At 43.7% G+C, this 61,388-nt stretch overlaps 2 protein-coding genes across 2 annotated transcripts; one reads left to right on the top strand and one right to left on the bottom strand.

Annotated features, from left to right (window-relative positions):
* Positions 1-23,482: 23,482 nt before the first annotated feature.
* On the top strand, positions 23,483-44,842 carry ZNF335 (zinc finger protein 335). The gene is made up of 28 exons (XM_051979923.1): positions 23,483-23,539; positions 24,210-24,628; positions 26,071-26,314; positions 26,871-26,948; positions 27,237-27,533; positions 27,921-28,055; positions 28,140-28,292; positions 28,950-29,190; positions 29,296-29,473; positions 29,868-29,980; positions 30,477-30,495; positions 30,615-30,731; positions 30,840-30,916; positions 31,279-31,439; positions 32,370-32,614; positions 32,770-32,854; positions 32,969-33,063; positions 34,096-34,355; positions 36,662-36,773; positions 40,823-41,245; positions 42,415-42,557; positions 42,650-42,804; positions 43,121-43,224; positions 43,320-43,397; positions 43,796-43,879; positions 43,968-44,033; positions 44,138-44,219; positions 44,355-44,842. Exons 2-28 carry the CDS (start codon positions 24,419-24,421, stop codon positions 44,480-44,482), a joined length of 4,083 nt encoding a protein of 1,360 aa, XP_051835883.1. The 5' UTR covers positions 23,483-23,539; positions 24,210-24,418; the 3' UTR covers positions 44,483-44,842.
* A 138-nt stretch (positions 44,843-44,980) lies between these two features.
* Positions 44,981-60,332, bottom strand: PCIF1 (phosphorylated CTD interacting factor 1). Its single transcript, XM_051979927.1, has 17 exons — positions 55,424-60,332; positions 54,450-54,649; positions 53,693-53,837; positions 52,952-53,076; positions 52,534-52,668; positions 51,776-51,906; positions 51,405-51,559; positions 50,841-50,988; positions 50,650-50,733; positions 49,938-50,037; positions 49,673-49,835; positions 48,288-48,460; positions 47,713-47,799; positions 47,322-47,506; positions 46,724-46,817; positions 46,460-46,635; positions 44,981-46,371 (listed from the first exon to the last, which is right to left on the bottom strand). Exons 3-17 carry the CDS (start codon positions 53,814-53,816, stop codon positions 46,137-46,139), a joined length of 2,115 nt encoding a protein of 704 aa, XP_051835887.1. The 5' UTR covers positions 53,817-53,837; positions 54,450-54,649; positions 55,424-60,332; the 3' UTR covers positions 44,981-46,136.
* Between the last annotated feature and the right edge of the window lie 1,056 nt (positions 60,333-61,388).

The raw sequence follows: 61,388 nt of genomic DNA, 5'->3' as shown, positions 1-61,388 counted from the left end.
AACCTAAATTAAGCAATTCAGTACATTCCAACTAAATTGCCAAGGGACTATCTTCATCAAGATAGAAAAAAATAATGACAAAATTCACATAAAGGAAAAAAAGGTTAAGAATCTCAAGGGAATGATGAAAAAAGTGAGAAAGAGGGAGCCTAATAGTACCATCTCTCATTTTATCAGCAAAACAATTTGGTATTGGGTAAAAAGTAGTGCAGTTGATCAAGTTATACAATATACTGAAGCAAATAAAACAGTAGCATAACATTCATTACACCTCCAAACTCAAGTTATTGGCATAAGGGCTCATTATCTGACAGAAACTGCTATGAAACTAGAAGCTATTTGGCTAACATTAGGTATAAATCACTATCTCATGCTGTATAGCATATACCTTTCAGTATATGGATGGAAGAGTTCAAGATCAAACAGAGAGAGAGAAGATCGATTTAATTCAATTTTTAAAATATTTATTAAGTACTTACTATGTACCAGGCCCTGTACGAAGCACTAAGAATACAAGAAAAAAATAAAAAGGCAAAAAAAAGCCCTGATCTCAAGAAGCAACCAAATGTGTACAAAGCAGGCTATATACAGGATAAAGAGGAGATAACAGAGGGAAGGCACTGGAATTAAGAAGGAGTGGGAAAGACTTCTTATAGGAGTTAAGGTTTTAGTTGTGACTTGAAGGAACCCAGAGAAGTTATTAGTCAAAGTTAAACAGGGAGAGCATTCCAGGCATAAGGGACAGTCAGAGAAAATAGCCAGAACAGAGAAATGGAGTGTCTTGTTCAAGGAATGGCCAGGAAGTCAGGATCACTGGATGGAAGAGTATATGTTGGAGAGTATAATGGTAGAAAGATTGGAAAGGTAAGAAGGGGGAGGTTATGAAGGATTTTGAATGTTCACTAGAGCATTGTGTATTTGCTCCTAAAGTCAATAAGAACTCTAGTTTGTTGAGTAGAGAGGGGTGATGGGTAACAAACTTGTGTTTTAGAAAAATCATGTTAGTGATTGAATGAAGAATAGATTGGAGTGGGGAGAAATTTGAAGCAAGCAGATCTGCCAGCAGGCTATTGCAATAGTCCAAGCAAAAAGTGATGAGGGCCTGCACTAGGGCAGTGACAATGTCAGAAGAGAGAAGGAGATTCCAGAACCTAGAGAACCTCCTGGAAAATTCTGGGGCCCCTACCCTGTTCGGATTAGCAATATCTATCATTTCCTACTTCCAACATAAACTTCTGGGAATCTCTGCTGTGACCAGCAGTTAGAAACTGCTTCCCCTGTTCCCCAGCAGATATAGTTTCAATGACATTTCTGCAACTTCCCACTTCCTGCAGTTCAGCTTATTCTGTTCCCTACAGGTGACCTCAGCTTGGGGCCCAGAGAGTGGACTGCTTCTGTTGGCTAGAAGTGACCTAAAATGGATTCTCTGGTTTTCTAGGAATGTGCAATCACCCTGCAATAAATAACTTGTGAACCACTCTGCTGTTCCCTCCCTCCTGAGTACATATAACTTCTGTTTGCAACTCCCCTCACTGAACTTCCCCGAGTAAGACAGTGCATTGCTCCAAACTTTAATCCTTTGGCTCTGAATAAATGTTTAACTTTATTGATTGCCTTCTTGATCTAATTTTTATGCAGGCCTGACAGAGACATTTTCAGATGATGCAAAGGTGAAATCGACAGATCTTAGCAACAGCTTGACTATGGACAGTGAGAAATAACGAGGAATACAGGATGACCCCGAGGTTGCATGACTGAGGGACTGGGACGATGGTGTTGCCCTCTTTAATAGCAGGAAAGGTAGGAGTAGGAAAAAGGTTTAGGGAGAAACATAAGAAGTTCTGTTTTGGATATATTGAGTTTAAGATTTCTACTGTATGTCCAGGTCAAGATATAGATAGTTGGAGATGCAAGAGTGAAGGTCGGCAGAGAGATTGGACAGGAGAGGTAGATTTGAGAGTTATCACCAAAAAGAGAGTAATTAATTTTGGGAAAACTGATGAGATCACCAAATGAAATCATACCAAAGGAGAAGAAAAGACCCAAGACAGAACCCCAGGGGACACTTATAATTAGTGGGTATGATCTAGAAGAGGATCTAGCAAAGGAAAGAGAGAGAGAATGGTCAGATGATTAAGAGGAAAACTAGGAGAGAGTGATAACTCTTTCCAGAAAACATAAAGAGAAGAGAGTAGCAAGGGAAAAGGGTTATCAAAATCACCAAAGACTGCAGAGAGGTATAGGAGAATGAGAATTGAGAAAAGGCTATTGAATTTGTAACTTTGGAGAGAGCAATTTCAATGGAATGATCAGGTCAGGAATCAGACTGTAAGGGGCTAAGAAGAAAAGTCAGAGGAGAAAAAGTAGAATCACTTATTGCAGATAGCCTTTTCAAGGAATTTAGTTATAAAGAACAGTAGGCTGGTAGCAGGGATTTGTAGTTTTTCAGTCATGTCTGACTCTTGATGGCCCCATTTTGGGTTTTCATGGCAAAGACTCTGGAGTGGTTTGCCATTTCCTTCTCCAGCTCATTTTACAGATGAGGAAACTGAGGCAAATGGGATGTAGTAATTTGTGAAAGATCACATAGTTAATGTCTGAAGTTCACATTTGAATTCATGAAGATGAATCTTCTTGATTCATCAACCAGACTGACTCAGTTAGCAGAGATAGAAAGATCAGATGAGGATTTATTTAAGATTGAGGAGACGTGGATGTGTTTTTAGGTGATATGAAATGAGCTACTGGAGAAGGAAAGATTGAAAGTAAGTGAAAGAAAGGGGATAACAGAAGGGACAATCTATTGATAAAGATAGGGTGAATAAGAATCACTTGAATGGGTAAAGGAGTTAACTTTGGTATGAAGTAAGGCCATGTCAAGATGAGGAAACTGTGAAGCAGGAGATAATGGGAAAAGGTACCTAAATAATGGGAGATGAAGAAAAAGGGAGAAAATGAAGTTCATAGCAAATAGGCTCGATTTTTTCTGAAAATATGAGGCAAGATTTTCTCTTAAGAGAATGGTAGTCACGAGGTATTTGAGAAGGGATGAAAAGCTTTGGAAAAGCCACTGTGGAGAGAGAAATAGTGAATTGATAAGGAAAGTATAGAAGCAGACTATCTAGGACACAGTTGAGGTTGTATAATATAAATTTGTACTAGATCCAGGCAGAACTGCTGTTTGATTTTCTCCATAAATAAGGAGTTTTTATTATAAAAAATTAAAAAGGGCTTTTGCAAAAAGTAAAATTAATGGAATATAAATTAGAAGGAAAGCAGATAACTGGGAAAAATCTTTGCAGTAAATTTCTCTAATAAAAGTCTCATAACCAATTCTATAAAGAACTGGTTCAAACATTTAAAACTAAAATTTTCCAATAGCTAAATTAACAGGCAGTTTCCAAAAGAAAAAATATATAAACTACCAATAACCATCTTTTAAAAAAAAATTCTACATTGATGATATCAAAGATCTCATTACTTCTCTAATAGGCACTTGAGTTACTAATAAGCATTTATATTTGAAAATGCTAAGAAGGGTTTCTAAAATCTTACCAATTGTACTATCTTTTCATTCTAATTGTATCACACTTTATTTTTCCTTCTATATCTACTTTTTCCTCTCTTTATTTTCCTAAATAAAACCGTGACTTGCAAATTTTCCAAGAAATGTGTCGAATTGAGAGTTGGTCCTGAATGATATATTTTTTAATAATTCCATTTCAGATAAATCAGAAGAATCCCATCTACTCCTTCCTGACAATTTTTATAAAATAGAATCATTGGGGTTTTTTTGCTACTTTAAATAAATCCAATTTTCTATGTTGTATCCTTTTTAAAAAATGTCCTAAATCATTAACAATGCCAAATAGAACATGGAGAAATGCAAATTTAGACAATTGATCTAGGTTACATGCATCAAATTGAGAAAAATGACAGAAGAGGAATATAACAAATATTAAAAGAGTTGTAGGAAAACAGACATACTAATAAATTACTGGTGAATCTGAATTGGCACACCCATTATGGAAAACAATTTGGATACATGCCCCCAAAGTCACTAAACTGTCTGTATCCTATGAACTCCCCCGCCCAAGCAATACCATTTCTAGGCATATACTCCAAAAAAGATCAAAGAAAGAGGAAAAAAATTCATATGTGCAAAAATATTTAGAACTGTTCTTTTCACAGTATCCTGAAACTGGACATAAAGGGATACTCACCTTTTTGGGAAAGAAATACACAAATTAAGACATGTGGATATAATAGAATATTATTACATCATAAATAATGAAGAAATGAACAGTTTCAGAGGCAATTGAGAACATCTCTGAATTAATGCAGAGGGAAGTGAACAGAAATAGAATAACTTACATGGTGACAACAACATTATAAAGAAAAACAACTTTGAAAATCTTTAGAATTCTGATCATTGCAATGATAAATCACAGTTCCAGAGGAATGAAGATTTTATCTACCTCTTGTCAGGGAAGTGATGATTACCTTAAAATGAAGAGTGAAACATACATTTTTGGACATTAGCCAATGTAGGAATTTGTTTTGCTGAGTTAAGCATATTTGTCATGATGGTTTGTTCCCCTTTCCTTTTTCTATTATTTAATTAGGAAAAGGATAAGAAGGAGAGATAGTAAATACATATAAAAATAAAGAATTTTTCAAAGAAAGAAAAATTTCACTGAAATATTTCCTTAAATACTTGTTCCCCTATCTTTTGGTACAGAATAGGAAGAGATAATGGAGAGAAACTAAATTAATTACATTAAGTTAATCAATCAGTTATATAAAAATTAATAATAATATTAGCAGTTATATAATTCCTTCTATATGCCAAATAATGCGCTAAGCACTTTACAAATATTATCTCACTTGATCTTCACAATAGTCCTGGGTGGTAGGTTATATTTTTACCCCCATTTTATAGATGAGGAATCTGAGGCAGAGGTTCAATGATTTGCCCAGGAAATGTTTGAAATGGTATTTGAATTCTTATCTTCCTGATTCCAGGCCCTGTGCTCTATGCATGGCTAACTGCCAAGATGAAATGTTAATATAATTAATTTAAATCTTTTTTTAAATTATTATTATTATTTGTTGTTTTTTTTTTTTTGCTGAGGCAATTGGGGTTGTGACTTGCTCAGGGTCACACAGCGAGGAAGTGTTAAGTGTCTGAGGTCACAATTGAATTCAGCTCCCCCTGACTTCAGGCTGGTGCTCCATCTATCTGCCCCTCATATAATTAATTTAACAAACAAATATTAAGGAGGAAAAAAGTAGATACTGAAACCCCACCCCATTACTGCACTGGGGACAGCCTTGACAAGATACAGTGTCCCAAAAGTCTTCGTGCAGTTTTAAGCTGTTAAGAATTTATAATTAACTGCTCTAAGACTTTGGGGACATCCTGTAGATGCAAAGTGAATAAAAGCTAAATTGAAAGAGAGGCATAACCAACCGAAGAGTCACCAGGGAAGTTCTCCTATAAAAAGTGGCTTTGATAGAAGTTTGGGATTTCAAAAATAAGGGTGAGGAGGGAATGAATTCCAAGCTTAGGGGACAACCTGCATCCTGTGCAAACTGATGATAATGATCATCTTTTCCCACTTCACGGAAAGGTCATTGTGAGGAAAGCACTAGAGAAACGTGAGCCCTTGCCCACTTCCCTGTGCTGACACCTCCTTCTTTGGATCCCCTCCCTGATGACGCGGTTTAAGGACTGGGAATGGTCTGATGCCCTCTCTATGTATGTGCAGTGCCCCGGAAAGTGCCAAACACAGCCCAATGCTCCTTAAATGTTTGTTAACTATGAGGCTGCGCTTCAGTTTCTCCATTTCCCCTACAAAACAGTGCGCAATGTCTCACAAATCAAGGTGTTGCGCTTGTCCTTTAGGATAACCCCCGGGGGATGACTGATTCTAGGAGGCAGCAGATGGCCAGGAAGAAAATAGCTTACCTCAGCTGCTGCTGCTAAAGGAAAAAAAAAAAAGAACTTTATATATAGATGACCTAACATTACCAAATATTATTAAAGTAAACGATAGTGCTGGCTCATCCCCATTAGGTTGCCCTTCTGGGACTTTGCACAAAAGCTCTCAGAATCCCAGGCTCTCAGGATGGGAAGGGATCACAGAGGTCATCACCTGAATGAGACCCAAAATTCCCTCTCCAATATTCCCAACAAGTGGCCATTCAGCTTCTGTCTGAAGAACTTCTGTGGTGAGGAATCCCATGCTCCTGAAGCCACACATTCCATTCAGGAATATATCTGATGGTTAGGAAATTTTAACTTGAGAGGGATCTTGATGTACAAGAAAAATCCTGCATATGGAGTCAGCCGATTTGGTTTTAAATGCTGAATTTTCCACTTAATATTCATGATGTTAGTTAAATCACTTCTTCCTGAGCTTCAGTTTCCTTATCATTAAAATGAACATACATAGTACCAGATAATCTGTTAAGTTGCTTCCAATCCTAAATCTGTGGTCCTATGAAGTAGAAATCGATTTATATACAACACTTATTTATTTATTTTTAATACACATTGCTTTATGAATCATGTTAAGAGAAAAAAATAAGAATAAAAGGAAAAAACCATGGGAGAGGAATAAAACAAACAAACAAACAAAAAAGAAGTGAGCATAGCATGTATTGATTTACATTCAATGTCCATAGTTCTTTTTCTGGATACAGATGGCATTTTCTATCCAAAACCTATTGGGATTGCCTTGGATGTATACAATTTTCAGTTCATAATTCCAGTTATTCTTTCTGAGGGTAACCCAGAACAATTCAAATTTCTTATAGCTGATATTTATTTAGCACTTAGAGATTTGAGAAACTCTTTACATATATTTCTCATTGGACCCTAAGGTCCAAGAAGGTATTCTTTTCTTTTTTAAAATTGTATTTTATTTTTCCCAATATATGTAAAGATAGTTTTCAATATTCACCTTTGCAAAACTTCATGTTCCAAAATTTTTTTTCCTCTTTCTTCTCCTCAAGAGAACAAACAATCCAATATAGGTTAGACATGTGTAATTTAAAGATATTATTTTCACAGTTTTACAGATGAGGAAACTGAGATCAGAAAGATTAAATAATTTGCCTAGGATCACACAATAAGTATCAGAACCATGATTCAGATCCAGGTCTTTCCTTAATTCCAGATTCAGAATGCTTTCTACCATACCACATTTTCTCTTGAAAGTTTGGGAGTCCAGTAAAGAAGGTCATCTCATCAGAGTATTTGGGATGGCATTTCTGTGAATGGAGCCTGGAGTTGGAACTGGGGAGGAGAAGGGGATTCCGCTGATTGGTGTAAATCTCAGAATCACAGAAAGTTAAAGCTGGAAGAAATCCTAGAAATTGATGTCATCTTATCTTCCCTGTTCAGGAAGAAGCCCATCTGGCTATTATTATTCTTTCTTATCCAGCTTGTATAGTGTTTGTGAGGATGGAACTCTTTAGTCTATCCTTCAAACTTCTTTGCATCTTTAAACAACCTTTGAGGTAATGATTAGCATATCTTTAGTCAGGTCTGGAAACTGATCTGTCTAGTACATTCCTTCGGGCTCCTGGATCCCTCCCTCTCAGTTCTCATCTGTACTTCCCTGAAAACCCCCCATGGCTGTACTTTCCCTATAAAAGATTTGCTTATGATGAGGATTTTTGGCTAAATTCTTTTCAGGATTAAGTCCACTATGAAATCCTCTCTTTCTCTCCCTCATGGTGCATTCCCTCCAATAGTGCCTTTCTTCTTACTCTCGCTAACTCTGGTTAGCCTGTTAAACTCCTTTATGGATCTAACCTGACAATCAATGGCATACCCAGGCCTCGTGGCATATTCCTTTAATGGATTCTTCCAAATTTCTTTCCTTTCTAGCTCATATTTGTCACTCCTGGGATCTATTTTAGCTCTTATTTTGTCTGTAACATCTTCTTCCAAATAAACCTTCCTTTTAACAAAGCGAACAGTCATTGTGGATTTGTCATTTGAAACTAGATATTACTACCTTGACCTCATCAAAATCAGCTAGAAAGCACATCATATCCACATACTTTTCTATCCTTATCACTTCTCCATGACTTTGGAAAACTTTTTTTTTTTAATTAGGGACTTTTAAAAACAATATTTTAAGGGGCAGCCAGATGGCACAGTGGAGAGAGCACCAGGCCTGAAGTCAGGAGGACTTGAGTTCAAATTTCATCTCAGACCCTTAATACTTCCTGTGTGACCCTAGGCAAGTCACTTGACCCCAATTGCCTCAGCAAATATAAATAAATAAAAATAAAATAGTATTTTATTTTCCCAGATACATGAAAAGATAGTTTTCAAAATTCATTTTTTTTTTTATAAGACTGACCAACAGGCTATTATCTGACAGCCAGCAATATTTGTGGCCAAAGCATCCTGGTCACATAGAGTAAATTGGGGCAGGATCACCTAGGGAAAGGAATATATCATTTTTAACTACATCATTCCCCAAGGCTGGGTAGGCTTTAGGGTTATTGTTACATCTCTTCTCCACTCCCGCAGGAGCTGTATCACATCATTTTCATAATCTCAGTTTCTATATAGCATCACTTCCACCAGGTTCCAAATCCAAAGGCCTCTCTCAGGCCTGAATCCTGGCACCCTGGCTTCCTGGGGTTTCCCTGCTGAGCTGGCAACAACCTCCAGCTTAGAATTCTGTCTCCAAGGTCCATAGTTGGGTCTGGGGACCTCCACAGCTTGCACCTACAACTAAAAAAAACAAGTAAAACAGATAAAAAACCCAAATCTGTTTCTTAAGGTCACAAGGCCTTAAAGTAGTAGGGATAGGGAAAGTAGTACTCTCCCCAAATCTAGCTCAGTTCATGCCACTTAAGCTTCAGGTAAATAGAACCTTTACTCTCTAGACTTTCCCAGAAAGAGTGAGAGATTACTTGGATCAGGTAGTTCTAACCTGTTCCAACTATGCAACCAATGGAAGGAAGCTGTTCCCATCCATATGACAAAAAATGGAAAATGCATCTCCAACAGGGATAACTCCAGGAGTGTGCTAGAGTGCTCTAGTTCAGGAAACTTAATTCTTAAATGTTCAGTGTGAGTATTTACACTTCAGAAATTGGCAAATACTACAAATTAGGGTTTGATTTATTGCTAATCTTTTATTTATTGTTTATCTATAGACTTTATATATCTGTTTAAAGAACTTATTTTTAGACTGAAGAAAGTAATAGAAAAAATGTAAATAATTCAGATTCATCTTAAAATTATGCTTTATGTAATTTCTCCCTACTCAAAGGGTTGGTTGTTAAATATTTACCAGCATATCCCTAAATGCCTCCATAATGTTGGATTTGGGCAAGCACATAACTCATTTAGATATAAATTTGATCTAATACTACCACCACCACCATTCCCCCTCCAAAAAAAACAAACCTTAATCCAAACAGATTTAGTTGATCACAACGAAATTTTGATCAGGAAAGCTAAGAAAGTCATTGCGAGTCACTTTTTCACCCTATGTCTGTATAAAAAAACAAAGATTTAGGGGCACTGAGAAAGGAAGGTGACCCAGACCAAAAGGAAGTCTATGGTCCCATTTCTCTGAGCCAACAGAGCCTTTCATCATTTGGCTAATGAAGTCTGAGTCCAGCCACAGGACCCACACTCAAATCAGGAACTTGCAGATTTCAGATAGTGGAGGAAAGGGTCAATGAAGGGTGAAGAAATGATCTGACTTTGCCATGGATCAAATCTCTTTGGAAGTACTGATACTTCAAAGACTTCATTGTCTCTTGAGAACCTGGAATAACAACATTTAATACTCCCAAGAAAGCAATAATAGGATCAGCCCAGATCTTCCCTCCAGAAGTGCCATATTATGTAGTCCAAAGTCAGAAAGTAGATTGGAAGGATAAGCAAACAAACAAAAAAAGAATCCCACCATAAAATCCTGGTGACAGGAAAGCTAAAGACAAAAATTCAAAAGAATAGAATGACTCCAAAATATCTATAAGCAAAGCCTCATATGAAAACATAGCTTGGACAGAAATTCTTTTAGAATTCCTGGAAGAGATGAAGCAAAAGGGTTAGGTTGTTGTGGGGTTATTTGGGGGGAGAAGAGAAAGATTGAGCGCTTACAAGTTATTTTTTTAAAATAAATTTAATGAAAATACTAGAGGATGAAATTGGAAAAGAAATTAGAGCTATGGAAGAATTGGAAAGGAAATAATCTGAACCAAAGAGGCAGAAAATTTTATCCAAGTAACAAACTCCCTGAAAACTAGAATGGACTAAGTTGAAATCAATGACTCTATGAGGCAATAAGAAATTCTAAGATTGAAAATATATATAGAAAAATGTAAGGCATCTCATAGTAAAGAAAACAGATTGAAGAGGGGAAAAATAAGGCTCACTAAACTATTTATAAACCATAACCACACAAAAAAAGATCCTAGACATAGTATTTTAGAAAATCATAAAACTGCTCAGTTCTCTTAGAACCAGAGGGCAAAGTGGAAGCAGACCATCTCCTGAACCCCCAAATGAAAATTTCAAGAATATTCCAGTCCAAATCTATAGTTTCCTGGTTAAAGAATAATTATTGCAAACAATTAGAATTTAAGTACTGACAAGCCACTGTCACAAATCACACACAATTCAGCAATCAACATTTGTAAAGGAATGGAGAGCTTATGATATGCTAAGTTAAAAGGCAAAGGACAGAGGCTTGGAGCCAAGAATAATTTACCCAGCAAAACTGAACATAATCTTACTGGAAAGGAGGGGGAAAGGACAGCAGAAAGGGAGAAAGAAAAATGGATCTATAATGAAATAGATTTCTAAGCTTTCCTGATGAAAAGATCAGAAGCATGTAGGAACTTTGAAGTTGAAGCACAGAAGTGAAGAGAAAATAAAAATAAGATAAAAATGAATGATAAAGGACTAAATAAGGATAAACTGCTTACATTCTAATATGGGGAGACATGATGCATGTGTCCCCTTTGAACTCTATCATTTCTATTGAAAGGGAACCTAATTAAACAGAAGGCCTGAGAGTGGTTCTGTTCCATCAAGATCATTAAAAAAAAAAAAAAAAAAATGGAAAGAAAGGAGAAATACACTAGAGGGTGTTGAGGTCTAGATTTGAGGTACCTAAATGAAATTAGGGTTTAGGTGAGGTCTAATGGCAGGTTTGGAGTATAGGGAGTCAAATGGAGCTCCCCTGCAACCCAACTTGGATTCCGCGCAAGGATACAGCAGTAAATGAGGTCTAATAGTGGCCCAAGTACCCAGTAAAGACATTTATCGGCCGAAAGCTAGATTGATAAAAGAGGTTTATTGTTGGGTTTGTAAGCAAAGTTAAAGCATAGTTAAGGAAATAGGCAAAGGTAGAGATAAGTAGGGCACCAGACAGAGGGTCCAGTGGACAGAGTCCTGACATGGCTAGCATGTTTCGGACCTCTGCAAAGAGGGGATCCCAGCGTGTCCCTTTTATAATGGGAGGTTTAGCTCGAGGGATTTTTGGGTGTAGCCCCAAAGTTGGCTCAGTTCTGGGTGGGGCTGGGACAGGCCTGGATCTTCTATTGGAATACAAAGGGACCAGGATTTGTGAGTTAAAGGGTAATTACATTAACTAGGAGGGCATGGGAATCTTAAAGAAAGGAATCTTTCCCACATCATAAGGGATGTGGGGAAAGGAAGAATAGGGAAAATTACTTCATATGATCAAGTTGTGCAAGAAGACTTGACTACATAAGGGAAGGAGAGAGCAGGTTATGTTTGAACCTCTCAGCTAAATTGGACAAAAACAGAAAGATCACACAAACACAGGAGTTGAATACAGAAATGCTTTTCATTCATTAAGGAAATAGAATGGCAAGGGAAGAAAGGAGAATTAAAAGGATAGATTAAGGGAAGAATTAATCCTAAACAACATAAACTCCAAGAATGTACAAGTGAAATAGCCCAGGCAATAAAATTCAAGACAGCCTCAATGAGTAAAATTTTAGAATTTATTTGGTGCCGAGGACGAAGTACTGATCGAATTCCAATCGAATTCCATGCCTCACAGAACTAACGACAGCCTTATAAGCATTTCTGTTCGGCTTGTTACATTTTAATCTGTGATTCGCATTTTACAACAGGAAGATGAGGGTTTTACAGGATAAAAAGGAGAATCGCACCTGGACAGATGTTTTAACATATAGGGTTTCGGCTACCACCCTCCTGGAAGAGATACCCTTAAGAGAATTGTTGAGCCGGCCCTTTGGAGTACAAAAGAAGTCCCCCAATCTAGCTGAGCAAACTTTATTCTTCTAGCCCGAGGCCCTTGAATTACGGTGGAAAGGAGGGCCATTTGTCCATTTCACAAGATCCTATATAGCTCTTTTTGTAATAGCAAAGAATTGGAATCTGAGATGTCTATCAATTGGGGAATGACTGAACAAGACAGGATATCTATCTTGTTGATAGAATACTATTGTGCTGTAAGAAATGATGAAGGGAGTAATTTCGAAACCTGGAGTGACTTGTTTGAATGGAAGGAGAATGCAGTGAATAGAAACAAGAGGGCAATTTATACAATGACAACAATATTATAAAAACAAAACAGTTTAGAAACACTTAGGAACTCTGATAAGCATTAATGATAAACCATGACTCCAAAAGAATAATGATGAAACATATTCCTATACCTTCATAGAAAGGTAAAAGATTAAGAGTATAGAATGAGACATTTATGTATATATGTATATATTTGAAAATGTATATACACACACATATATTAATTTTTATAAAGAAATATTTACTTCCGAAAGTACAATCATAAATTTACAAACTTATTGCTCCAACAACACATAGGGGGTTCTCTCCCACCCCAATTCAGTCTCTAGGGAGAGGAAGGAGATTAGTTCCATAGCTTAGCTCAGTTCCTATACAGCAGAGCCACAGTTCCAAATTCAAAACCCTTCTTGGGTTTGAGTCCCAAGGCTCCTGGCTTTTCTGGGTTGGCTTCCTCCACACTGGCTGTCTGGCTATACCATTCTACGTATAATCCTGACTTCAATGTCACCATGGCTTGAATTCCTAGCCTAAAACCAGAACTACCAAGTAAAGGGGATCACCTTCCAGCTTCAGGTAGACAAATAACACAGAACATAAACAGGCTCATTTCTCTTTACTCCTCTTTTCTGCCTCTCTCTTTCTGCTTTTTGGCAACTTTAATCTGCTGTATCTAGTGGGTGAGAATCCAGTTTACCTACAGTATGGGCAACATGAACCAAACTTGTAGAAAAGAAAGACTTCTTTCTCCCATCTCTTTTTAAAAAACAGCCAGTGAAGAAATTTGTTTTGCTTGACTGCAAGTTTGTAACAGGCTTTTTTTCCCTTTTATTCTCTAGGAGGAGAAGGGGGAAGAGGAAAAGAGAGTAGATTTTGCTGATTGAAACAATTTTTAATAATGTCATGAAGTTTGAACTGAAATAGCCCAGGCAATAGAATTCAAGACAGCTGCAATGAGGAAGATTTAGAATTTATTTGGTACCGAGCTCAGGACGGAGTTCTAATCGAATTCCGTGCCTTTACAGAACTAAAACCAGCCTTATAAACATTTTTTTGTTCGGCTTTGTTACATTGGAATCTGTGATTAGCATTTTACAACAGGAGGGTGGAAGCAGATATTCTAACATAGATAGATCAGTATTGAGTACCTCCGAGCACCTCCCACCTGGAACAGATGCCCTTAAGGGCATTGTTGAGCCGGTCTTTTGAAATCCAAAAGAAATCCCCAATCTAACTAAGCAAACTTTCTTCTGCTGGCATGAGGTGGAAAGGAGGGATTTGTCCATTTCAGAACCATTCAAAAGGAAAAGAGGGGAGGTGGAACTCTCATTCAGTGTCACTTACCCTGGAGTTGGGGAACAAGAAGTAACTATGCTTTGAGGGGCTGAAGGATTCTCCTGATGTTACCTGAGAGGCTACCTTTGAGGCTATTGTTATGGATATCTGGCTAGCAGGTAGGTTACAACTTCCTTAACACTTAAAGCAGAGTGGAGGGAGGTTGGAAACTTGCACAATGGGAGAATACCGAAAGAAAAGACCTGGAGTAGCTATGTCGGAGACAAGCTTTATGATCGTTATCAAAAAGAGGATAGGATGCCACCAAGTTTGCTGAATCCAACTCATACAGTCTGGACAAAGCCACTCATTCATACTTATGCAGTGTGAGCATTTATATACTGGAAATTGATTAATGCTATAAATCAGGGTTTAATTTAGTATTTTGATGATTTTCTACAATTTAAAAAATGATGGAGAAAATGTTAATGCAGATTAAACTTTAAACTATATTGTGGGTTTCAGTTGGATTCAACCCATCTTTCTACTCTTGAGTGATTTATTATATATCCTATAGAATCAGGCTACAACTTCCTTAGAGAAAAGCCATCATTCCATATTGATCTTGGTCCCGTCTTTGGAGACACTGGCCTAAATGACTGCTGAAATTCCTCCCAGATTTGAAAGTCTATGACAACTTACAATCCCATATATTTAAGTTTTCCTTTGACATAGACTCCTGTCATAGCACTGTGGTCTTGTCTGGCCTATACTAATTTTAGGGTCTCTCCCATTTTAAGATTTATTCTAAGCAATTGTTGGTGCTGTCAAAGCCATCTTTTTAACCTCTCAGATCAATCTTTTCCTCTCCATAGAGGAGAATGTATATATTTATATATTGTGTGTATGCATAATCACATAACTATATATGTGTGTGCGTGCATATATATATATACACACATCATGATACACATCTATATTATATGTGTGTGTGTGTATGTATGTGAGTATGAATACACATAAGCTCAGATATCCTGAACTTCTAATACCAAGTTTTTAACCTCAAATCTATTAGACTTCTGCTCACATGGCCAATGCCTCCATCATGTTTCTCAGGCTCCTCAGGTTCACCACATACCTGGGACAACTTGTTGCCCCAGTCTGCCATGTATCTCCTTTCCTTCATTCAAAATGACTTTTAAAAAAATCCCACTTCTTCCATGAAGCCTTTCCTGATTGACCATAGAAAGTAATTTTCTTTTGTCTTCCTCTCTTTCTCTAATCTCCTGGAACATGGAACTCAAACAAAAACTCTTATGAGGCTCTCCATTCCACTTCTATCTTTGGTCTTCCTCCCCATCTAGAATCAAAGAATTTCAGAGTTGGAAGGGACCTGAGAGATTATCTAGTCTAGGGGTTGTTAATTTTTATTTTTTTGTCTTGGGTACCTTCTCAGGATAATATTAAGTGACTTGTCCAGGGTCACACAGCTAGGAAGTATCTGAGGCCAGATCTGAATTCAGGAAGATGAGTTTTCTTGACTCCAGGCCTGTGTGCTGTCCCCCTGCATCACTTACCTGCCCCAGATATCCTTAGGCCCTTTCACATACCCTCAGATGGCATGGTTTTGCAGTTTCCATATTCATCCTACTTGCCTCCTCTCAACATGTTCCAGTTTGTCAATTTACCTCCAAAACATTATTTCAGCTTCAATAATGTATATTAAATACCAACTATATGCAGAGCATTGTTATCTCTAAGCCAGATCTATCCACTTGGTATATTCCATAGAAGTTAAATTCAATTCAGTATTCATTAAGTAGGAGGGAAGAGAGAGAGAAGGAAAAGATACATATATACAAGTAACAAAATATGTCACTTAAATGTTTTTGTTCTGTTGAATAGCCATTAAAAATTTGTCATACAGTCTACAAACTTGTCTCATTATCTTATAATTGACAAGCAATTATTAAGTTGTTACTTGGTTGCTAGGCTAGGCTAGGCCCTCGGTATACAAGGACCAACAAATGAAACTCTGCCATGGGGGTGCAGAGTGGGGTGTGGTGCAGAATTGAATTACCCCAAAGGAATGGTAAAATATGAAAACTTAGAGAATCCACCCCAAATGTTCATAGGGACTATTTGTGTCCAACCTGTGGCAGAACATTCCAAGCTCGTATTGGTCTGATCAGTTACAGTCAGACACAATAACTGGATTCTAATACAGTGATGTCATTTTGGTTGTCACAGAAAATGAAAAGGTGGTGGTGGTATGGTAAATAGAATAAATAAAATACAAAACAGATACAAAGTACTTCTGGGGGGGGGCACTAGCAACTGGAAAATTTTCCCATGGAAGGTAATACTGAGCTTTGAAGGAAGCTAGGTATTCCATAAGGCAAAGATAAAGAGGGAACACAGGCACAGGAGAGTCTTTGCAAAAGCACAGGCAGGCAGTGGAATGTTCTGTCAGGGGATTAGCTGCCAGTCAGTTTGGATGGGATGGCACCAAGAACTTGGGAAAGGTTTTTGGATTGTATTGGCCATGCCCTAGTTATCTTCAAGAAACATCTGAGGAAGGCTAACAAGAGCACTAGACTTGGAATTAAGTGATGTGAGTTTGAAACTCAGCTTGAAAACTTAATAGCCATGTGACCTTAGACAAGTTTATTTCATTTATCTGCACTGGAGAAAGGAAATAATTATGCTTGACATTAGCCATTCCTGAATGTTCTGTGAATTTCGAGGAAAGTGTTCTATAAACTATTATTATTCTTTCCATATACTCCAGGCAAACATTTCCCTTCTTATTTCTAATTTCTGTCCATATAAATCTTGTCTTCAGAGCACTGCCTACCTGGAACCATCTACTTCAATATGCCTTTGGCAAATTGCATCTAATGTTTGTTATTTCCCGAAAGTCAGGCTGGAGTTCCCTTAAGAGAAGCCTGAGGGCAGGCTGGAAGTGTAACTTAATGTGTAGAAAGAACATTGGATTGTAAATCAGCTCCAAGTTCTAGTCTTGATTTTGCCACTAATTTGATGTGGGGTCTTGAGCAAGTCACTGGCTGTTTGGGATTCACTTTCTAATCTGTAAAATGAAAAGGCTAATCTCTGGTCTCTTCTGGCTTTAGCATTCTGTCATGCTATTCTTTCAATGTGCAATAAAAATTTATTAAGAGCCTACTGTGTACTAAGCACTGTGCTCATACAGATTGAAGGACATATAACTTTAGATCTTTATTTTTCTTCATGAATTCCAGGGTGGGAGAGGGGGAGACAACTATGGGGAAAAGGGATAAGACAGATTCCCTTAGCTGTAATATATAATATTAGATGATAAATACATTCAAGCATAAAGTGCTATATTAAGTCCAAGAGGAGAAAAGTTCGTCTCACACTCTGACCCCCATGGAAAAATCAAAGGCTCCATGGAGGAGCTGGCATTTGAGCTGGGAAATTCAGCATCAAGAGGTAGGACAAATATTGGGATACAGATTTCCAGGGAAGTGAACATAAGTAGGGGACAAAGTCACCAAAGCAGGAAAGCATTGAGACATACATGGGATAGCTAGTCTTCCAGTTACCCTGTAGTCAAGAGTATGCAAAGAAGATTACAATAATATCAAGGGGGCATCATTTTTGAAGTCCAGAGAAGTCTGAACTTTCTTTAAAGGAAAGTAAACTGGGAAGTGATGTTAAAGGGCAGATTGGAAAAGGGATGGAGAGAATTGGAAGGAAGGAAGGAAGGAAGGTTAAGAGACTCTGGAACTAGAAAAGGTATGTGGTAGTAATTAGTCCATCCAACTCGTGTTTAGGTCTACATCCTAATGATGAAGTTAGTGGCAGGTTTGGGGTTCAGGGAACCAAATGAAGAAATTTGGCATTTGTCCCCCTAGGATTTGGTGTAAAGTAACCCCCTTCTGGCAGTGCAGAGGTCCTTCATAAAGGAATTTACTAACCTGAAAAGCTAGACTGGTAAAAGAAACTTATTATTGGCATTGGGAAGTCAGCCTTTGCTATGCATGAATAGAAAGACTGAATTCCTTGGCGGTAAGTCGCGACAGAGAAGTAAAGTTTCTAGCAGAGAGATCACGACAGAGAGGTATAAAGTCTTGTTAGGGAAATAGGTGAGAAAGAGATAAAGAGGGGGTAACATTGAAAAAGAATATCATTTCAGCAGGCAGAGGGGAGAGATTCCTTGGCATAGCATGGCATGGCCTGTTAGGGCCTCTGCAAGGACTAAACCCCAAGTTGGCTCTTTTTATAATAGAAGCCTAGGCTAGCAGCTCTTGATGGGGGCTGGGAGCAGTTTGAGCTGGAATCAGAATAGAAAATCTTGGAATTGAATGATTGTCTCTGAGCTAATCTCCAATTCAATGGTCCTTTACTTAACCAGTCCCCCCCAGATAACAGAATCACTTTATCTTGATTCTCTGGGGCAGGTCTCTCAGTGGAGAGCTTAGCATTCCCCCCCAAAGTCAGAAAGAGAGAAATATAAAGAGTTTGGGGGCTCCCCTCATCACTAAGGTCTCAACATAAAACTAAATCCACGAGGCCCTGCTCTGAGCACACCATTTATGTTCTGACATGAAGAAATGTGACATCAATTAATAATAAATATGACATCTTCAGTAGGGCTGGGAACAGACATAGCCTAGGGACTAATATCCTGTGAGTGGGTGTAAGGAGGGGGGGGATAGTTTGACTGGGGTAAGGACTGTTGACAATAACTCACCGGAACAGAGATTACAAAACTGATAGCAAACTTAAGCAAGCCCCACAGATAAACCAGCTTCTCACGACAGTTGTTTCCTATGAGCATTATTGTAATCAGCAAGGTAAGGAAGTACTTTCCTTCATTAGTGCAATTACAAGCATGGAGTCTAACCTTCAAATTTCCCAAATTACAAAAATAAGACTAAGAAAGAGAAAATGACCTAAAATCAGATAAATGCAGAATTAAAACTAAACCCAAGTTACTTGTGCCCTCCCAGCAGCCTCTTACTGGTCTTTTTCTCTCTCCAGGTCTCTGGTCCCACTCCACCTCACTCATGCCTTCAGGTGAGGTGACACCTCATACTGAGGTGTCAATTACAAATAATATCTCACCTATAACTTAAAGATTACAAAGTACTTTTTTACCCCTACAAATTAATCAAGGTAAATAGGATCAATATTGTTATCCCTGTTTTACAGATGAAATTAAGACCCAAAGACCTGTCCAAGAACCCAAAGGTAGATTAGGATTAGAATTTAGTTTCTCCAGTTGAAAAAAATTAACACCATTTCTAGTCATATGAAAAGATGCTCTAGGTCATTATTGATCAGAGAAATGCAAATTAACAACTCTGAGACACCACTACATACCTCTCAGATTGGCTAAAATGACAGGAAAAAATAATGATTGGAGGGGATGTGGGAAAACAGGGACACTAATACATTATCGGTGGGATTGTGAACAGATCCAGACATTCTGGAGAGCAATTTGGAACTACGATCAAAAAGTTATCAAGCTGTGCATACCCTTTGATCCAGCAGTGTTATTACTGGTCTTATATCCCAAAGAAATCTTAAAGAAGGGAAAAGATCCCACATGGCAAAAATGTTTGTGGCAGCCCTTTTGTAGAAATTGGAAACTGAGTGGATGCCCATCAACTGGAGAAAGGCTGAATAAGTTAAGGTATATGAATGTTATGGACTATTATTATTCTATAAGAAATGATCAGCAGGGTGATTTCAGAAAGGACTTACATGACCGACTTATATGAACTGATGTTAAGTGAAATGAGCAGAACCAGGAGATTATTGTCCACGACAAGACTATATGATGATTAATTTTGGTGGATGTGGCTCTTTTCAACAATGAGATGATTCAGGCCAGTTCCAATGATCTTGTGATGAAGAAAGTCATTTACACCCAGAGAGAAGACTGTGGGAACTGAGTGTGGATCATAACATAGCATTTTCACTCTTTCTGTTATTGTTTGCATTTTGTTTGCTTTCCCAATTCCCCCCCCCTTTTTGATCTGATTTTTCTTGTGCAACATGATAACTGTGGAAATATGTATACATATATTGGATTTAACATATATTTTAACATATTTAATATGTATTGGATTACCTGCCATCTAGGGGAGGGAGAGGGAAAGAAGGGGAAAATTTGAAACACATGTTTTGCAAGGGTCAATGTTGAAAAATTACCCATGCATAGGTTTTGTAAATAAAAATCTTTAATTAAAAAAAAAAAGCATTTAGTCTCTCAGTCTTAATACAAGGGTTCTTAATTTTAATTCTGTGGTGTCATGGACTACTTTGGTACTCTGTTGAAGCCTACAGACCCTTCAGAGAATGATCTTTTTTTTTAATGTATAAACTAATTAAGTTAGGGTATGGTCCCTTTGGGAAAGTCAGCCTCACCGGATTTTCCTATCTGGGAGTCCCTATGTCAATAAAACAAGCAAACAAACAAAAAACTCAACAAACAACCCCTCCCCACACACATACCCCAAACTTACTGGTTGGGATCTTTAATGACAGAATAGCCACTTCAAAAAGACAATGAATCCACTGAAATACTGGTGAGTGTAACAAAATTATGTGTTGGTCAATTGCCATGGACTTGGCTCTTTTCAACTATGAGGTGATTCAAGGCAATTCCAATAGACTTGGGATGGAAAGTGTCATCCACATCCAGAGAGAGAATTTATGGAGTCTAAATGTGGATCAAAACAGTGTTTTCACCTTTTTTGTTGTTTGCTTGTTTGTTTTTTTTTTCCTTTCTTGTGGTTTTTCCCCTTTTGAACTGATTTTTCTAATGCAGCACCACAAATTTGGAAATCTATTTGAAAGAATCGCACATATTTAACCTATATCGGATTGCTTGCAGTGTTGGGGAGGGGAAAGAGGGGAGAGAGGGAGAAAATTTTGAAACACAAGGTTTTGTAAAGGTGGATGCTGAAAATTATCTTTGCATGTATTTGGAAAAATAAAATACTATTTTAAAAAAGAAAAAAGTCAGCCTCATCAGGCGTATATCTTGGAGTGCTGTGCAGCCACAGCCCCTTCCTCTTAACCACTGAGTACAGCACAGCTGGGCAGAGCCCTGGGAAAGAAGCCCATAGAATTGTGAACACATCCAGCCATTCTGGAGAGCAATTTGGAACTATGCTCAAAAAGTTATCAAACTGTGCATACCCTTTGATCCAGCAGTGTTTCTACTGGGCTTATACCCCAAAGAGATACTAAAGAAGGGAAAGGGACCTGTATGTGCCAAAATGTTTGTGGCAGCCCTGTTTGTAGTGGCTAGAAACTGGAAAATGAAAGGATGTCCATCAATTGGAGAATGGTTGGGTAAATTGTGGTATATGAATGTTATGGAATATTATTGTTCTGTAAGGAACGACCAGCAGGATGGATACAGAGAGGACTGGCGAGACTTACATGAACTGATGCTAAGTGAAACGAGCAGAACCAGGAGATCATTATATACCTCAACAACAATACTGTTTGAGCATGTATTCTGATGGAAGTGGATCTCTTCAATAAAGAGAGCTTTAATTGATCAAAGATTGACAGAAAGAAGCAGCTACACCCAAAGAAAGAACACTGGGAAATGAATATAAACTGCTTGCATTTTTGTTTTTCTTCCCGGGTTATTTATACCTTCTGAATTCAATTCTCCCTGTGCAACAAGAAAACTGTTCGGTTCTGCACACATATATTGTATCTAGGATATACTGTAACCTATTTAACATGTAAAGGATTGCTTGCCATCTGGGGGAAGGGGTGGAAGGAGGGAGAGGAAAAATCGGAACAGAAGTGAGTGCAAGGGATAATGTTGTAAAAAATACCCTGGCATGGGTTCTGTCAATAAAAAGTTATTTAAAAAAAAAAAAAAAGATAGACTTTTGTTTCAGGGAGAGGCTTGGGTCATTAAAAGGGTTGTGCATTTTGTTAAATACTGTTTAATTTGGAACCCCATTCACTGTCTGTTTACAACATCTGTTCAAAATAAATGTACTGGTGGACTACAAAAAAAAAAAAAAAAAAAAAAAAAGCCCATAGCACGGCAGGGGGTTTGCTCTGGGGCAACAAGATCAGTGTGAGGTCTGAGGCAGGAAGTAACAAACAAGGGGTTTCCTTGAGCCATCCTCCCTCATAGACTGGCCCACCTTCCTTAACTCATACTCTTACTCCAAAGGGAAAACTGAAGCACCAGCTAGAATGGGGAATATCAGGGACTGGAAAGGAAGGGTCGTGGGGGAAAAAAAGCCCCAGGAGTCCTGGGTTCCCAATTTTAGAGGCATCATCCCACTCAAAGGAGACCGTGACTCTCGCCACGGGGCTACATCGCTCTTCACTTCGCCGTGGGTCGATGGTATGGTCCATCTCCCCTCCCCCCACCCCGACCCCAGTTCTCCGCCATCCCCAGGATCAGTGGTACAGCCCTTTGGTCCCTGGATCAGTGGTTCCTTCCTACTCTGCGTCCCCCTTCCCTTTCCCCAAAGGAGGGGACTGACTGCAGCGTTCTCGGGGGGGAGGGGTCTTGAAGACTGAGCGTTGTCCCAAGCGTTGTCTTTGTATCTCCTTCAGTCCGAAGAAGCAGCAATCTTCTCTGTACACTCTTAATAAATATTTATTGCCCTTTGGAAGAATAGAATGATAGAATGCTAAATCTGGAAGAGACCGTAGAGTCTTCTCTAGTTCAGCTTTTTCGTTTTATAGATAAGGAAAGCGAGCTAGATTTAAATGCAGTTAGCAAAAAATAACAAGTTCTCGGATCCTAGGTTAAGAACTCCTAAAAAACAAATCATTATTTTTTTCTGAACAAGGAACCAAAGTCTGAAACCCAAGGATTTGCTGCCTAACGTTAGAACTGAAGCCACTAGGTTGAACTCATCCTGATTCAGTCTCTGGGTGAAGCAAGTCCTGTTGCCCGTTCTAGAGATCCTAATGTCATTACCCCTGCGAGTTCTCTTCATATAATGTAGTGCTAATGCAATTCTCTCGTTTTGCAGAAGGGGAAACTAAAATGTTAAGTGCCCCAGATCGCACACAGCAGCATGTAGCATAGACGTGATTTAAATTTCCCCATCTGCCCCACTGCAGAGTATCTATCTGTGCTTCTTGATCTTCCTAATCCCTGAGATCGGTCTCGGATCCTTTCCACTTCCCCCCTCTGGACTTTCGTTTCCCCATGGTCCTTTTCAGCAATAAACTCAACATTGACAAATCCTCCTTCTCTAGTTCGGCAGAAAAAAAGGGCGGCGGAAGAAAGGGGCCAGATTAGCTTCATCATGACGTCAAAGAGGAAGGGCTTGCATCGCCCCAACTGGGCCCCTCCCACCAACCCTCCGCCCTGGGGTAAAGGGACCCAGGTGTTACGTCACACGCTCAACGTAATCTCGTAAGAGGATCCCTCCGCAGTAAGAGGAAATAGTCCCTAAAACGAAGGGACTTTTGTCGTCCCGGACAATGGGAACAGACATTTACGCATATGACCCTGGGAACTCTGAGTGGCCGTAGCATCTTGGATGCAGAATCTAGGCCAGTTCCCGGTCGCGCTCTTCTACAGCGACGTGGAAGTAGATCCGGCTTTTTGAAAGGACGATGGGTCCTTCCGCAACGGGGGGAGGAGAATGGCGGCCGAGTCGATGCCGGAGCGGGAGAGGAAGCCGGGAGAGAAAACAGCGGGTGAGTACGGTTCGGGGGTGGGCCTTTCCACATCCTCTGCAGAACAGCGATTATGGGCTTTGGCGGTGACTAGCGACGAGGTCCCGGGCCGGCGGGGCTGCCCGAACAGGGCCCCGGGGTCCCCGATCTTTTAGTCGCTTTCGCACTTGCCTGAGCGGAAACCCAATGCCTCCACAAGATGGCGTCGGGCCCAGAACACAGGCAACGCTTGGGACAGCCCTCAGCCGCCAAGGCCCCGGGATCGCCGCAGTCAACCCCCTCCACTGGGGGAAAGAGGGGGAGGGGGGTACAGAGTGGGGAACGAACCACTGACCCAGGGGACCAATGGGCTGTACCACTGATCCTGGGGCTGGGGGAGAACTGGGGGGCACAGACCATACCATTGACCCAGGGCGCCACCTTGACTCCGGGCCTGGGGCGGGAGCGAAGAGCAGTGTGGTCCAGTGGCCAGAGCCACGGTCCCCTTTGGGTGGGATGGTGCCTCTGAAATTGCGAGCCCAGGACTCCTGGGTCATGTTTCCCCAGGACCCTTCCTTTCCAGTCCCTTTTACGCCCCACACCAGCCGGTGCCTCAGTTTCCCCTTTGGGGAGGGGTGTGGGTTAGGGGAGGTGGGCCAGCCTAGGGGCGAGCTTGGCTCACGAACACCCCCTTGTCTGTCCCTCCCTGCAGAGTGAAGGCCCCAGACCTCGCCCTGATCCCGCTGCCCCAGAGCAAGCCCCCTGCGGTGTCTTGGGCTTCTTTCCCAGGGCTCTGGGCAGCTGTGCTGTGTCCAGTGGTCAGGAGGCGGGGGACCCTCTGCACAGCACTCCAAGAGATAGCCCTGGTGAGACCAACGGTGCCAAGGCCGTGCCCGGCACTTAGACGAGCCAGGGCCATCGATGGAGGAGAATGAGGTGGAAAGCAGCAGCGACGCAGCCCCCCGGCCCGCCCAGGAGGAGCCCTCGGAGAGCGGGCTGGACGTGGGCACCTCCGAGGCCGTGTCGGCCGACAGCAGTGATGCCACTGCCGCCGCCCCAGGCCCCGGCCTCTTGTCGGAGGCGGACGATTCTGTCGTGGGGCAGAGCTCAGACCACGGCACCCGTTCCCTGGTACCACAAAGGGCTTGGGAGGGGGCTGAGGCCCGGGAAGGCGCAATGCCCAGCCGGGGACGGCTCTGGGGAGCCACTGAGTTGAGCACCCTTCCTGTATTAAGAACATGGCCATGGTTCCCAGGGAGAAGGCTGAAGGGAAGAGTTTTGTCTGTCCTTTTTCTGAATAATGTCCCATTCCTGATATCCAATTTTCTTCAATTCAGATATTTTCTTTCTTCCTTCCTTTTTTTCTCATTAAGTACTTAATACAAATAAAATATTTGAAGGGAATAGCGAAGAAAGAATTGCCATGTTATGGTGGGCATGGGGCTTACCTCCCTCCACCCCTCAAAACATTACATAACAATTATATTTTTACATAAAAGATAATCTCTTGCTATATTCCATTCATCATTGCAACAAATTTTGTAAATCATTAAGTGCAGAATTAATTGCCCAGAATAAGCACTGGGGAAAACTTAGATAAGATCTAGTCCTTTTGCTGGTTAAGATAAAAAAAGTCTAAGATTAAAGTACTTTGTTATTTGTAAAATTATAATTAAGTGCATTGAAAAAGTTAAGGTGCTGTGAAAAATCTAACGAAAGTTGTTAGGGATCAAGAAAGGCTTCTTGGAAATAGCATTTGAATTGAACTTTAAAGAATGGATAGGAATTCAGTGGATAAAGAAATGGAGAGAGGCAGTATGGAATAGTTCAATTTCTCAAACTGCTGTAAGGAATCTTGAAATACTCCAAGTCATTTCTTTTTCTTTTCTTTTTAATAACCTTATGTTGTTTGTTAATGGTCATTAGAAATAATTTCAGAGAATTTTACTACAATGGCTCTGTCAAAATTTTGTTTAACCTGAAAAGTCATATCACTATGAAAAAAGTTGGAAATCTACTGGTATAGTAAATAGAGCTAGTCTTGAAATCAGGAAATCCTGGCTTTAAATATTGCCTTTTACACATAATATGTGGGCAACTTATTTAAAGCCTCTAAGCCCCCTGGCAATTCTCTACAATTTGAAATTGCAGAAAAGTTGTTTATCCCAAATGAGAGAGGAAATTTCCTCACTATAATTTGCCTTTGTCCATGAAAGCACAAATCTGTCCTTAATACAAAAATGAGGTCCAGTATATTAGAGGAATTATCCTGTTTATTCACCCTGATTTATTCAGCAGGTGGGACATTTCTGGGTGTAGAAAGTAGTGGGAACAAAGGCACAGACAGGGGAGCTCAGGGCTTTTAGGGGATCCAATGTGTCCAGAGACTCCTTAATTATCCTAACTGGGAACCTGAGATGTGGTAACTCAGGATAAGAGACAGTGTGACCTGGTGCTGGCCTTCTCCCATTGGAGACAATGCATTGTGCCCTTGATATGTCACCAGCAGATCCTTAAGTCTGGGGTTGAGTGCTGGAGAGGCTGTGGTTGAACTACTATGATTTGATCTGCAGGAGGAAGTATCTGAAAGCAGTTCCAGCCGGGATGCCACCCCTCAGGGCTATCTGCCAGACTCATCCTCTATCGGCCCATCGACATTAGTGTCAAGTGGATCGGCAGGGGCCCCCGTGCTGGTGCACTCCAGTGTACTTGCCGATGCCGCCATGCTGGTCTCTGACTCCACTGCCTCCTCCTCTGATTTGGGCTCTGCTATTGACAAGATCATTGAGTCGACTATTGGGCCAGACCTTATTCAGAGTAAGCATGGGGGGCAGATGTGTGGGGGGACTGGGATTAGTGCATTTCTTCTTGCTTTTTCAGCTCCCCTGCCATGCCCAGCAGGCTTCCCAAGTGGCAGCGCTCACCTACTAGAGGCACTGTAACATGCTGGAAACGGTCCTTGCCTGGTGCTCAGAAGACCTAGGTCTCAGTGCAGTCTCACTAACTTGCTGTGTGATTTTAGGAGTCTTTTTCTTGCTTTGGGCTTCAGCTTTCTCATCTGCAAAACGAGGGAGTTAGACTAAATGGGTTCCCCAAATCTCCTCCAGTTTTGTACCTTTTGTTTGAGAGGCAACACTCCCCTGTGCATTAGTTAAATGATAGTGTATCACAGTATGTACCCAAGAGTAAGTGAGAGCTATTGGACATGGGCTAGATCACTTAGATACAGCTTCCTGGAAGAAAGGAGACTAGAGCTGGATGTTAGAGAATGTGCAGAGGAGGGAGGAAGATAAAGAGATCCAAGGTGATGAATCTGGTGGATCTGAGCTGGGCTGGGTGTCTCCGGGAACAGTGAGTTTGGGTTCTCTTCCAGGCTGCATCGCGGTGACAAGCGCAGAAGATGGTGGCGCTGAAACCACCCAGTATTTGATTCTTCAGGGCCCAGATGATGGTGAGCAGTAGACTGGCCGCTGGTCATCGGGGTTCGAGGGAGAACTGTAGGAAAGAAGTGAAGGGAAGTATAAGAATAAGAGAGAATGGACCTGGAATCGGGAATCCCAGGCTTGGCTCATCTACTAACACTAATGTTGCCAAAGTTATAGTCCTTCCTGTGGACATTATTTTCCCTGTCTTTACAATGGGGACTTGTACTCAACAATCTCTTCTGCCCTGACATCTTCTGATTCTTTGAAAGAAAGGAAGCAGGTCAGGGGTAGTCCTCACCCTCTTGCTTCCACAGGTGCCCCCATGGTGTCCCCGATGTCCAGCTCCGCTCTGGCCCACAGTCTGGCAGCCATCGAGGCCCTGTCTGATGGCCCCACATCTACCTCTACTTGCATGGAGCCAGCTGAAACTCAGGGGTGCTCCCCATCTGCCGAGCCCCCTCCAGGACCCTCAGAGGAGCCAGACCTGCAGAGCCTGGAGGCTATGATGGAGGTGGTGGTTGTACAGCAATTCAAGTGCAAAATGTGCCAGTACCGAAGCAGCTCCAAGGGCACCCTGCTCAGACACATGAGGGAGAGGCACTTCCGCCCTGGTGCGTGGGAGGTGGGGGATGTGGGGGGAGGGGGGCAGCAATCAGAAGCCAGCTCTAGCAGTGGGACCCTGGCTCAGAGTCCCGGCTCTGACATGGCTTTGGGGGTGTGATCTTGAGCAAAATGTCACCTCCTGCCTCAGTTTGCTCCTCTTTAAAAGGAGACTTGAACCAAGAGGTTTCTGAGTTACCTTTCAGTCCTGACCATGGGTTCTAAGCCCTTCCTGCTCCGGCCTGCTGCAGTTTATCCTCTAAGATCCTCTCTAACTAAAGTGCTGAGAAACCTTGGTTAATGTATTCTTAGCTTCCTACAAGCAGGATGGGAAGGAGCTCTTGGTGACCAAGCCTGGGGGACAAATTGGCTTGCCTCCCCTTCTCACTCTCCCATAGCCTCTACAACAGCAGCATTGAAGAAGGCGCGTTCCAGGAAGTGGGGAGCTTCAGCTAAACCCCAGGAGGAGGAAGGGCCAGAGGAAGAAGAAGATGATGACATTGTTGATGCTGGAGCCATTGATGACCTGGAAGGTGAGCCCTGGGAGCTGGAAGGGAGGACAGCCGTGGGAGAAGATGGAAGGAACTTCACACCGTTCTTTGTTCTCCCTTTGCCAGAGGACAGTGATTACAACCCTGCAGAAGATGAGCCCAGGTCTCGGCAGCCACGCCCCCAGCGCCCCATACCCACCTCCAGCGCTGAACGTCCCCGAAGGAGACCCGGGAGACCTCGAAAGCTGCCCCGCCTCGATCTCCCCACCCCTCCAGAGGGTAAGCCTGGGGACAGGGTATGGAATGGTTGGGGGGAAAAGGGAGGGGAGAAGGTTGCAAGCTGTGGTATTGTGAACCCTGTAGAGAGACAGTAGTTCTAGACTGGAATCTGCCTTTGAACCTCAGATCTGACATCTAGCACTAGAACTCTAAAAAAAAGTCTTAATGTCTCAAAGACTCAGTTTTCTCATCAATAAAACGGGGATAATGTGTTTATACTATCTTTTTCAATGTGTTATTGTGGAGAAAGTGCTTTAAAAGTGCACAAAACTAGAAATCTGAGTTACTTATAAGTGTCCCTTAAAGTTTGAGTGTATAGCACTTTAGACTCTTCCATGCATCTTTTCTTCTCTGATCTCATTTGAACTGCAACATTTCTGAAGGTAGGTAAGTTATCTATATTTTATTGGTTCTTACACTGACTTCAAGAGTCACAAATTATGGAAAGGTGGAGAGGTCTTTAGAGACCATCTTCTCTAACCCTGCCAATTTACAAATGGGAAAACTGAGACTTAGTTGAAGCGATTAGCCCCAGATCTTACGCAGAGCTATGTTATTGGGACTTGAATCTAGTCCCCCAATTCCAAGACCATCATTCTTTGTGCAGTGCTGCCATATCTCTGACAGCCTGTCTGTGAAGGGTCTTATTCGTTACAGGGATGGAAGCAGAGTCACTGGTCACCTCTCAGAGTGGACAAAGCGTCCCAGAACTGCAAGGACCGGAGGCCACTAGCTCATCAGGCCCGGAGCCCTGTGGGAACAGCGAGGGGCAGGTGGAGCCCAGTGTGAGCCAGTCAGATGCAGAGAACACAGTTCCTAATGCCAGAGATGATGCAGATGTACCCCCGCGACGACGTGGCCGGCCCTCCCGACGCTTCCTGGGCAAGAAATACCGCAAGTACATGGGGCATGGGTGAGGGGGGAGGAGAGCGCTGTGTGTGGCTGTCCCTTCACCCCCAATTCATTTCTCATCACTAAACCTAGCTCTTTCCACCCTCACCAGATACTATTATAAGTCTCCCAAGCCTCTGCTGCGACCCTACCTTTGCCGAATTTGTGGCTCTCGCTTCCTATCCCATGAGGACCTTCGTTTTCATGTTAACTCCCATGAGGCTGGAGACCCCCAGCTCTTCAAATGTCTGCAGTGCAGTTACCGCTCCCGCCGCTGGTCCTCTCTCAAGGTGAGCAAGAGGGGCTTCGCGGGCGGGAGGGAGAGCACCAGGGCGGGGCCGTAGAAGGGGCTGGTTCTGGTGTCAGGACAGCTGCTTAGTTTGGAGGTTTAGCTCTGTGACTGTGAGCGCCATTTCCCTCGAGTTGTAGCGTGACAGATGGTCCTTCAAACCTCTTCCAGCTTAAACATTTCTTTTTCAAAGTCCTTCTAATTCTGGCATTCTGGGCTCTAAGGTCTCGCAGCTCTGACAGTCTGGGATTCTGGGGTGAGCAGGGAGGTGAAGTCTGTGGTTATTTTATATTAAACAAGCTCTCAAGGTCTCTGGTGGGGAGGGGAACGACCCCGGCCTCTGACTCTGGACCTCGGGGCCCCTTCTCAGTCTGTTACCCTGCCGGCCCCTCTAGGAGCACATGTTCAATCACGTGGGCAGCAAACCCTACAAATGTGAGGAGTGCAGCTACACCAGCGTGTACAGGAAGGATGTCGTCCGGCACTCGGCGGTGCACAACCGGGACCGGTCAGTGGGGGGGGGGCGGCCGTGCCTTTGGGGCACTCCTTATACTGACACACATTCTTGTGATCTTCACAGTAGTCTGTCTAGTCAGGGAAGTCTCACGCTAGAGTTATTATCGCTACATTATAGATGAAGGACTTGCGGTTCAGAGGGGGTGGGGACTCCTCCATAGTCCTTAGCTCAGAAAAGGCATATGCAAGAGCACTAGACTGGGGCCAGGAAGCTTGGGCCTTCGGCCTTCTGGACATCAGGTGTGTCCTTTGGAAAAGAGAATAATGAAACCACTGTGATTATTTGCCTCAAGAGAGAAGCTTTGCAGCCATAAAGCCCCACAAATGTTTTAATTGTTGGGTGGGCAGCGTCACTTTCAGGGTTGGGGGAAACTCTTAGAATGGAAGGACACTTAGAGTGGGACTGTGAGTAGTTGGGTCTAGGCTACTGAGGGTGAGGGTCCGGGTCCAGGAGACTCGGCTGACCTGTACACATCTCTCCCCTATAGGAAGAAGAGGCCGGAACCTGTGAGTCTGGAGCCCTGGGCTGAGTTTGGGCACGGAGCTGGGAGGCATTTTTCCAGAGGGAAGTGAGATATGTTGTATGAGCTGTGCCATCTATCCCTTCTCTCCCTGTGCCCTTGCAGCCCCCGAAACTGAGCTCCTTCCCCTGCCCTGTGTGCAGCAGAGTCTACCCAATGCAGAAACGGCTCACGCAACACATGAAAACCCATAGCACCGAGAAGCCCCATATGTGTGACAAGGTGGATGGATGGGGCCCAGGAGGGACTGGGGAGGAGCAAGCAGGGCTGGGAGGGTACCTATGCTGTGCATGAATCCTACTTTTCCTCTCTCCATCCTATAATTTGCAGTGTGGAAAGTCCTTTAAGAAGAGATATACTTTCAAGATGCATTTACTGACACATATCCAAGCCATTGCAAACCGCAGGTATCATCTCATAGTGCCTTCAGAAAAAGTGATGTTCATGTTATACCATGTGCGTCCTGGGGCAAGTTATATTACCTCTTTCAGACTTAGTTTTCCCCCCTTTCAAAAGGAAATAGTAATTCTTTTACTGCCTACCCCACTGGGCTTTTGTGAAAAAATTTTCTTTGTAAAATGCTATGTCGGCCATAATCATCATACTAAGTATTATTGTTCTTCTTAATGAAAGTCTTAGTTCCATGGGGAATAGAGAGCAAGGGAGGATGTGGGGGAGTGCCCTTTGACCCTGTCCTTCAAGGACCTTGGCTTATGGGCCCTCCAACCCCCTTCCTGGCTTCTCTAGTTACTCATGCGCCCAACCCCAGGTTCAAGTGTGAGTTCTGTGAGTTTGTCTGTGAAGACAAGAAGCTTCTACTGAATCATCAGCTCTCCCATGTCAGTGACAAGCCTTTCAAGTGCAACTTCTGCCCCTACCGGACCTTCCGAGAAGATTTTTTGCTTTCTCATGTGGCTGTCAAACACACAGGTCAGCCTGCCATTCTTGGCACTTCCTCCTCCTCCATTGTGCCCTGAAGCTCTGATACCCTCCCAACTGCCAAATACTTCCTGGTCTTCCCTTCTGCTTTCCTCTCAAACTTTATTTCATTACCCTAAATCCTCAAATCAACTCCAACAGATACAAGTAGCTTTGTGAAGTGAATCCTCTAATCCCAGAGGCAGAATAAAGACATCCTGAATAGGCTATTAAAGGAACTTTTGAAATAAGGAAAAAATTTACCAGTGATAAAAGAAAGTAAATCTAATATAGCACACATATGTCCAGAAATTGCTCTGTGCTAATAAGCCTGTGATAACCATAATAATTTCTACTTTATAAAGTGTTTTTATGCTTTATTCAGTCTGCAGAATAACTCTGCAAGAAGAGTGATGGAAGCAGGATCTTAAAGAGAAGGCATTTGAGGCTTCAGAAGGGAAGGCACTTCTGAAAAGCTGCCCAGCAAGTCAGGGGCAGAACTAGAATGAGAAACCAAGTCATTTGACAACCTCTAGCCCTGCCTTCACCATTCACATGGGGAGGGTAATGGGGCCCTTTAGAAGGAGCCAGGCTAGGCTGTCACCTCCTGGGTGAGCTCACAGCCCACTTAGGAAGACAAGAAACTACCTTAGTGGAAAGGGCACTGCACCTGGAGGCAAAGACTGGGTTCCAGGCCCCGCTGTGACAGCTGTATGATTTTAAGCAAATTATTTTAGCACCTGAGTCACTGTTTCCACCTCTGCAAAATGAAAGAGTTGGACTAGATTCTCTCTGCCACCCATTCACATTTCACATTCGGTGGCCTAAGCTTTTTCCCTTTTCTATAATTCTTGGTGGAACTTGATTCACCCTGCTTGGATTGTAGCATGTGGACAGGCAGGGCGTTCTCCAGATGTGCCATTCCTCCTCCCTTCCCCACAGGAGCCAAGCCCTTTGCCTGTGAGTTCTGCCACTTCACTACCAGGCACAAAAAGAACCTCCGGCTGCACGTGCGCTGCCGGCACTCGGCCAGCTTCGAGGAGTGGGGCCGGCGCCATCCTGAGGAGCCACCGTGCCGCCGCAGGCCTTTCTTTTCAAGGCAGCAGATAGAGGAGCTGAAGCAGCAGCATGGGCAGCGCCCCGTGCTCCCTGGGCCTGCCCCCCTGGAGCCACCAGGGTCCCCAGAGGTGAGGGGCAGGAGAGGGACAGGAGTGGGGCAGGGGGAGGATGGGAATCAGAGCCAGGTGAGGGTCGGGAAGTGGGGGAGGTGAGGACAGGACCCAGTTTGGGGGAAATGACAACAGAGCCCAGGCTGGGCCCAAAGGCATGCCCTGTTCCCCAGGCCCCCCCGGAATCAGCACCTCCTGAGACCTCTCCACTGCTGTGTCCCGATTCCCTAGGGGGTGCCACAATCATCTACCAGCAAGGTAAGGCTTTTGGAGGGTGTGAGGGGCAGGGAGCAGGGCAACGGTGAGAGTCGGGATCTCTGGTTACCAATTTTCTCCCCTCTTCCTTACCTTGATACCCATCTCCACTCTTAGGAGCTGAAGAGTCCACAGCCCTAGCCACTCAAACAGCTCTGGACTTACTGCTAAACATGAGTACCCAGCGGGAGCTGGGGGGAGCTGCGCTACAGGTGGGACTCTGGAGGAGCTCCTTACATCAAATACCAGCTCTTGGGAGAATCCATATTTCCCCCAAAATATCAAGTATTTCCCAAGCTGCTTATATGCTTAGATCCTTGTTGGGAACAGGGGAAGGAAGTGAGGAAAATAGTTCATTCTCTCTGCCTCTGCTCAGCCCAGAGTCTAGTTGGGATGACAAGACCTGCACTTTTAAAACAGGGATTCTTAATTTTTGTGTTGTGGATCCCGTTTGGCTGACTAGTCACACCTATAAGTTCCTTCTCAGAATAATCTTTTGAAATTTACAAATAAAATACATAATGTAAATGAAAACAATTATATTAAAATAATTAGCAAACCATTAAAAAAAAAAGTCCATGGACTCCAGGTGAAGCATCTTTGCTTTAAACTACTAATAGAGAATGGTAGGGGAAGCTGTGAATAGAGAAGGGCTTCCCAGAGGAGGTGATGCTGAAGAAAAAACCCACACTTTATCAAGTGCCTCCCATCAAGCATCCCCATGAGAGAAGGTATCCTCATTGGATAGTCTGAGGCTCAGAAGGTTGAGGTGAGAACTGAGGCTATAGTGGAAAGAACATCAGGCCTGGGTTCAAATTGTGACTGCTACTTAGCGGCATAATGACATTAGGCAAGTCACTTCCCTCTCTGGGCCTCAGACTTCTTTTCCTCTGATCCAGGACGGGTTAGATGAGATCTCAAAGGTCTTTTCTAGCTTTGCATTCATTGAAGCTGTAACAGAGCAGGCAGTGTGAACTTCCTGGCCCCACTTCTGGCACTCATACTCCTGGGGAGGGGGGTGTTTGGCATCCCAGGTGGTGGCACCTGGCTAGGTAGGCAAGAATTGGGGGGGTGCTCTCTCTAGAAAGCCAAAACACAAGCAGAGGTGGGGCTTGGCAGTGTGTCTGGCATGTTCAGGGAACAATGAAGAGCCGGCCAATTGGGGTGGGGTACATGATGAAGGTGGGCATGGAATCGCCTTATTGTCCCCCCTGGTAACGACCCATTACTCACTCCCATGGCAGGTGGCTGTGGTGAAATCAGATGGTGTCCGGGCAGAGCTCTCGTCCCCTCCTGGAGAGCCCAGCCCCCCAGGAACCTCTCCTCAAGTGGTTACCCTGCATGTGGCCGAGTCTGGGGGTAGCTTTGCTGGAGAGGGACCAATGGGAGTGTCTGACCTGCAGCAGATCACCCTGGCCCCAGTACCATACAGTGGAGCTAGCTACAGCGTCATTGCAGCTCCTCCTATGGAAGAGGGGACCTCTGCCCCAGGGACCCCATACAGGTAAGTCCCAACCCCAGTCCCTGTCCACCCTCACTGGTTTTACAGTGAAATGTCCCGCTACCATTCAGGATGACAGAGGCAGATTTCTTGTACTAAGAGCATTTGCATACCAGCCTTCCTCCTTTCTTCTCTTCCCCAGGGGTGCTGGCTCCCCACCCTGCTCTCTGGCACACCCACCGTTAGTTCAGATACATATCTCTTTTATAAGAGGAATGACGTTCTTTGGCTGCTCCAAAGAGCAGAATCTCAGTGTCGGCAAGGATTTTAGAGAACATCTAATCCGAGATGCCTAAACAAGACTATCCTGCCCTGCTCTCCATTACCCTATTGCCCACACTATCATGCTTCTAGATGAAGAAGTCCAATGGTGGGGCAATCTCTGATCTCCCTGAGGTAGTCATTCCATGGTTGAAAAGTTAGGAATTTTTGTATTTCCATCAAATCAAAAATCTACCTCATCGTCTCTGGGGCCAAGCAGAACAAGACAATACTGTGGTGGCTTTTCTTGTCTAGTCCTTCTGAGCCATGACCTCTCTTCCTGAACCATCTTGGCCATGCTCCTTTTTTCAGTGTATGAGCTAAAATGTGTAGTAATTAGGACTGGGGACAGCACTTCAGGCATGCACTGTCCAGGACAGGATCAAATGAAGACCACACTTTGCTCAGTTCTTCCCTTAATGTAGCCCTAGATCCCATTAGCATTTTTGATAGCCATGTTGCATTGTTGATTCATGAAAGCGGGAGTCCATTTGAGCCTCCTAATTTTTTCACAACGCCATGCCAACTCCTATGGGAAATCTTTCCTGATTATCTTAGGTTTTGGTTCTTTTGTATTAGCCTCCAGCACAATCCCTTGCTTCAAGCAGACACTTAAAGGTCGTCTACGCCACTCCCTCAGTCATACTAGGCTCAGTTGCTTTACTTTCTTGCCCTAGATTAAAGCACTGAAACGCCATCTTTTTGACAGCTTTTGTTCATTCTCCTTAATCTACATCTCCTACCCACTCTCCCCTACTTTCCACCCTCTGAAATTGAGTCAGACACTAACTTTGGCTTCCTATTTGGAGTCAGGATCTATCTTATTTGGATCCCATGGCCACCTTCTTTGGCTTTTTTGCTTTGAGATACCGAATGTGGCAACTAGAAAAGCTAATGGGATTTATGTTGACTAGGGAGTGCTTATCATCCCATCCTGCTCCAAACTGATTAGGCTCCATCTGGAGGATTGTGTCTTATTTATGGAAGCCCATTGACAAGTAAAGAAGAGTGAAGAGGATGGGAAAGAAGTACCAAGTGAGAATCTAGGATTAGTGAAGGAGTTGGGAATGTTTAGAGGTGAGAAAATTTAGGGAGAGACTTAGCCCCTTTCAAGTATCTGAGGGGCTGTCATAGTGAAGAGGAAGTAAGAGTCTTTCTGCTTGGCCTTAGGGGACAAAACACAGACCAATAGGGGAACATTGCAGAGAAATTGATTTTGAATTGGTACAGAGAAGGAAACTTCTTTATAGAACTGCATTACTGGAAATAATTGGCCAAAGGACAAGTAGCCACTTGTCAAGATTATAGATAGAATCTCTGCCAAGTAATAATTGTTATTTGATGACCTTTGAAGTCCTTTAACCTTTGAGACCCAAGGTTATCAGAATCTTTCTCTGACTGTCCTTGGGGATTCATCTTCTGCCCCAGTTCAGTTGCTGACTCTCAGGTTGTGCTCTAGGAATCCAGTCATCTCTTAATCCTTTTTTCTAGCCTTGGACATGGACTTTACTGATGAGGAATTGCTCTCAGTAACTGCTGCGTCCCAAATACTCTCCTATCCCATTTCTAGGATTTCTAGAACTCCTCGCCTTTGACTTTACCCAAATGAGGCTGTCCAGGTGCTACTTACCTCACCTTCTAACTTGGGTAGTCATAGATCTAAATCCTCTTTACATTTCAGAGATTCATATTATACATTTGCATGTTAAGGGCAGCTATCATGGACGACTTTGGGTTTATAGGTAGCATTTACCTCTGGCAGCTTTGAGACATAGGATACATCATGGAATTAAATCATTATAAACAGAAGAACTTTGGAGATTATGTTTAGTTCACCCTAATTTTACTTGAAGCCTAAAATGAGAAAATGGCTTGCTCTAGTAAAAATAAAGGAGGAAGTGACAGCCAGGACTAGAACCCAGATCTCCTTCATCCCATCCTATATTCTTTCTCCCATATTATGAATAATAGGCCCCCAAAACCCTGTTACTTCCCTCAAGATCCTATGACTCCTTCTCAGCTCTGCCTTCATCTCTCTATACCCACAGCCAGGAGCCTCCAGGAGAGGCTGCACAGGCTGTGGTGGTGAGTGATGCCTTGAAGGAGCCTAGTACCCACTATATCATGGCAGCAGATGGGACCCAGCTACATCACATTGAGGTAAGAGACTCTTTAGCATTCCCCCCAGTCCCAAAAGTACACTGCAGTCTGACTACTTCCTAAGGCTCTCCATTTTCCCTTAACTCTCAGCCTACTTACTACCCACTCTCAAGATGCCTGTCCCAAAGAGCACCTATGTCCTAGAATTGTTGTCAGGATCAGATGAGGTGGTAGGTGTTAAAATTCTTTGCAAACTTATAAATATTAGCTGAATGAGGAGAGAGGAAGAGGAAGAAAAGATATTCCCTCCCCATCTTCTTGTAACATACTCCCAAACTACTCTTTCTCTCTCTCTCCTCTTCTACCCTCCCCTTTTCATCTCTTTCACTTTCACTTTAACAAGATGGAAGACTCAGGTCTGGAAGGGTTTCTTCAGTGGCTTCTTGTCCATCCTAGATCTGAGCAAAAAAACATTTACAACATAGTTAACAAGGTTGTCAGTAAGGATGAGCCCCCGCCTCAAGACAGCTCCTTTTTACTTTGGACAGCTCTAATTGTTAGAAAATGTTTACATTCAACCTATATCTGCCTCTCAGCAACATCTACCCATTGTTTTTAAGTCTGTTCTCTGGAGTCAAGCAGACTAAGTCAGATACTTCTTCTTTATTATGGCCCTTCGCATATTTGACAACAGCTGTCATGTCCCACCCTAAGGCTTATTTTGCTCCAGGCTGAGCATCCTCATTTCCTTTAGTCAATGTTCTCATCACATAATCTCAAGCCATTTTGATTGTCTTACTCTGGAAGTGTCCTCCTCCCCTAATGTGACCTCCAGTATTATAGTGGTCTGAACAAGGCAGAAAAAAATTATATTGTGCCTGCTTATTCCTAGATATTAGACCTCTCTTAATGCGAAATAAGATTAAATTAGCCTTTCTTGTATATCATGGGATTCTTTTGATTCTCATTGAGCGTGAAAATCTTTTCCAGATGAATTCGTATCTAGTCATGTCTCCCTAATCTTGTACTTTTCAAATTAATTTTTGGACCTAAGTATAAGACTTGAAATTTAATAATGATAATTTAATAGTGATAAAATGAAGTCTCATTAAATTTAGCCACATGGTCTAGGCTTGTGGTGTCAAAGTCAAATGGAAATAGGGTTAACAAAATCATACATGTTCTATTACATTTTTATTTCCTTATTATATTGTAATATGGTTCAGACTGCAGGCCACAGGTTGTTCTAGCCTGTCAAGATCTTTTTGGATCCTAACTGTCATGAAAAGTATTAATCATTTGCTCCTACTGTGTGTCACCTGAAAATTTTATATGTATGCCATCTTTGCTTTTATCTGAGTCATTGATAAAAATGTTAATCAGCATAGAAGTGGATACAGATTCCCAGAATACTCTCCTAGAGACTTTTCTTCTGAGTGCATTTTTTTAGGAACAAATAACTCTTAGTAGCAACTTACTATTTATATACAACCATATAACAATTGATGATAATAATGACACTCCTGGGTCATTAGGAAAATATCAAATTAGGTTTGATGTACTCTGTTTAAGACTCTGTCCTAGTTTGCATCAAACCATGGATTGCTATTCTTTAGGTCTGTCTGTTCAACCACTTATGAATCCATCTAGCTTGGACAGATTTTTTTTTTTGTCTAGGCCACACTGGACCAGCTTTCCTGCAAGAAGAGTTTGAAAAACTGTGTCAGCTGCTTTTCTAAAAACCAAATAAATTTTATCTGCAGCATTCCCCTAGCCCAGTCAAAAAATGAAATAAGGTTAGGCTGACATGACCTGATTTTGAGGAGACCTAACTTATCCTTTACCAGATGCCAACTAATCATTCTTTTATCAATAAACATTTTTGTTTATTTTTTTGCTAAATATCAAAATCAAGCTCATCGAGTTTACTTTTCTCTTCCCATTTTAGAAAACCAGACACTTGCCTTTCTCAAGTCCTGTGGGTGCCCTTCTATTTTCATTATTTTTCATAAATTGCTGACAATTCAGCAATGATGTCTGACATTCCCTCCGGTGCTCTGAGCCATCTGAGCCTGGCCTGTATTCATCATAGACAGACAGGTGCTCTCTTTTTCTCCATTTACCCTCGGTTTCACATCCCCATCGGCCATTTTTGTTCTCTTTTCCTATCTAAAGGTCAAAGAAAAACAAGCAAAGTAAGAATTGAAGATGTTTTCTCTCCACAAAGCGGACAGGGCACTGGGCAAGGCACCGGGGCAAGGAGTCAGGAAGGTCCAAGTGGATATCTTGCCTCAGGCATTACTGCTAGCTGTGTGACCTTGGCCTTGACCTCTCTTCTCAGTCTCACTTTTCTCACTTTTCAAATATAGGAATTGGACTTGATGAGCTCTAAGCTCCCTTTTAGCTCTAAATATATGATCCTGACTCTAAATCTATGATCCTGGGCTCTATTATTAACCCTCCACAAATACTAAGCCCATTCCTAGCCTTTGTTGATTCTATTCTTTTCTCCAACAAAACTATCTTTTATCCTTAGAGTTTTTCCTCCAAATCTTCACTTGTTTTGAACTTTTAAATTCTGATACTTAAATTCCTGTACGGTCAACCTTCTCTTTTATATTTGTCTTCTACTTTGTGCATATGTCTTTTAAAAATCTAAATTGGCTGATAGATTCCCTGTATGTACATATTGATCTCTTTAGGTGACTTTTCTTTCAGCCTCTTTGTGTCTTCAGAACTTCATTTTTGAAAGCTTATTGCTCTTCTTACATTTGCTTCCTTTGCAGAATTTTAGTTCATGAGTTCCTGTCTAGTCTCTGAAAATTTTGAAATTTATTTTTGTATAATCTAAGGTTTATCACAGTGAGCCCAGCTTTCTTCTCCATCACAAATTCTAAAATGAAGTGACCCTTTTCTCCTTATTTATGTTGTTTCTATCTGAGCCAGTAGTTCTTCCTTATTGGTATGAATCAAATTCAGAACAGAATTTCCTATCATTGATTCTTCTACCTTTTGAAAGATGAAATTTCCATGAAGACAAGTTTAGAAATCATTAGCTGCTCTGATTTGTTAGCAAAGAGAGATCCAGAAAATACTCCAAACCTCCTTATCACTGCTTTTCCAGGCTTGTGATGTTTTCCATACTCATTTATTTCCTATTTCTGCTCCATTTTCTTTAATATATGCTACCTATAATATCATCTTATTTCTGAGACTGATGTTCTGTACTCAAATGATCTCTACCATGTTTCCCTACTTTGGCTCTTGGGCTTTCTACAGAGGAAGGTAACTTAATATAATGCTAATGCTACTTAATAGTTCCTTCTGATTAAGTTTCCAGAGCTATATTCCACTATGGGCTCCTCCCATCAATTTCAGATCAAATTTGCTTAGCATTTCTTGGTCACCTTACTTGTTACTTCTATTTTGTACTTATATTTATAGACAAAGGAAGCCATGATTCTTATCGTCTGTTTGTTGTGAGTTTGGGGTGCTGATACATCCTATATTATAGTTTGTTAACTAGATTGGTGGTTATAGACAATTCTTCCCCATCCCCCCTTTTTTCCTTTTCTATTTAAAGCCTTTTTGGTTAGATTTGAAAGATTGACCACTAATACATTCTTAGTTGCCTTGTTATGTTCGTTCCATTACTGTCCAGGAGCCAGTCATTCCTGTGTTTTAAGCCATAATCCTAAAACCATACTAATGCCAGAATTTTCTTTCTTTCTCTTCTTAGTGCCTCCTTCCTTTGTTCTTTGACTTTCTTGTCTCTTCTTTTTCCCTATTCATCCCTCATTTTCCCTATGATGCTCTCTCCTCCCTCTCTTCCACTAGCTTATTCCTCCTTTTCTTCTCCAAATCTCACTTGTAACCCCTTGCCTCCCAAGCTTGCTTTTTTCCATCCCAGTCTTATTTCTGTCTTTCCCTTTTTCAACCTTTCTCCCCAAATCACCCTGATTTTATTGTTTCCTCTTCTGGTCTTCTCTTTCTCATTTTAAACAGCCCAATTTCTGTCTCTTAATTGCCTTTATTCTCTTCTCCTCCCTTCCTAGGTCAGACAGATTTCTGTTCCATAGTTCCCCTCACTTTCTCTTTTTTCCTCACAGCTGAGTGCAGATGGAGGTGTTTCCTTCTCAGGCTCCGGAGCTTCTGATCCTCCAGACACTGGGGCTAAATGGCCCCTGTTGCAGTGTGGAGGACGGCCAATGGGCAGAGATGCACCCCCTGCACCCTCCTCCCCAGCCAGAGCTCTTAGGGCTGGGGTTACTCCAGCTGAGAGCAGAGGACCACCTACCTCAGCTTCCCCACCTCTCCCGGCCACAAAAGCCTTGGGCTTGGTGGTTCCCTCTCCACCCCCATCTTCCTCAACAGCAGCAGCTACTGCCGCCAAGAAGTTTTCCTGTAAGATCTGTTCAGAGGCCTTCCCAGGCCGGGCCGAAATGGAGAGCCACAAACGGGCCCACACTGGACCCAGCACCTTCAAGTGTCCCGACTGCCCATTTGTATCTCATTTGTGGCCTGAGGTTCGGGTAGGTAACAGGACTGAAATGGGAGACCCCAGGCACACTTATCTCACTGTGAGCATGGAGCTAGTACCAAAGCCCTCAACTCTCAATTATGTGTGCTTCTCTTATTATAATCCCTCATATTTGTGTGATATTTTTCATAGTCTCAATTCTTCTAATGTCCCCTGAGATCAGCAGACCAGCTTACCAATAGCCCTTTTTTTATGGCTGAGAAAAATGGCCCAGAGAAAGAGATTGCCTTACCCAGAGCCACACAGTAAGGGACAGAGCGAGGATGAAGGAGCTCCAAGTCTTCTTTCTTGGACTCCGTGTTTCTTTTGTTAGATCCCAATGGTGATGATCAGTAATCCAGCATTAGTTTATGCCTGGTATATGTGGTATTTCAACAGCAAATTTATCTTACTAATGGTTGAGTCAAATATTAAAATGGACTCTCTTTCCCTCAATCTTATGTCAGCAAGGTAATAGAGACAGGTGACTTTTGGGTTGCATTTGCAAGCTTGTTATGATTTAATACACAAAACCAAATTAGAATGCAAGCTGGCATAGTGGAAACATGGAATTTGGAGGCAGAGGGCATGGGTTTGAATTGCAGCTCCTGCTTACATGCATGCTTGCTGTATGACCTCTATCACCTCTTATATGCAAGTCACTTCAGCTTTCTGGGCTTCAGTTTCCTCATCTACAAAAGGAGATTCTCTTGTCTAATACTGTAACAGCTAACATCTGGCACTGCATTGTTGCTTACAAATACACTTGTAACTGCAACAAGATTGGAAATATATTATCCTCATTTGACTGATAAAGAAACTGGAATCCAGAGCAGGGAAATGGCATTCCCAATGTAGCATAATTGGTAGAAGCCAGGGATAGAATCCAAGCCTCCTGATCCTCCCTTCCAAAGGAATCCTAAAACCCTTCCTCCCATTTTACAGAGCAAGAAACTGAAGCACAGGGAGGGTGATTTGTCTGTGTTCATAACCCCAGGTGCTATTTGAACCCAGATTTTCCTTTAAATCTAGCACTAGCTACTATACCATGCTATCTTTCTAAGGTTGCTCTCTAGCCACTTTCAAGTCAGTGGACAGGTCTATAGACCCACTCCTTAGGGAAAAAGGAGGTGGTATAAAAGTCCATTCCTGTGATGCTCACTCTCCTTGGCTACCTGCCAGGCCCACATGGTCCAGCACTCAAGCCTTCGGCCCCACCAGTGCAGCCAGTGCAGCTTTGCTTCTAAAAACAAGAAGGACCTTCGGCGACATACCCTCACCCACACCAACGAGAAGCCCTTCTCCTGCCACCTTTGTGGGCAGCGGTGAGACCTAGAAGAGGTTGGGGAGGAGGGACAGGAGGAGAACATCCCAGGGGACTGGGACTATCTGACCCTTCTCCCCTTTTGCCCACCAGCTTCAACCGAAATGGCCACCTCAAATTCCACATACAACGGTTACACAGCCCAGACGGAAGAAAGCCGGGACCTCCAGTGCCCAGGGCCCCTCCCCGTACCTCCACCCAGACCATCATCCTCAATAGTGATGATGACACACTGGCTACATTGCATAGTAAGCACCCCACCCCTCCCCTTCCCCCTTGGAACAGGGACGTTCCAGGGCACCAGCTGGGTTCAGGGGAACATTAGCTGAACATTATCTTGGGTAAGGGCACTTTCTCAGGACAAGTAAGACAATATGTTTTCTGTGGCCTAAGCTGGTCTGTCTTGGAAAGCAGACCAGGCTTGGGGAGCTGGGAGCATACCATCAGGTCAAATAAGATGGCATTAGACTTCTCTGCAGCTTACTAACCTACTCCATCCCACTTTCCCTTCCCTATTCTTCCTCCTCCCTCCACCCCTCTTCTTTATCCCCTTTTCCTCTCCAGCTGCTCTACAGTCCAGTCATGGGGTTCTGGGCCCTGATCGACTCCAGCAAGCCCTGGGTCAGGAACACATCATTGTGGCCCAAGAACAAACAGTATCCAATCAGGTGAGGCTAGGAGGAGCTCTGGGATTTATGGGTGGGGCAAGAAAGATGGGACCAGTTAGGACTAGTTTCCACTGGAGCTGGATTTGTTCTGGTAGGAGGAAGCCACTTACATCCAAGAGATCACTACTGCAGATGGACAGATGGTACAGCACCTGGTAACCTCAGATAACCAGGTAAGTTTTTTCATTTCACTGTCTCCAACATCTCCATCCTCCATTCCTAATAGTTTAGGATTTGAGGTTGGACACAAGCTTAAAGATTAATCCAACTCTCATTTTGCAGTTGAAACTGATGTCCTGAGGAGTAAAATGATTTGCATCTTCTCTTATGTCCTTGCTGTCTTACTCCCCTTAGATCTCAGAACTACCCCTGCCCTATTTCAAAAGCCCCTTTCTACAGTCAGTCCAAAAGTGTCATCTTTTCTAGGATATATTTTCTTCCTAGTGAGGCTTAAAAATTCTAAGACAGGGGCCACCTGGATCCAATCCTAAACTGAGCTCAGAATAATCCTCCATCCAAGGCATACCGGGAAGTTGGTTTCCAATGATCATTTTGCTTTCTTCTTTCTCAGGTGCAGTACATCATTTCTCAGGATGGAGTACAGCATCTCCTTCCCCAAGAGTATGTGGTGGTTCCTGAGGGGCATCACATTCAGGTAAAGAAAAGCCTCAGGAGCAAAGAAGAAAGGAAGAAGGGCTTGGTGGGTGGTAGTGGTAAGGGCTGACTTATCCTCCTGTTGCCAGGTACAAGAAGGACAGATCACTCATATTCAGTATGAGCAGGGCACTCCTTTCCTGCAGGAATCTCAGGTATTAGAATAGGGGAGAGGAGGAGGGAGGAATGGGACCAAAGAGGGGGGTGGGAGGAGGGTTACATCTCCAAGAGACTCAGTTCCCCTCTTTTTTGTTGCCAGATTCAGTATGTTCCTGTGTCTCCAGGACAACAGATTGTCACTCAGGCTCAGTTAGAGGCTGCTGCCCACTCAGCTGTTACAGGTACAGGACTGAGAAGAGTGGAAATGGGTGACAGGGCAGGGAATGGAGGGAACCTTGGGGTCAGCCAATGGAGTTAAAGGAGGGAATGGACCTAGACTTCAGCCTCCTAAGACTAACTCCATGTTCCCCTGCCAGCTGTGGCTGATGCTGCCATGGCCCAAGCCCAGGGCCTCTTCAGCACCGAAGAGGCAATGCCAGAGCACATCCAGCAGCTGCAGCATCAAGGCATCGAGTACGATGTTATCACACTGACTGATGACTGAGGGGCTACAGTGAGGACACAGAGACACGAGAATGCCAGAGGGGCTGTCCCACCCAAGGGGGTCTCACAAGATCCTCCTTGCCAACCAGGCTTCCATGAGAACCAGGCAGGTGTCCCAGACTTCCAAATGAACTTGGGCCCGCCTCGGTGCCAGGGCTGAACAGGGCACTGGTGTGGTAAGGTATTGCTGACCCCCTGACCCCGGATAAAGGGCATCCGGGCCTGCAGGCAGGCTTGAGAGAAATCTATTTTTGTTTGGATAGATCATCTGGTATGTCTGTCTGAATAAAGAAAAGGAAATGAGTCCAGCCCTGGCCAGTCTTGCCAGAATGGGGTGGCTCTCTTTCCTGCTTTCTCTTTACCATGTGGTGGTGGTGGCAAATAGAGATCCTGGAGGCCTTTCCCCTACCTCCCCTAATATCAGCCCTCCACAGTTGACAAGAGCTGCAGCTCCCTTCCTGCTGGTGGCGCTCAGTATTAAAGGAGAATTACTTTAGGATTGGGGAAGGTATCATTTTACAGAAATTCAGTCACAGAGACAGAGCTTTTAAAAGACCTTAGAGATCATCTCACCCAACCCACCTCACTTTACAGATGAGGAAAATTAGGCTCAGAGAGAGAAGTGACTTGCATAAGATCACAGGTAGTATCAGAGCTTGTTGTCATGCTCGAGTTGAAGTAAGATTATTACTGAATTACTTTCGAATTCTAGAATCATGCATTTCTAGACTATGGTCCCTTTGCCCTATAAAGGCTTTCTCAAACTTCTGCCAGTTTGTCCTTGGAGACACCAGAGGAAGTTGATAATCCACAGGCCTAAGGAACCCTAATTGACAAGTTTTGAGTGGCATGGGGTAGGCTCATTCAAAGGTCCCTATACACAATGGGTAAGACTACTCAGATCAGTTAAAGACTGGACTGGGCCCATTAGCTTTTATATAGCCTGTAAGGATTCAGCTGGCCTAAAAATCCTTACAGGAAAGAACCCAAGAGGAAGATGAATCTGGTTTCTGGCCTGATTGGGTTTCTGCCCCCTGCCCATAGGGCTCACTCCACAGCTGGTCAGGGAGTTGTGTAAATCCCTATGTCCCTGAGAACACAGGACCCTAGAAGCCAAGAACACTAGGCCTAGGACTTGTTTGCTAAAACATACCCAAAGCCCTGTGGACTCCCCAATCTCCCTGACCTGCAACTAGTGGGCTTATAAGAGTAAAAAGGGACGTCGTCGTCTGTGGGCAGTGAGAACGTCTCACTGGTATGAAGTGGCATAGGAAAAGGCAGCAACCATGATTGGGCCTGGACATGGGCTCCCAGGAAGGGGACCTGGGAAGCTCTTTCCTCCTTCCAGAACCCTCACATAGTCTTGGGGCTTTTCTGTATTTTCTTGTACACGTTAGCGACAGGACAGGGAGCGTGTGGGACTATTCACAAGGGACGTGGAGTGAGTGCGAGGCTTTAAGGAAATTGGGGAAGGGGTATGTGTGTGAGGAAAGCCATGGAGAACCACATTCTTCCTATGTCAGTGGCAGCTCTGACCTTCCTGCTGCCCCATAAAACATGATGGCCTCTTGTTCCTGGGGCTGGGGATAAGGTCAGGTAAGGAAGAGAGAGGCCTGAACCCCCCACAGCTCAACAGCTCTCTTCTCCACTGCTTGCTAAGTAGGGTTTGACTCTCGGCTGGTGCTCTGCTCCCGGCCAGAGTCACGGTCCTTGGCCTCAGAGGAAGAGGAAGCGCTCCCTGAGCTGGAGCCATGACTTCGGCCAGACTGTCGGTAGGCTGTGGTCAGCTCCTGCAGCCTTGCCGGCGTTGGCTCCCACTTGGCAAAGCCAGGGTCGTTCTGCAGGAACAGCACGGCTGTGTTGTGCACAGCCTTGTAGTAGAGCTCTTCCCTGTAAGGCAAGTGGGCTGTTAGTAAAGCTGCCCCAGGGCTTCCCATCTGGCTCTTCCTGCTTCCCTATCCCCAGAGAATGCACCCACTTCTTGCAGATGTGCTGGGAGCCACTTCGGTACTCATGCTCAAAGGCAGGCAGCACCAGCTGGTGACGCTTAAAACGGCTGCGCTCCATTCGGGTCAGTGCTGGTGTGGGGGGATCCCGCCACTCCGGGATGAAGACAATGAAGGACAGGGGTTCCGGGGAGCTCTCCAACAGCTTCTGCAAAGCGCCAGCAGGGGAGGTGATGCTGAGACTCAGGTGTGGGTCACAACATGCCTCCCCCAGCCCCTCGATGAGGGTCACAAACCTCAAAATGAGACACCATAGCATCCATCAGCTCCTCACAAAACGGAGGGTTTGCCTCAAAGGAGCCACTCAGTGGGGAGAAGTCCAGGCAGGGCCTGAGGGCAAGGGAGGGAGGCCGTCAGTCAACCTACCAAGAGTGGCAGGTGCCCTATGTATGTGTCTAGTGTGCCAGGTTGGAAAATTAAAGGCAGAGAAGGCCACCTCAAATAAGCCTCTCAAAACCTTCCCAAGCTACCTGTGCTAGTATGATCTTTGTCTGACACTTAGATCTAATCGCTTCAATTCTTAGGGGAAGTCACTCAGCACTAATTTACTCCCTAGTTATCTCCCCAACAAAACTGAAAATTATGAGGAACAGTTACTATCTTGCCCATAGTACAAGAGCTGATGGGTAGCAGCAGATATATAACACATTAGCATGCCCAATCCATAAAGCAAGTTTGATAAGATTTCTCTTCAGCAACAACCAGACCAAAAAAATGACATCCTCTGGGGAGAGCTAGAGGACTTGGTACCAACAGCTAGGAGCCAGCCCCTCTGATTTCAGAACTGTGTATAGCAGTTCTATAGCCACTGCACACCAGCAGCAGGGACCTCACCCTCGGGAACCAAAGTAGCCATCGGTGTCTGGGAAGGCAGAACAGTATTGACGGAAGTAGCAGTTGAGAGGGGAGGCAAAACATTCAAAGCTGACGCCAAAGAGTCGGTGCAGAGCTTCGAAGACATGTACTGGGAGCGAACCCTGCAGGCCTGTCCCCTCGTACAGCCCCACCCCAAACATCATCTGCAGGAGTAGCCAAAAGAGTGATCATCACTGGGAGGGAAGAAGAGCGGGATCACCCTCTTTCTTCCTCCCCACCCATGGCTCCATCCCATTCTTCAAGGTTATTCATACCTCCCCCTCCTCCCTCCAAATCCCCCATCCCCCTTTCCATCAGCTGTTAGCCTAGCATGGCTCTGCCCAGCACAGCTGTGCCCTATACTCTCTACCTGATACCGTCGAAGAAGACACCAGACCCGGGGCAGGAATCTCTCAAAAGCAGAATCATCGATGCAACTGTAGCGATAGAGGAGCCACTGTCAGAAGACAGAGAGTTGGACATTAGCAAAGAGCTCTTGGGGAGGCTCCTTGCTCGGGGAAGGAGATTCTTCCATGTCAACAGTTCAAAAGCTTCATTAAGCATCTTGTGTGTGCTAGAGACAGACTCACACTGATTCACAGTCTGTGTTTCTGCCCATGTGAAATTTCCAGTATGGTAAGAGGAACATGTCATAACTAACTATAATATGTAACTTATATGGTACTTTAAGGTTTACAAAGCCCTTTCCTCAAAATGACTGTGTGAAGATAGTAGACAGCATAAGAATCATACCCCAGTTTCTTGACCGCAAGTCCAAAGGCTCCACTACATCCTAATGTCTCCCCCATAACTCTGTGGTACCTACAAGCCATTTCGTTCCCCAAACAAGTCCTCTAAATGGAGAGTTCTGGTGTCTTGATATAGGCAAACTTCCTTTCTTAGTTCCTATATCCCACCACTACCCTTCAATGCTTCTGCTCTCACCAGTTTGCTGAAGAAGTTACGACTGACTTTGACCATCTCCCCCTTGTAGCGCACGCAAGCCACATTGTTCTCCATGTGCATCTCCACACTGGGCAGGGGAGGTGAGGGCACGGCCAGCCGTACCGGGTAGCAGTAGACGAGTCGCTGCTCCACTTCTGCTGCCTCTGCCTCCTCTGAGGGAAGTGGGCGAGGTGAGGGCCCTGGCCTGGGGTGGCCCCACCCTGCTCCACTCCAGCCCATTCTCAACTCAGGTCAGGGAGCACCTTGAGGGGACTTACTGAGGAAGACTGGCAGGGGGCTGGCAGAGCTATACCTAGGGGGGGTTGCAGACCTAGGTCATAATTATATTATGATTATTATAATAGCATTAATAACAACTCCTTTTTATACAGCACTTTCAGGCCTACCAAGACTTTTCCTCACAGTGTTTAATCCAAAATTATTACAGTGTCCTCATTTTGCCAAAAAGGAAACTGAAGCTCTGAGAATCTGTGACCTCACCAAAGTCATTGAGTGAGTAAATGCCAGAGCCCCGATCTGAACCGAGGACTCTTGATTACACAAACTCATATACTGTGTGCTGCAGACCCCCGCCCCCAGCCCAGACTCCATGCAGATACAGGTGAAATTCGGTTAGAATAAACACCAAAGATAAAGAAGAGGAAATCACCAAAGATTAGTTTGAATGGGGAGCCAGTCCCACAAGGATTTGCTTTGGTGAGAGGGGTATTTATAAGCCATTTGTCCATAAAACAACGAATGAAGCTTAATTTAGCCAATGGCTCCTAGGCATCTGTCTTATTACAGTTGTTCCTTGTATATGCACCTGGCTCTCTCAGTTCTGCTCGTGTCAGCTCCTTAGCTCCTGTGGACTGCCTCCTGGAGATAACCACCCCATGCGATGTTCCCTGGAATGCCTCATGTGGAGATGAAGAAAGATGGCAGCGATGCTTCAATGCTGGGGTCCCCATCAACTAGCAGGAGGAGTTAACATGTGCTGCCCCCTTGCCAAGCCCCTGTCTATTTTCACCTGGCTCAATTCCAGGTTTTTCTACGCACTTCCTATATTACCTCGGGCAAGTCACAACTTCTAGGTCTCAGTTTCCAAATCCATACAAATAAGGGTTGGATGAGGTGACCTCTAAGGTTCTCTCCATTTCCAAAGTCCCATAACCCTAACACAATTTCTTTCCTCTCCTCTCCCTGCAATGGACTGAAAGGAGCTGTAGATTCTCTACCCAAAAGGCAACAAGGCCTGTTTGATGTTTCCATGATTACAATTACTCCTCCTTCCCAGAACTAGTTCATGCTCCCACAGGGATTCCTATAGGCCATCCCCCACCCAAAAGCTCCCAAACCATCTTCCCTGATGGTCACCCCCATACCCGGGATGTTGTTCTCCTTGAGGATGGCAAGATGCTTCTCCCGGATTCGTTTGACGTACTCCAGGGAAATGTGGTAGATCTTGCTACATATACCCTCCACTGAGTCTTTTGCCGCAGCTGACACATGGGGGCCACACTGCTTTCTTAAGTGCTCCAGACGGTCCTGCAGCAGACATGCCCTGTAGATGCAGCACCACCTACCCTGGGGAGCCACCAACCCCCTCAACCCTCCTCTCCAAGGGCCAGAAGACTGGCCAGCACTCACCATATAGTCATCTTTGGAAGCCGAGTGATCCTTCCGTAACCAGCTGAAAGTATCTTCCACATTCCACTTCACGACCTTCCTGCTATCTGGGGATGCACTCCTACAGAACATACAAGGGGAAGGGCAGCAAATCAGTGTACCCAGGCACCACAGTCAGGCCAACTGGGAGGTACTGGTTCTACTGGCCCCCTCCTTTCCCCACCCCAACACAAACTCCACCCTCACAAGCCTTGTATCAGGCAATAGCTTGGGTTTTCTGTAATATTTTAAGATTTAATTCTGCTAAATGGGTAATATAAATATCTCAGTTTCATAAAGAACCAGAGGCTCAGGGACAGTGACTAACTAAAGTCACAGAGGAGAACACAGGAACAGATTCCAACTCGGTTCTCCTCTTAGCCCAGTGCTTGCTCAGGAGCTAAGGAAGGGACTGCCTCTTTGGGCCTGGGATAGAGTTCCACAGAAAGAAGCAGGAGCTCTGGCCTCCACAGGCGCACCAGGATCCCTCTCTGTTCAGCCACTTACCCCTGACCCCTCAGCCTTGGTACCTGATATCCCTGTCAGCACGTCATAACAGAACCTACTGAGTGTAAAAGTGTGATGTATAGGATGGACTCTGAAGACTTCTACCACCCCACCACCCACTTCATTCCTGGAGAACTTTCTTGTAGAAGTATTTATGGCTTGATGGCCTGGAAAGAGAGTTCCTAACCTGGACTCAATAAGTCGCTTGGCAGCTTCTGCATATTTGAAGAGCAACCGCTTGGCTTCTTCCCGGAACTTGATTCGGGATAACCTGGATCAAAAAGCCATCAGGGAACTCAGTAAGTAGGCTACCCCCAAAGGAAGTAGGCTCAACCCTAGGAGAGGCCCATAGTCCAAATGGACCAGGTAGAGGAGTACCTGATGGGAATGTCATTCATGATTTCTCGAAACATGGAAGGAGACACAACTGGCTCACAGTTGCTTGGCAACAAAGGATCAGGCCCTTTATCCACCACCTTACGCTCAAGCATCCAGCGATTAAAGGACTCCCTTGGGGGCTCAATGCCTGAAAGAGAAGTCAATATAAACAATCCTAAGAGGAGACTGGGGAACAAAGAGGAATACAAGACCTTAGGCATTCTGGGAAGTCCCAGAAAGGAAATCAAAGGACTGAGAGATTTGAAACCAGATCTTGTGTTTTCAAATCCAGTGCTTCCACTTCTACCACACTACATCTCTGGAGACAGCAACAGGAACAGAGAGGGTGGGAGTTCCCCCAATTCAAAGCACCCTGGATTTTATCTCAACTTAAAGCCGGAGGTCAGAGGGGAAAAGGCCCTGTGTATGTATCTGATCCTGAAGTCCTCAGCTCCATCTCTGTCTTTTTCCAAAGGCTGAGGGGAGGAAAGGAAGATAAAGGCAACAAAGAAAGGCTGGAAGAAGAACCATAAGCAAAGGCGAGGCTCAGCTGCCCAGTCTTACCTTCACGCTGCTGGCACAGCTCCCGGTAATGTTGGCGAAGCTTGAGAATGAGCTGGGAGCGAAGCAACTCTACCTCGGGGTGTGGGGGCAGAACCTCGGATGGTCCGCGCTGCTTGATCACTGCATTTGTCTGGATGTCGAGGTCCCAATACACCCTTAGGACACAAACAATGGCCAGTAAAGAAAGGGGAAGAAGAGCATCCATTCTCCAGATTTCCAAAAGAACCACCTAACCCAGTAACCTCCCAAAGCTTCTGAATCAATGACTGACACTCAGATGAGCCAGCCAATAACTTAGGTAGGTGTTCCCTACCCTCCAATACCCACACTAAAATGAAAAGAGCCCGACACAGCCTCCAGAGAGGACTCACTCGGTGGGCCGAAGGAGAGCTGCTTGCTGTTTGTCTTCAGGGGATGCGCCCCATATCTTCATAGTTGGTGTCCCAGGAATGCTAGGAGAGCTAGGTACAGACTGGGCAGAAGGAGTCCCTGGAACTTCCACCTGAAAGGAGGAATAATAAAAGTCATATTTTCCACGCTCACCAACATGCTGACAATATGTGTGAACATGAATCCCTATAGAATAATAGCGCCATTCTTCCTATCACCAATACGCCAACCAAACATCTTTACTACATCTTGCTGATAATACTTCACAAAACTACAACACTTTACCAAAGGTCTTCATATATATATTACTTGGTCCTCACAACAGTGCTGTGAGGGAGAAAGAGCAAGAATTACCATCCTTCTATTACAGAAGGAATAAAGTTCCACTTAAAAGTAATAATCAGAGAATAGAGGTCTCAAAGATAAAAGAAATTTTAGAGACAATTTAATACAATCCTTTTCAGAGAAGAAAAACAGACCAAAAGTGGAGAAATGATTCCAGGTTCACAGAAGGAATAAAAAAGCTGAACTGAGATTTGAATCCAGACCTTCTAACCCCAAATTTAGAATTTTTTAAAATTATAACATGCTATGTAACTTGCCACATGGTTCAGTAAGTGCCAAAGTCAAGTTCAGATTCAGGTCCTCAGCTTCCTTGTCTAGGCCTCTTTTCATTACATGCATGCCTTCAGGCCCATCTGACCTTATTCCACGTTGTTTAAACTAGCAGGACACACACCTTGGGCTTCTTTATGATGTTGCCACTGGGCTGCTCCTCTGAAAGCCGCCTTTTCCTGGGCTTGTTCTCCACTGGTGTTTCCACCACTCCAGCGTCTGGGGGCAGCGGAGCCGCATTCAGCCCCAAAGGGTCCGACTGGGGGTGGGGGCCAGACCAGCAGAGTTATAACTGGCAATACTGGCTCCCAGAATACGAAGAGCCTATCACACAGCCCTGCCCCATTTCCATCTCCCACCCACTGAATACCAAACAGCAAATCCACCCTCAGGTAGTACACCCATGGTGCTGTCAGAAGTACTGTGCCAACCAGCTTGTTCAAGCCAGGTAAGAGAGGACGTCTCCCCAGGAGGGCACCAACATCCTCTACTCTTCTTGGACAGCGGCATCGGCCCACCACAGTCCTAAACAAGGCACTTACAATGACATCATGCTGACCCAGGACTGGCATCTCCCACAGTGACTGGTTGGTGAAGCGATTGAAGTAGTAAGGGCGATTTTCTCGTCTGCTCCAACACTTCTCCCAGCCAGCCTGGACCAGCTCATCTGGAAACCAAAGCCAGAATCAGGGCAATCCAGCAATTCCATGTAATGGGCATTTAGTAAATATCAGCTACATGCTGGGAGAAATACTAAATTTAGATTAAACAGAGTCCCAAACTATGACTCTATAGTCCAGTAAAGGAATTAAAACCAAACCAGGAATTCGTGTCATAGGCAATAGCAAAAGAGTAAACATATTAGATAAGTGAAAAAAGGACTGTGAGGTTCAAGGGGAAAATTTGTTATCCAATGAGGAGGAGATCAGATGTTCTCTGGAGGAGGTAACATCTCAGTTGGGCATTAAAGGATAAATAAGAATTTAATAGGTGATGATGAGTGAGAAAGGGATTCCATGAATAGGAACAAGGTGACAGGAAAGGCCAGGGCATAGTCAAAGGACAGACTTGTCCAGTTTTGTTGAAATGTAAAATGCAACAAAGCAAAAAAACTGAAATGCAGTTGGAAAAGGGAGTGCTAGATTATAGAAAGCCTTGAATTCTAGGCAGAAAAATCTGAATTTTACTTAGCACAGTTCGGCATATCATACAAACCAAGAAGTTACCCTCCCAAGGTCCCAGAACCATTTTTTAATAATTCCTTCATTATTTCCCCATAATACCTGGAAGGTCTTGTACCAGTCGGATGGGCCTGGGGGAACTAGGCTGGCTTTGATTAGAGGTGCCTGGGGAGTGACTCAACAGAGATGCTTCCTCTCTAGGACTGCCATGGTTCTCATTGGCCATCTCTCAGCAACAGCATGAGACCTATCACACAGTGACCAAGTCAAAACCAAAAAGGCCCACTCCATTTGTACCCTCTTTCCATTCAGAATCCAGAAAGAAAAGTTGAAATTCTCCACAATAATACTGAAACTATTTCCAGAAACCACCTGACTATCCATGATAGGGAAAAGAGATCATCTACCTTGCCTTAATGCCCTTCCATCACCCTGCTCTCATGTTCAACGTAAAGAAGCACAGGAGAGATGTCTATGCTTTTTCTGCTTAATCACTTTGGGATGAAGTGACTAATTATTTTTAAAAATAGAGGTAGGGTGTACACTGAAAAGCCAGCACAAGTGGCGTTTAGGAGACAATTTCTCATTTCTCTAAGATGGGGAACGTTCTGTGCTTAATAAGCTGGAAGGAGATAGGGTGCTAATGAGAAATTGCACTGGCCTGGGAGTCAGAGGATGCCAATGCTAGGCGACTGATTCAGGGGCAAATCCATTTCAGGGGTTGTGTCTTCAACAGTAAAACAGGGGCGGGGGGAGTTCAGCAAATCACTCCAACTCATAGGATCCAGAGACAGGAGGGGACCCTGAACTCGAGGGTCTGAGCCTGAGGATTAGGGGAGACAAGCTCCGTCTCTCTCACCCTCTGGGGTCTGCAGCATTAGCTCGAAAAGGCACCTTCACCACCCCCGGCTTCTCCGGAGTCGCTGCAGGATTCCCCCACGGATGGCCAGAGGCAAATGCTAGGTACGGTTGGGCACCGGTGGGTGCGTGGGTGGGTGGGTGGAAGGACAGGTCAGCAGTGACTTGGGCAAAGTACCAGGGGCATCGTCAGACCTGCAGCTGGGGAGCCAAAATAAAACAAGGTCGAGGGCAGGGCGAGGCTGGGGAGCAAACAATCCCAAAGCCAAGGGGAAGAGAGGACATCGGGAGGGACACCCGGCACCCGGGGGGAGGGGCCTCGGCTCGGGACAATGCAAGGTGGGCGGGCAATCCCCGAATAGGGGGCGCAGCCCGGGGTGGAGGGAGCCGGGTCGGGCTCCCGACAGGATTCCAAATCCTCCAGGCGGCGCTCAAGAGCCAACGGAGTGCGCAAGCGCAGCGATTGCTCTGGGCAGGCAGAAGGGGAGAAGGGGAACGCAGAGGGGAGGGGCGATTTCGGGCGCGCACTTCCCCCCACCCCCCTTTCCTTTTTCTCCTACTCCCTTTTCCAGCCCCCTCCCTAGCTCCCTCTCCAGCTCGCGGCGGGCGGGTGCGCGCACGCCGCCCTATCTCCTGGGCTCCGCCCCCCGCCCTGCCGCGCGCTCCCGCCCCCGGGCTGAGGAGACTCAGGAGTCGCAGCCCAGCACAAAGGCGGCGAAGACGGAGAAGGCGGCGGCAGCGGCGGAAGAGGGTTCTCCCAGGCCGCTACCCTCGGGGCCCCTGGCTCCACGGCCTCCCTTTCCCAGCTTCAGCCGCCCGCCCGAGGGCCTAAGATGGCGGCGGCGGTGGCGACAACGACCGGGCTGAGCTGCGGCCCCGGGCGGGAAGTGCCTGGAAGAGCCACCGTCGCCTGACCGCGAATCCCCGGACTCCAGCGCGGCTCACGGCAGGACCGCGGCCTCCAGGGGCCCTTACCTGCCCGGAGCGGACTCGGGGGGACACGACTACATACTCTCCTTAGCCGCCCGTTTGGCCGCCTCCGCCTCGCCCTCCCCAGCGCCGCCGCCGCCATCTTGTGTCCCGGCCGGGGAGGGAGGGTGCCGTTGCGCGTGCGCGGGCACCGCCTGTGAGGGGCCTGGTAGTCTTCGCGCCGCCATCTTAAGTGTGGCGAGACCGACAACTTGGGGGTGGGGTAGTGCTTACGGAGAACTCTGGGACAGTAGCCCTAAAGGCCTGGTTTCAGTTTCAGCGTTCACTCCATCCTAGGAAAGGGATTTTGGGTTACCTGCGCCGGCAGCGGTCCTGAAACGGTGGGACAGCTTTTTACCTTTGTGATCCTGGCCAAGTCACTTTACCCCTGAACTAGTTTCATCTCTATAGGGAATGACTATGATTGCACTCCCACTTCCCCAGGTGGTTGGGAAAGCACTGTAGGAGAGGGAGCTCATAACAGCAAGGATCCTTTATGATGATAGCCAACATTGATTTAACGCTTACTATGTGCCAGGCGCTGTGCAGAAGCTCTGATCCTCATGACCCTGGGAAATAGGGGCTGTTTATCCCCATCCTACAGATGAGAAAACTGAGGTAAACCCAGAGTCTTACTGACTGAAGCCCGGTCCACTCTCTGCTTTGCTGTTGACCTAGATGTTACCCTTAAGTGCGACCATGAGACCTTGATTTCAAAGGAATAGGGGCAACTCGGTGAACTTATTGGTTCTCACCTAGGACATGGGAGATGACCTTTTCATTTCTGCCATTTTGGACAAGTCATTTAATCTCTGAGGCTCAGTTTACTCAGCTGTAAAAGGCCACCAACCTTCAGGAAAGGATACACATATTTTAAATGGGACTGTTAAGATTATCAGCTGAGATGATGGTAAAAGGCATTGAAGATTTAAAAGCATTATATGAATGTTAATGGTAATGATGATGAAGCAGGCCCAAAGAGAGCAAATGGCTTGCCTACCATTACAGGCAGTTGTGTGAAAATCTGGGTTTCATTTTATTAATACCAAAAGCTCTTTCTATTCTCTACCCTCTTTACTTAGGCATCAGAAAGTAGTGAGAACACTAGACTTAAGAATCAGATCTGTATCCTCTTAATTGATCTTAGGCAAATAACCACTCTACCCTTTAGTTCCTCTCCTCTGAATTGAAGAGATTGGACTCCCTGATCTCCAAGGCCCATATGGCCATGAGTGAAATTTACAACAATAACAAAATTGAGGAAGACTTGATAGGACTTAAATCAACCTTCCCCAGTTGCCCAGGAAATCTGGCCCCACCTTTATGCTGTACCTTGTGTTTGTATTGCCTGTCTTGATTCTCTCCTAGGCACATGATGTTGCAGATGACAGGTGCTGCCCTCCTGGGTTATCACTTCAATACTGATTGCTCCTTCCTCCCTCCAATTACTTCCCAAGTCAGCTTCCTAGGAGTTGCTGAAAAGAGTAGGGCAAGTGTGCTGCCTATTGTCTATCAGAAAAGGCTTTGCAGAGTGGTAATAAGCTAAACAGAGGATTGTATCAAAAGGCTGGGTCTTCTGAAGGATATTTGTGATGTCATACCTGTATTTTCGTAATGGAATTTATGCCATTTCATACCAATTCCATTTATGTGTCTGAATGCCTGTTCAGTCTCTTTTAGGATAATTGTCCAAACTCTACTTGATAGCTTTAAGCTTCCAAAGCTTTGTCCTGGGTCCTCCTTTTTTAGTGCACTCAAGATGATTTCATTTTTACCCATAGGCTCAATTATCCCTACATATCAGACTCCTAGTTCCATATATCCAACCATAGGCATCTCAGACTCCACAAGTCTAAATAAAAACTTATTTTTCCCTCAAACTTAATTCCTCTTTCAAACTTGGATGTTTCTGCTGAAAGCACTACAGCCCTTCCAATTGCACAGCTCTGCAAACTGAGAATCATTCAGGAATCCTATGATATATTTTAGAGCACTTAGATGCTCATCCAACAACCATTCTGATATAGATTAAGTAGGGCAAAGGTTATCCCTTATTTTCCAATTAAACATCTCTGATTACATCATTTATACCATTTCTGCTGCACAATTTATATTTTAATATATTGCAGGGAAGTAGCATAATATAGTACACAGGCTTAAAAGCCAAGACCTGGATTTAAATCCTGACTAAATTGTATAACCTTTAGCAAGTCATTTAACCTCCAAATGCCTCTGACTCCCAAGAATATAGTCAACTAAATGGGAAAATCTTGGTCTCTTGTTGATGGAGAGAATTTCTACATCAAGGAATTCCACATTTTAAACTAGTGGATGCATCCTTCGTGTACTTGCATTTAATATGTTGTAATTTTTTGACACCATTCTCTACAAGATGTCTTTCCTAATGTAATTGTATACACACACATTTTATTTTGTATATAGCATGTCATCTCTGAATATTTTTATCTCTAAGTTGAATGCAAGGTGCTTAGTGGCAGATACTTGTGTTTATATCAATAGGTTTGACATATAATAAATGCTTACTAGGGCAACTTAATAGCTACAACAGGGTTCTCCCTCTCTTCACATTGAGAAAGTTGACAAAAAATGAGAAATGACACATGTTTGAGTAACTACAAGAAAACTTACATTAATGAACCAGTGATAGGGCTTTAAATTGGTATGGTTATTCTGGTAAGCAATTTGTAGCTGTGTTAAAAATCACTACACTTCATACCCGCTGGCCCAGAAATATCACTCATAGGTATGCTCTGAAAAGCTAAAGAAAGTGGTAAAAGATAATGTACAAAAAAATACATCTTTTTTTTTTTTTTTTGGTGGCAAAGAATTAGAAACTAGGAGAGTATTAATCATTTGAGGAATGGCTAAAAAAAAAAAATAGCATATTGATGTATGCCATAAAAGAGAAAATATATTAAGCACTGTTTTAGAAACTAAAAATACAAAAAGCAGTCCCTACACTCAAAGTACAAAAAAGACAACACATAATGGAGGTGAAAAGGGAAAGGAGAGCATCTGCCCATAAATGAGATGGAAAAGTAATCCTTAGAGTCAAGAGCTGAAAGTTAGAAGTGATTGGAGTGGCTACTTCAAATGAAAATTCTAGGACAGAATTCAATTACAGAGCATGACTGTAAAGGTGAAGCCCAATAGATTATTTCAGAGAAAACTGGGAAGACTTATGAACTGATGATAGAGTGAAATGAATAAAGAATTTAAATGTAAAAACCAAAAGCTTTGAAAGAGTTGAAGGCTCTTATGAGCACAGTGATCAACCTTGATTCCATAAAACTGATCCTAAAGTGTGCTGTTCAGTGACAGATAATAGTGAAAAATAAAACATTGTTTGGACACGTTCAATTCAGAGATTTGTTTTGCTTGACTCTCCACATTACAAGTACACATTTTTCTCAAGTTAGGGTGAAAAGTGAGAAGGGAAATTTAAAAATTGTGTTTATTGAAAATATGTTTGTTGATTGTTTCAGGTGTCTCTAATCCAGTCACATTGATTTTCCTGCTATCTACTGGACAAGATTTTGTGTGTGTGTGTGTCTGATTTGTTTCACCTACTCATTCTTTAGGATTAGATTATTTAGTTTTAGATTTTTGGTCTATTTTCCCCTGGCCTTTTATTGCATATAATTTTTATTGCATAATTGATGTGGGAAATATTCCTTTAAGATTCCCACCCCCTCCTACTTAATGTAATTATCCTTTGACTCACAAATCCTGGTCCCTTTGTATTCCAATAGAAGATCCGTACCTGTCCCAGCCCCCATCCAGATCTGAGCCAACTTTGGGGCTATACCCAAAAGCCCCTCTAGCTTAATCTCCCATTATAAAAGGGACATGCTGGGACCCCATCTTTGCAGAGGTCTGAAACATGCTAGCCATGTCAGGACCCTCTGTCCAGTGCTGCCCTTATCTCTACCTTCGCCTATACTTTAACCTTGCTTCCAAACCCAATAATAAACCTCTTTTATCAATCTAGCTTTTGGGCTAATACCTTTGTTGGGGATTCAGCTGCTACTAGACCTCATTTACTGCCATATCCTTGAATCCAGTGGGGTTGCAGAGGAGCTCCATTTGACTCCCTGTACTCAAACCTGCCACTAGTCTCAACTAAACCCTAATCTTATTTAGGTATCCCAAATCTTAACCTCAACATAATCTGAGAAAAATGTATTTACTGTCTCTGCCTTTCTGTATTTGATTTTGAAGTTTTTATGCCCTAATGGTCAATTTTTGTATAGGTTTCATGTACTACTGAGGAAAAGGTATATTCCTTTCTCCATTCAATTTTCTCCAAAGATCTATCATCCCTAATTTTTCTAGAATTCTATTTACCTCCTTATTTTGTGGTTCAATTTATCTATTTCTAAGCAAGATTGGGATTCCCCCACTAGTTTAGTTTTGCTATTTCTTTTTTTACAGCTCTCAACTTTTCTAGGAATTTGGATGCTATATCACTTGGTGCATATGTTTAGGATTGATATTACTTCATGATATAGGGTACCTTTAAGTAGGATAAAGGTACCTTTAAGTAATTATCTTTTAATTAGATCTATTTTTGCTTTTGCTTGATCTGAGATCAGGATTGCTACCCCTGCTTTTTTTACTTCACCTGAAACATAATAGATTCTGCTCCAGCCTTTTACCTTTATTCTATATATCTATCTGTTTTAAATTAGTTTCTTGTAAACAAATTGTAGGATTCTGGCTTTTAATCCAGTCTGCTATCCGCTTCCATTTTATGGGACAGTTCATCCCATTCACATTCACAAATAAAATTACTATTTCCTACCATCATGTTTACTCCCAATTATATTTTTCTCTTCCCTTTCCCCCTTTTCCTTCTTCCCAGTATTTTGTCACCTATCACCTCTCCCTCAAACAGCCCTCCCCTTTTGCAGTCCCATCTTTTTTAACCTTTCTCCCAAGTTTACTTCTGTTCTACCTTCTATTAGCCTCCTCCTTTTTCCCTTCCTCTCCTACTTCCCTATAGGGTGAAACAAGCTTCTCTGTGAAGTTAAATGTGTCTCATAGTCTCTTTGAATAAATGTGATGAGAGTAAGATTCGTGTTGTGCAAGCTGGACAACCTCTGTCTTTAGTCTTTGTACAGATGATATGCTGAGCCAGGCTTCATCTAGGCCAACCCAATCATTCAGGTTTAGGGCTTAAAATGCAACAAAGAATTTATAGATCTTCAAATACAGTAATGATAGTTCAAAAAGTATAATTTCAAAGTTAAAAAAAGATACAAAATTCTACACCTCACACTGCTTCCCCGCTACAGCAATCTTGGTGACCATGCTATACCAGGTCAGGAAAGCATTCTCTGTCAAAAGCAGCTCAAAATTTGTGGCAACTCCCATTTTGACTTGCCCCGCTGCACTGCTTCAGCAACCAGGAAGCCAATGGCCTAAGTCCCTTTAAGGGACCTAAGGAATCCACATGCTGGAGTCACTGCCCAAGGAGTAGGGCTGTGGGAGGGGGGCCAAAGAGGAAGAGAAAAGGAGAAGGAGGGGGTTGGGACAGAAGGGAGGAAGAGACAGCTCTAGCCTCAGTGTGGATTCAATCTTGGTAACTAGTGCTGGGACTCTGCCCGGAACCTCACCATCACTAGCAATGAAAAACAAAATGAAGTTCTTACTATGTCCAATATCTGGTATAGATTCTCTTTGCCTCTCCTCTTAGAATCACTACTTTGCTTCAAAATAGCCTGTATCACTACAGCATGAGGCCCTTACTCTTCCTTGTCCTCTCCCACCAGCTAATAGTACCTTTTCCTTTGAGAAATCAGGTGTTATTTTGTATATACTTTGCTCCCTTGGATACGTGTGTTTCTCCAGTAGACCTTAAGTCCTTAAAATATAAATTGTCTAGTCTTTATATCCCTACCACCCAGCACAGTTTCTTGCATATTTTTGTTCATTTCGGTTGAGTCTG

This window comes from Antechinus flavipes, chromosome 2 (genome assembly GCF_016432865.1).
Source record: "Antechinus flavipes isolate AdamAnt ecotype Samford, QLD, Australia chromosome 2, AdamAnt_v2, whole genome shotgun sequence".
In the NCBI taxonomy this organism is placed as follows: Eukaryota; Metazoa; Chordata; class Mammalia; order Dasyuromorphia; family Dasyuridae; genus Antechinus; species Antechinus flavipes.
Note: the sequence above shows the minus strand (reverse complement) of the source record. Positions and strands in the feature narration are given on the sequence as shown.

Excerpts from the sequence above, each read along its gene's own strand:
- ZNF335 (XM_051979923.1), top strand. The coding sequence starts at position 24,419 with ATGGAGGAGAATGAGGTGGAAAGCAGCAGCGACGCAGCCCCCCGGCCC. Across the intron at positions 28,293-28,949 it reads TCTCCCCACCCCTCCAGAGG|GGATGGAAGCAGAGTCACTG; the intron begins GTAAGCCTGGGG and ends TATTCGTTACAG. Across the intron at positions 30,732-30,839 it reads AGCCCCATATGTGTGACAAG|TGTGGAAAGTCCTTTAAGAA; the intron begins GTGGATGGATGG and ends TATAATTTGCAG.
- PCIF1 (XM_051979927.1), bottom strand. The coding sequence starts at position 53,816 with ATGGCCAATGAGAACCATGGCAGTCCTAGAGAGGAAGCATCTCTGTTG. Across the intron at positions 50,734-50,840 it reads ATGAATGACATTCCCATCAG|GTTATCCCGAATCAAGTTCC; the intron begins GTACTCCTCTAC and ends TTTTTGATCCAG. Across the intron at positions 47,507-47,712 it reads GTCTTCTTCGACGGTATCAG|ATGATGTTTGGGGTGGGGCT; the intron begins GTAGAGAGTATA and ends CTACTCCTGCAG.